Below are 72,089 nucleotides of genomic sequence, written 5' to 3'. Positions count from 1 at the left end.
ACGAGATATTCATCGTCAAACATTAACGAATATCAATATTTCCAGTTTTTGATCAATAATTCGATAAATTTTAATTTAAACTATGAGTTTCAGGAAAATTTACATAAATTTGTGTTTCGATCGATAAAGAAATGTTATAATAAGTTAGATAAAGAATTATTGGAATTATCATTGATTTTCCTTGGAGAAATGCCTCAAGAAAAGATTTCTTTCAAACGTCCTGGTGCTGTTCATCATGCTAGATGGATGGCTAAGGCCATTTATAGTTTGAAAATGTATCTATTCAGAGATGAATTCAAACTCTCTCAGAAAGAATTGCATGGTCTTCGTCATTTCTGTATTTTTACAGTCACATTGTATTTAAAAGCTTGGTTTTCATCAACTTCTGCAACAACTGCTGCTTATCATGACTTGCAGTTTATGAAAAATTTATTGGAGTACAAACATATCAATCCTTTGATTTCTTCAGCTACGTGTGAAAAAATGATTTCGCACTTATGGTATTTGAGCGATGAACTTGCCATTTTATCACTGTTTGACGATGGCGTTCCATTAGAAGTAAAAAAACGTATTGTTGAAGCTGTTAATACTCGTGAAGGTACAGATTCTAAAGCTAAAAGATTTGTAATTGCTAAAAAGATTTGAATTCATTGGCGCAGAGAACTCTGAGTGACTTTGTGTCTAAAAAGTCATTAAATCTTTTCAAAATCTTCGATCTACCGTATGACTTTCTTGATGTCGATGTTGAATTATGGCCTACTAATGAGAGTTATCTCGAAAATAAAGAATACTTTCAACAACTAAAAGTTGTCAATGATTCAGCAGAGCGAGCTATTGCATTAGTCAGTGAATATAATCAATGCTTGACAAAAATGAAGAACAATTCCAGTACTTATTGCAAGTTGTCAAAGAACATCAAAAACATTCCCAAATTGTAATAAAAGAAATTATTTATAGTAATAGCGTACTGTTATCTTAAAAATATAGACAATTATATTGCAATTGATAATTCAATAAAAAATTTATCTATAAAAACGTTAAATACTGGTTGTTTCTCACTTGATTCAATACTTTTCATATTAAATTTGACAAAGAAATATGTCATTCACTTCAAATTAAACTAATCATTGGTTATATGTCGAAAAAAATGCTCTAATTTCTTGTTTTAATGCAATCAAACAAGCTCAAGACTGAAAACAATATTAAAAAAATTGTTTATAACATTTCTTTATCGATCGAAACTCAAATTTATGTAAATTTTCCTGAAACTCATAGTTTAAATTAAAATTTATCGAATTATTGATCAAAAACTGGAAATATTGATATTCGTTAATGTTTGACGATGAATATCTCGTAACGGCTTCACTTAATCAAAAATCATAAGAGACCATTTTTGTAGAGCAGTAAATTTCCTACAAAATCATGAGTTCCGCAATCCGAAATAATTTTTTTCATCGACTTATAAAATTCATAATAAAAACGAATATTTTCCTTAAAATAGCCAAATTTCAACTATGAATATCTTTTAATCGGTTGAGTTTTTGAAAAAAAGTTATAAGAGACCTTTTTTGTAAAGCATTCAATTTCTCACAAAATCTATGCCACGGAATATTTTTCCAAGCAGTTGGAAGCGAGATATAAATTTTTTTATCTGATTATTCGAAAAAAATAGAAACCCGCAAAGCGGAGGACCTTCCCGTTATAATTAAGAGCTTATACTTGGAGAGAATTCTTTTTAGGTGTCTACGAACCTATTTTTCAGAGTATAAAGTCAAAAATAAATTATTCGATTTTTTTGACCCACCCTAATATGTATACCGTCCAATGAAAATTTTCTAGACCTTGAACAGCTACTAATCCGAAGAAAGTAGAACTCAAACAATGCTTAGATTGTTCTGTGTTTAGTTTAGGTAATAAATAAAATTCAATAAGAAAAAAATGTTTGAGAATATAGACATATAAGAATATTTAGTAGTTTATACGAAAAATTTTGTATTCATATAAAAATTTTAACATTATTAATTTAAGGTTTGTACTTTTCCCGCGCAAAATTAAAAAGTCACATATAAATGGATTATTGCAGGCAAAGATATTATTATATAAAAGGTCGTATGTTCGTTAATTAAAGAGCTCAATACCTGATCAAAAAATTAGTTTTTTTTTTTTTATAGTACTAGTAGCATTAAAAAACTTAATATGACTAAGAATCGTTTAATCTTCAGTTTTAATCAATAAACCAGATGATCAATGGGAATTTTAAATTTTTATATACATAAAGAAATTTTTAACGCTTTTTTTTTAATCAAAAAAATTGTTAATTTAGATTAAATACGTCAATGCACAATAATTAAATAATAACAATAATTATTATAGTAATATTTATTTATGAATATTACATGTTAAGTTAAATACTGCATACAAATACATCAAATTCAAAATTATACTTCTTATTAGGATAATAGCCATTAGGATATAATAATAATAATAATAGCCATTAGGATATAATAATAATAATAACATTTACTTCTGGTAAAAATATTCTATAGAGATGCATAAAGCACCTGTGCATAGACACCAGAAGGAATATAATACATTTATAAAAATTTATACAAAATATTAGAGTAACTTAGTCAGTAGTATACAAAGTAACTTAAGAATAATTTTACTAATTTTTCACAAAATATCGATTAGTATTAATTAAAGTTTAATTGAACTAATCCATCTCGCAATACGTTTTCTTAATCTTTTATTATAATTTAGTTCTTTCAAATTATTTGGAAGTCGATTGAAGTATTTTATTGCTATGTAATTTGCATTTTTGGTACTTATTGTTCTATTAACTTTTGGAAGAGTTATCTGTTTAGACCTGGTATTAGTTATTCTCTCAAAATATAATTTCTGACAATCATAAAAGTAATGATTTAAAGCTTGGATAATATAAGATTGTTTAATCTTCAGTGGTCTTAACAAATCATCCGTAATTTTCATTTTGTTTAACAATTTATTTTGCAGATTTACAATCGGTTTTAAAGCGTTCTCATAGGCACCACCCCATGCAATAATTCCATAGTTTATAACACTTTCAAAAAGACCATGATAAATAATTTTCAATATCGATGGGTTTAACCAATTACTTAATTTATAAAAGAGGAAGGTAAAGTACTTGACTTTTTCATTAGTTCGGAAATATGTATGTTCCATTTCATATGGCAATCAAAAACTATCCCCAAATATTTACAACTTTCAACTCTTTTCAACTCTCTATATTTAATGAACAAATGAAAATTACTAGGTACACTGTCCGTAGAACAACTAAAATTAATAAAAGTAGATTTATCAACATTCAGCGTTAGCTGATTGCCTTTAACCAATGGTCTAGCTTATTTAACCAGTCAGTTAAACGGTCAGCAACGACCAACCAATTACATCCACTACACAGAACTACTGTATCATCAGCATATGATACAAGCGCTTTAGGAGGTAGAATACTAAATATATCATTTATGTACATTATAAAGAGAAGAGGCCCTAAGATAGTCCCTTGAGGAACACCAATTTTTACTAATCTATAATCACTAGAACAATTATTTAATTTCACACATTGTTCTCTACCTGTTAGATAATCTACAATCAATTAATGAGGTAGACCTCTGATTCCTTTGCGCCACAATTTATTTAACAAAATTTTATGATTTACTGTATCAAAAGCTTTGGCTAGATCCAAGAAAACCAGTACTGATGCACGATTCTTATCTAAATTATCGTATATAAAACTAGAAGCAAAAGCTAGAGCATCATCAGTGCCTCTGTTCTTCATGAATCCAAACTGTTTATCTGAGATCAAGTTATTACTTATAGAAAATTCGTACAATCTTACATAAATTACTTTTTCAAATATTTTAGCTAAATTAGATATCAGTGATATTGGCCTGTAATTAGTTGCCAGGTGTTTATTGCCAGATTTGAAAATTGGTATTATATCAGCTTTTTTCAGCGCGTTAGGCCAGATTGCATTACTAATACATAAATTAAAAATATATTCTAAAGGTAAACTAATATCTTTGGCAATGCACTTTAATACTTTACTATGAATATTATCTACTCCACCTGATTTCTCTTTCATTTCATTAATAATTTTTTCAATTTCAGTCTGATTTGTTAGCGATAAGAAAATACTATTACAGTTGGGTTCTACAGTTCTTTCAATATTTACTTCTTCTAGATAACCAAGATTGTTCGCAAGTTTATTTCCAACATTACTAAAAAAATCTATATAATTATCTGCAATATCCTTCTTATCAGCAAAAATTTTTATCATTATTATTAATTAAGAAATCAATATCCTTATTTACAGAGTTTTTCCCTAGCTTACTGTTCACATAATTCCATAATTTTTACTATCATTATGATAGTTTTTACTTTTCTCGCTTCAAAATTACATTTAGCTAATTTAATTGCTTTATTGAGAATTTTCAATAGGATTTATACTGAATTTCACGTTCCACATTATTTTTATTTAATCTCCACATATAGTAAAGATTCTCCTTAGTCTTATATGAGATCATGAGACCATTAGTGATCCATTGATTTCGCGGTTTATTTTTATTGTGGACATTTCTAGGCTTGCTTTTGGCATTATTAACTAGTGATTTAATACTATCAGTAAGTGTAATGAAGAAATTATCAGGGTCCTGAATTTCCACTAGTTTTGACCAGTTATAAACACTACTCAAATTAATAAGCCGATTGTAATTAGTTGTGGTATTGCCATCATTGGTGTTGTTATTATTATTATTATTACTGTTATTAATTTTATGATGTTTAAAACTTAATAATAATAATAATAATAAATATTAATATTACTATTATTTGTAACATCAATTTATTATTACCGATATAATTACTTTTAATATATTGTAACTATTATTATTTTTAGCTTTGTCGATATTAGCATAATTATAAATATTACTATTATTATTTTTATTTGTTATTATGATATGATTACAATTGAGGAGCTGATTTTCAAAAGGGAATCTTTTCATATTTTAAAAAAGCAGTTTTTGAATTCTTAAATATTTATTACTTCAAGAATTATGAAGATTCCTAAATCAAAATCAAATTGTAGCTTCATAACCGATAGCACTTTATAGCAAAATTAAAAAAGTTCGATAAAAATATTTAGAATTGGAGATAATCAGTTCTGTGTCTCGATTACCCTTATTAAACAAAATGATTAAAAATGATTTCACAATGTTGAATGCCCCTTAAGAGATATGATTTGAAATGATTTACATGATTTGACAGGATTAAAAATAATTAGAAAAATAATCATTTTTAATCATATCAAATCATTTTGTTTAATCAGGGTAATCAAAAATGAAAAGATACCATTTTAAAAATCAGCTCCTAAATTATCATTTATTATTATTATGATATTGTTGCTAGTAAATAAGACAATGCATCAAACGCATAATTACAATACGAATTATCTAAAAATTATGATTATTTGAAACCCGCTGAATCGAATAACAATGCCACCTACAGGAAATGACCAAAAGATCATAGAATGTACACACTGCTTAATGAGAATTCTCGAGACCCTGAACAGCTGGTATATCTGAAGAAAGTAAAACTCAAACAATGTTTAGCGTATTATCTATTTGGTCTGGTTAATAAATTAAATTAAATTAGAACAATATGTTTAACAACATACGCATAGAAGGTTGTTGGATAGTTTAGTTAGTAGTTTACTCTGTAAATTTTTTTGTATTCATAAGAAATTTTTTTACATTCTTAATTTAAAGTTTGTACTTTTCCCACGGATATGAAATGTTCATAAAATTATTATAAAAATAAATTAAACTTTTCTTTTCCGTAAAGAAACTAGTAGCATCGATAAAATTTCATGAAAATTAGTCGCGTATATCTTTTGGATGAGATTGGTAGACTTGAATTATCAATCATAATATTTATATTTTATAAAATCGTAGGAAAAATTTTTTATATTTTTTGTAATTTAGGAAATTGTGAATTTGGATTTAATATCACAATCCTTAATAATTTAATAAAATAATCGTATTGTTCAATATTATGAATGCAATTATTTTTAACATCAATCTATTGTTATCATTATAATAACTATCAGTATTATCTTCATTTTTATTGTTATTATTAGCATGATTATTTTTATTACATATTATTATTATCATAATTATGTTGTTAGTAAATAATAAACGATTCATCAAACTCATAATGAATATAAGCATTATGTACAGAATATTGTCGTTTTGAATGTCCGCGCAGTTCGGTCGCAGTATAGCAGTGCCACCTATATCTGTAAAACACTCGACCAGAATTACTTAGGCAATAATCAGCTGACTATTACATAGAAACTAAACCCAAACAATGTGAGCTCTTGTAGATATTGACTCTAGTTAATAAATAATACTTAATTTAAAAAAATTCATATGTAAAGTTGATAGATAGTAAATTCTAGAGATTTTATTTTTAAAAAAAAATTCCAACATTTTATGTGATTGAAAAAATTTTCAATTCAAATTATGTACTTTTGCCGCGGAAAATTAGTGCTCATACCATTGTAACAATAAAATCACGTTAAACTTTTATTTCTCGTAGAGTAACTAATAATAAGCATTAATAAAATTCCATCAAGTATATCCTTTGGTTTAGATTGATAGACAAATCAATCATAATATTTATATTTTATAAAATCGTAAAATAAATTTCCATGGTTTTTGTAATATTGATGATTGTTACTATTTCTTTTATTTTCGATTTCGAACTTTCTAACTACAGTTTGTGTTAGAGTAACATTGACGAGCCCTAGTGAGCATCGACGCAAGCTCATAAATTTTTTTAACTGTAGTCTCCCATCTAGTGGAGAGTTACCATACATTCTCGAATTATTTAGTCTGTGGCATGTCACTTTCTCCATAAGAAAAAAGTTCAAAATCTAAAAATCTGGGTCGCTATAGTTTATGCTAGAGAATTTAATTAATTTTAAATAGAATTTATTATTTTCAATGACCATTATCAATTAATATTGATAATATAACATATAATGTATAATTATAGAGTAATATTGGAGAAAAAAAAGTTCTGTAGAATTAATAAAATTTTACAACCTAAAAATATCGTTCTGTTTACGGTAAATACATTCGGTAGTCTGGCGCTCCGTTTACAACGGAATGAACGGAACTTGGCACCAGATTCTACCGAATCTGTAGATGTGACTTTTTTTTTTTTACAATCTCTCTTAACTTCGTCTTGGTGTACTCGAAAAGTTCGTAAATAAATAATAGTTTTAAAAAACTAAAAAACACGCTTTTTATAGAAACCAAAACTAAAAAATAAATTTCAATTAAGAATAGTGTTAAAAATTTCAATAAATATTAATTAATAACAGTGTGAATAAAAAAAAAAATTATTTCATTTTAAAAAAAGCGTGGGGTGCATGGTGTCAATAGTTATAAATATTTTATTGACAGATATGAGTAGAATGATTATCATTTTGATAATATCTTAAAAAGCACCCCACGCTTTTTTTAGAATTAAATAATTTTTTTTTTATTCACACTATTATTAATTAATATTTATTGAAATTTTTAACACTATTCTTAATTGAAATTTATTTTCTATTTTTTAGTTTTGATTTCTATAAAAAGCGTGACTTTTTAGTTTTTTTAAACTATTATTTGTTTTGTTGAATTAAAAATTCTCTTTGGTGTTCGAAAATTTGTTAACATGAGATAAATCGACTAAAAATAATGGTTGGAAAATAAAATTCCTGCTTTATCGACTATATAGAAATTGATAAAAAAATTAAAATTAAAATTCTTACCTTATCGACGATAAATAAAAATTATATAAATTAAAAAATCTTATTTCGCAAATTGAAAAATGGAATAATTTTATCAAATTAGTGTATTGTTATCGGTCCTCGATAAATCTACGAAGTTTGAACGAAATCTGGCCGTTTAAAGTGCGTCAAAATCGCGCCCAAAGAAGTCGTTTACAAACATACAAACATACATACATACATACAAGTGAAGCTAATAAAAAGCGTGTAAAAAAAGGAAGGGGTAAAACTTCACGGCCTAGGCCGTAAAAAAAAGACGGTATGGTAGAGTCTCTAGAAAAGAGTCCCTTTACGGACGCTACCCAGCGCTCAAAAGTTGAACTTTTGGAGCGAGTATAACAAAAATAAAATTTAGATCATTGTTGAAATTTTGAAATTTTTCATAACTAATCTACTCTATTTTATGAATCAGTTTAATCCGCCGGAATTGGATTTCCCAAGTGTAAGTACAACAAATCCTTCGTATTCAACTATAATAAACTTTGACATCGAGAATATGGTCAGTATTGCTAAACTTTTCGGAGTGAATGAATCGCAGGCTAAAATAGAATTTAGAAAGTCTTTAGATTTCGAACGGAAACTCTACTATGCAAGCATTGAGAATCACTCACCTCCACTCAACAGCACAAATAATAATAATGCAATAACTATTAAAGCAGCAATCGAAAAGTGGCCAACTATAAAATGGAAGAAAATATTTCATGGCTACCATTTGACCAATGAATCAGTGGTGATAATAACTAACCCCGATTATGTTACCAAATTCGTAAAATTAGTCGATGAAACTCCGAAAAGAGTACAAGCTAATTATATCATATGGAAGTCAATCGAATATTTAATTGAAAAGTTAGATGAGAAAAATTGTTTCGATGAATTACATCTATATTTACCCGAACTGTTGGCTTCCTATTGGGCCCGGCATTCCCAAGTTGAAGAGCGCGTTAAAAACAGCGCTTACAAGATAGCTTTAAATGTCAAACAAGTTTTGATTGATACCGTAAACCATACAAGTTGGCTGGATATCGAAGCTAAAAATGATATAATTCAGCACTTGCAATTAGTTGATTTTATTTTTGGAGCGACTGACACAATGTTAGATGACAAAAAATTTGAAGAATTCTATCAAGGGATTAAAATCACCCCTGATAATTATCTTTTGAATTTTTTAAAAATTAGTACATTCTTTGAACAAAACTTCATTCGTGAAACACAGAAACCGGAAAACCAAAGGGACTCTACGTTCGTATTTAAATTATCTAAGTTCCTTTCCGCCGATGGTTACAATGAAGCATTTTCTGGTCGAATTGGTAAACAAAAAAACCTTTTTTTAATAATTTTGATTCTCTTTCGTTCGCAAAAATATATTAAAATTTTTTCTCAAATCAAGTTCTAGATATTGGAATCCTGAAATACTTTTATTTCAATATCAATCGTCCAAACTTCGTTAATTACGCTACGCTTGGAAGTCTTATTGCTCATGAACTAGGACACGTTGTTGACAATCGTTACAAATACGTTAACAAGTTCAATATGAGAGAGAACAATTGGAGTCAATTGACTAATCTAAAATACCAGGAAGTAGAAACGTGTCTCATTGAGCAGTTCAATAACTATACTTCTGGAACGACCAACAAAACAGTATGACTACATATTATTAAAAAAATAGCTGTTAATTACTTTGATTCTAATGTTGTATTTTATTTCTTTTCCCGCAGCTCGATGGTCAATTACTTTTAGATGAAAACATCGCCGACAATATTGGCATCAAAATAAGTTACGCCGCCTACCAAGATTGGGTCAAGAAACATGGAGAAGAACCAATTTATTCGAGCTCCCAATTCGATGCGAATCAACTATTTTGGTTATTCCACGCTAACTTTTACTGCGATTATCCATCTAAATATAGTAACTTAAAATCCGATAAAACTCATTCTCCGAAGGATAAGCGTATCATCGGGCCATTTTCGAACAGCTTAGATTTCGCAAACGACTTCAAATGTCCGCTGGGATCTAAAATGAACCCCGTAAAAAAGTGTAACTTCTTTTGAAAATGAAACTATTTCAATAAATTCAATTGTTCTTCACTATACAAGTATATATTTTTTTTTTGTAATTGAGGCTCTTTTGATTAGAGTTCAAGCCGTGTATCAGGATGTATCAAAAAATTGATAAATACTTATTTAGTAGATTTTATAGAAATCTAAAAATTGCATTTATCCTCAGACGGAACTTTAAAAAAATCTTGCTATTTCCTGGCTCAGTTCAACGAATTGATTGAGAAAATATATTTAATCAAAAAATTTATAAATGTATAATTTTATGTAATTCCTATTTAGCTTCTCAAAGACCTCAAAATTTCTCTCGGAACTGAGACTTTTCAGGTGCTATAGAGAAGCGCTAGATTCTCAATAGCGCCTCAAGTACACAAAACAGCAAAAACGCGTCAACTTGAGATGCTATTGAGGCTCTAAATTGCACATTACTTAACTATTCTGAATGTCCTCGGACGGCTACCAGTTGTCAGAAATTTGAGGTGCTGTTTAAGACGCTAAATTTCGACTCAGGATAAATGTTATTGAAGTATTTGTATAATCACTCTTGTGATTTTATGTAAGTAAGAAATCTACTTGTATTTCGGCCGCCGAATGTCGAGAAAAACCATTCTAAGAAAAAAAAAATTAGGAAAACGGTTGACCCTGAAGGCCATCCCTGCAACTTCCCGCTACTTTCGTAATTAAGCGCTCAAAATTACGCTTGTTACGTTTTTGAATTCGAAGAGCTCAAAAATGTAATTTTCATGTAGTTTTGAGCTCAGAGAGCTCAACAGTCTAATAGAAGTTTAATAAAACACTATTTTTTGAATTTTTAAACTGTTATAATTTTCGAATGGATCAACCGATTTTCTCGCGGATGGTGGCGATCAATGTAGTTTTTTGAGCTCTATAAAAAATTTTTAACAAAAAACTTGATCTGATGAAAAATTTTGAAGTTATTATAAAAAAACACTTTTTTCGATTTTTTTCGACAACGATATCTCACGAACGCATCAACCGATTCTGACGTTTTTGGTGGCGATCGATGGGAGTTTTCAAGGTTAAGAGCTGGCTAGTTTTTGAGATCGATGGGTTCAGCAAATTCGGAGATATTTAAAAAAAATGAAAAAAAAAAAAAAAACAAGTTTTTTGTCACTTTATTTTGTATTTTCTCGAAATCTACCGGTCCGAATGGGTTCCAACTTACAGGAAAACTAAGTTTGGCGAAGCCCTTTCGAATGTCACCAACCGTGATGAAATAGGTCAAGTCGTTCAAAAGTTACGAGAGGTTAACACACACACACACACACACACACACACACACACACACACACACACACACACACACACACACACACACACACACACACACACACACACACACACACACGCGCAAATATATATGTATTTACACATACATATTTACACATACAAGTATATACACATACATACACATACATACACATACATGCATGCAAATGAATATATATGTATATACACATACATACACACATACATACATACAGACATACAGGCGCCGTCGCAGGAAGGGTCAGGGAAGATTTCTAAGGCCTCAAAACGTCGAGATCTGTTGAAAACTCGATTTTTGCAAAATGGGGTAAAAACAGTAACTTCCCGATTTTTCGAAAATCTTCGATTTTCTTAGCGGGAAGTTGAAAAATTATTTTATTACCTAGAAATCAAAAAAATTTTCATTTGTTAACTTAAAAGTTGATTAACAATAGAATAATAATCTAATAATTTCAAACTATTAATATTCTTATAAGATATAGATATTTTACGATAAATTCTGAAAATTTCATTAATTTATCTTTAACCGTTGATTTGTGATCTATTTTTTAATTAAAAGTACTCAAAATTTTCACTGTCAAAGAAATCGTTGTTGAAATAAAAATTTTAAAAAATCGTTTAAGGGATTAATTAATTTTATAATCGTGACTACTCGAGAAAAAATTACATAGACTGAATTTTCAGGATTAAGTGGAGAATGAGGGGTCCACTTGACGTGACGTGATCTTGCTCAAATACTTATTGTTTAACAAATTATTGTTGTAAATTTGCTTCGTTTTCATAAAGTTTATGTATCATTTATGACTAAAAAATGTATTATTTAAAATTATTTATATGATCATTACTTGCAATTCTAAAACTATAATCTGAATATTTTAATGATGTTAATTTGTCATTCGGGAAATTTCTTGTTTGACTTAGAACCTTAGAATTATTGTACTCATTCATATCCTTAGTATAATTTATTGAAGTAATCTTAAGCTTTTTTGCTCACATACAATACAAATCTTATTTACCTTTTTATTTGCGTCGAATCTCCAAAGTAGCCTACTCTAGGAGATATAGAAAATGATCCTAAATTTTAGAAATAAAAAATATATTCCTATGTTTAAATAAATAAATTGAAACACGGTGTGCTTATGTGAAAGAGTATGAAGGTTAAATAATCGAACAATTTTTTAACTACAGTCATTAAATGAATATTTTGTAATTTCGAGTAAAAAGAAATTCATGTAATAATTAATTAATAAAAATTTTTATATTATTTATAAGTAATTTCAGATGTTGATTAACTGTTAGATATAATTTTGAACACGATATTATTAACCTAAATTGATTTTGAGTTTGACAATATATTTCATCAAATTAATTATTATTAGTGCAATTTTTTTGAAAACTACCATTAAGTCTATATATTTTTTTCTCGAGTAGTCATAATGATAATATTAATCCCTTAAACGATTTTTCAGAATTTTTAGTATAACAATAATCTTTTTTATAATAAAAATTTTTATATTATTTATAAGTAATTTCAGATGTTTATTAACTGTTAGATATAATTTTGAACACGATATTATTAACCTAAATTGTTTTTGAGTTTGACAATATATTTCATCAAATTAATCATTATCAGTGTAATATTTTTTAAAATTGCCATTCGGCGGCTAAAATAAAAATTAAGACAAAATATGAATAAACTTGTATAATAAAATGTAAAAACGAATGCAAAAGTATATTTCTTGTACATTTTACTTTCATTAGAAATGAATTTTTAATATTTAAAAAACGGCCAAAAGCTCTAAAATTCAAATACATATTTCATGAATATGTTTTGTAAATTTAAAATGTCGACAAACATATTTTAAATATAAGATAGATGTATTTTTAATATTTACCGCACATTTGGTCAAATATATTTTTGTACAATTTTAAATTATATTTTATATATTTTTTTTTATATTTTCATTTTTGTATGTGCATTTTTGAAACATTCTTAAGATAAATTTTTTCATATTTAATATATACTTATAAAATACATTTAGAATATAAACGAAAAATAGCTATAAGTTAGCGGTTGAAAACAATTTTTTTTTATACACGTTCATATATTTTTTTATATTCTAACATATCCTTTTTTTTTCTTTATTTTCTTTAAGAGGGGATGATTTAGCTACAGAGTACCCACTCTTATTTCCCTAAGCAATACAACAGTAGCAAAACCATTGGCTAGTCCTGATTATGAAAGAAATGGGTAAGCAGGCCCTAACAAATATTTTGAGGAGGGGGCCGAGAGAGTTTACCTGGTAAATTCCTTCCAGAACTTAAATCATATTCTCGACAAAGTTCGAAGCGTAAGCATCTCTAGTTGCAAAACCTGAAATTTTAAACTTTACATATATACTTGTGACCCGTATAATCGCTATATTCAATAAAAATGGCATTTAACAATTTCGATTTGAACAAAATCCAAGAGTTAGTGAAATCCGGCAAAATGAGTGTTAACTCAATACTTGCTTGTGAACAATACGGTGAATTGAGTGTTTTACAACTTGCAATAATGAACCATGATGAAAAATTTATTGATTTGTTATTGCAAAATAATGTCAACGTAAATGATTCCACTAAATCATTGGGAACGGCGCTCCAGCTAGCCGTAAAACAACAAAACCTGGACGTAGTAAAGAAGTTAGTTGCATCAGGAGCTGAAATTAACTTGAATCAACGTGATGATCCAAAAACAATGCTTCCACTTCACCTGGCTGTTGATTGTGGGACTTACGACATCGCCGAATTCCTGGTGATGTCAGGTGCTCATGTAAATGCAGAAGTTCACGCAGTTACGTTCAACAATGTGAGTTATAACTTGTCTACTTTGAATCTGGCAATTTCAAAAAAGGACATCCGATTAGTCAAGTTATTATTAGACAACAAGGCTATCATTGATGGAGGATCTAGAGAAGTATACTCTTCTCTACACCTGGCAGCAAGAACCAACAGAGTTGACATTCTTCAGATCCTGGAGCAATATGGAGCTAAATTCGAGGTGATCAAGGACCAGGAGTATACGTTGGAGTTCATCGCAGCTTTGCGAAAAGATAATGTCGACATTCTTCACGTGTTTTCAAGAAACTGTGACAATATATTGGACATTTACGATTATCATGGAGATACAGTGGCCCATTTGGCAGTTCAGTTGTGCTGTATTAACATTTTGACTTATTTACTTAACTGTGGAACAAATATTAATGTAATTAATGATAAAAATTTAAGCTTGCTCGATATGGCCATGAAAGTAAATATTGACCTGACCCTTAATAATATTATCGTGGATGAAACTTTAGATATGATAAAATTAGTCGAGGACCATATAATTAAATTATCCGTAGCCGGTATATTTTTACATAAAAAAAATGTAAGAGCTGTGGATAGCGATTTTTTCAAATCATTTCGAGAAGATTGTAAAAAAGAAGTAAGTGAATTAAAATATAAGAGAATTAACAACACAAATTTAAATTATTATAATGTAGTAGAAAAAAACTTACATAAATTAGCTGTAGGATTAAAATATGTAGATTATTGTTTTGATAAAGAAAAAATATTAAAAGAATTTCCAATATATGGTAAAATAATAGCTGAAAAATTAAGACAAGCACTTGAAAGGAAGGATCTATTAAAAAAGTCTGAAATATTATATGACATTTTGTGTATGGACTTACCTGATTTAGTTATAAGAAATATTTTTAATTATTTAAGTATCCTAGATTTAAGGTTTTTGAGTAAATGATTGTTTAAATGTATAAAGAAGATGTTATATGTTATTGAATATTTTTTAGATTTAAATACTTTTAGTGTAAATAATAAAATTTAACCATTTAAACGAAACTATTTTAATTTTTTATTCTGAAATTCTTTCCCATAACTCAATAAGTTTTTATCTACCATAACTGTTGAAAAATTATTCTTAATGTATTATTTTTTATTTTTTTATAATCAATTTATTATGTTATAATTAATTTTTCTTTTCTGATGGTAAATGTAGTAAATTAATACTTACTAAGAAAAATAATTCAAGTTGAAGCTTAATATTATTTAAACTCAAAACCTATGTTGATTAGTTTCTTTAAAAAACAATTATTCTGGAGGATTTTCTTGGAGCAGCAATAGGACTGATCCTACGGGAAGTGATGAATCTCTATTGCTACAACATAATTCTCTTGGGGCAGCAAGAGAATTTTTTCTGTGGGACCTCCAGGATAAAATTAAAAATTTTAAATAACGTTTATTTTAGCAAATTTTCGAAAAGTTATCATTTTGAGAAATTTTTCATAACAATTTGATTAGAAGTTACAAGAATTTTTTTAACTATCTATGTAAGTATATTAAAAAAGTATGAAATTAGATGAAACATATTTTTTTCAGGATTTTCAAGATATAATATTTCTTCGAAATTAAAAATTTTTGTTTTTTAAACTGAAAGAAATTTCAGTTTGAACTTATTCTTTTATTTGAATTTTACATTTTAAATTTCGAATTTTTCTTAAAAAACATAATCCCGCTATTATACTACCTCAGACGACCAATCAAGAACCAAATAAAATAGTCATAGAAGTGACGTAAAACGATACGACATCCGGCCATCAGTTTTTTAGAGAAGTATTTGATTTGATTATTTTTTTGAATTTGAATATCTCGTCAATTCCGATGAATTAAAAATGTATGGATAAGACTTATTTTAATTTAAATTACTACATTATTTTCCTTATTATAAAATTAAAGTGTCAACTTTCATCAAACAAGAAATTTCCTGAATGACTAATTAACATGATTAGAATCTTTATTATAGTTGTAGAATTGCAAGTGATGATCAGATAAATAATTTTAAATAATATAGTTTTAAGTCATAAATGATACATAAACTTTATGAAAACGAAGCGAATTTACAATAATACGTTACAATAAGTATTCATAATAAAACAACCCTGTTTAAGGAATATAATTTATTATTTAATTCATTATTATTATAACTCATTTATAAGATAATTAGAAATTAGTAACTCCATGTTAATCGTATATCTATATTAGAGTGTCTAAAAAAAATCGAATGCTTTTTTCTTCCAATGAACGTTGAAAAATCGTCCAAGTATTTCTAGACGAAGATCCTCTGGAAATGTAATCTCTTTTTATATTCTAAAGAAAAACCTGAAATTACCCTGAATTATCTCGTAGATCATTTTCAGGTTTTCAAGGCATTTTCGGATACCCGACTAGAAATTACTTTGGGATTACCCAGGGTATACATCTGGATCTGATTGGGTCCCGAAGAGGCACGTCCAATGGGGAAATCCCTATAAGGGTCTAATTAGTCCCCAATTGGACAATCCCATTATAATTATAGACGAAGAATTATAATTATAGACAAAGAATTATAATTATGATTCTTTGTCTCAAAAAAATTAATTTTTTTTTACGAGATTAATTTTTCAGTGAATAATTTCATTTTCGAAATTTTTTTATTCTTCACGTCTTCAAAATACTTTATTATTATAAAAAGAAATTAAAAAGTCTCTAACTATGACTGACTGAAGCTGCAATATTGCCTAAGACGCTGGGCCACACGTTGAGTTGAGAGAGCCTGAAGCCTGGCGCGCGTTAATAAATTCGTATTATTTAAACTAATCGCGACCAGTGAAATTTTCTTTCAGGATCTTAAACTCTAATGAATAACGCGCACAACTATTACGAAAAACCTTAATTTTTTTATCGAGAAATCAATGAAATTTTTATTCGTTAACTCAAAAAGATAATAGGATAATAGGATTGATTTACAGTAGGATAATAAACTATTGATATTTTTATAAGATATAGGTATTTGACGATAAATCCTGCAAATTTTATTAATATATTTTTAACTGTTGACTGTTCATCTATTTTTTTAATAAAAGTACGTAAAATTTTTATTATAAAAAAGATTATTGTTATACTAAAAATTCTGAAAAATCGTTTGAGGGATTAATATTATCATTATGACTACTCGAGAAAAAAATATATAGACTTAATGGTAGTTTTCAAAAAAATTGCACTAATAATAATTAATTTGATGAAATATATTGTCAAACTCAAAATCAATTTAGGTTAATAATATCGTGTTCAAAATTATATCTAACAGTTAATCAACATCTGAAATTACTTATAAATAATATAAAAATTTTAATTAATTAATTATTACATGAATTTCTTTTTACTCGAAATTACAAAATATTCATTTAATGACTGTAGTTAAAAAATTGTTCGATTATTTAACCTTCATACTCTTTCACATAAGCACACCGTGTTTCAATTTATTTATTTAAACATAGGAATATATTTTTTATTTTTAAAATTTATGATCATTTTCTATATCTCCTAGAGTAATTATTTATTTATTATCATTATTAAATTTTGTACTAATATTCCGCATTTGTTTTATTATCAATACTTACTCAAAGTACTCGAAGAGCTCAAAAACATTGTAAGTGCAATTTCGAATGCTTAATTACGAAAGTAGCGGGTAGTTGCAGGGATGGCCTTCAGGGTCAACCGTTTTCCTAATTTTTTTTTCAATGGTTGTGTGCGTTTTTTATTAGTGTTTGTTCTCAAATTAATTAATTAAATTTTTGTTCTTTAAACATTTCCTTATATATATATTTAATATTAAACATAGTTCATTATTAACGCACTGGGTTTTTTCCTATTTATTGTAATCTTTATCTAAAGGACCCGGACTATTATAAATTTAGTTATTTTTTAAATACTTAAAAATAATTTCTAATTTTAAAGAATATCTGTATCCTAAATTATTATTTACTATTCATGCTGGGTTTTTTCCATCTATTGTATTTTGTATACTTTAACCAAGGGATTGTATCTTTGGAAAATTTAAGTATTTAAAAAATAATCCTTATTTTTCAGCATACAGACTAACGTGTTTTACATTATGTACGCTTAAGCTTAGAATTTATATTTTAGCTAGTTTTTATTTTTATGATACCCACATTTCTGTAATTACATATTTTCCCAATTTTTTTGCTTAAACGCTTGCAAGTCTGAACCCTATCATAAATCATCAGTCCCTTCGAGTCCTTACCTGATGCCAATACCTCACACCCTCTCCTTGCACTAAGGTTGACAACATGCACCCGCCTCTTATTCCTTTAATTAGCCAATAATTCTTTAAAATATCCTTTCTTAGAATTTTCCAAACTTTTCCACCAATAACTACGCTTATTTTCCCTTTCCTTATTTTTGCTAGTTAAATTTACGCCCAAATCTAAGTTGTAATGTTTTACTAAGATATTTGTTTAAGTTAGCTCGCTTTAAGATCTCTTACTTAACACACACTAATTTTGTAACTGTCTACGCAGAATAAAAAAACAGCATAACTAAATACAGTTCGTTTTTATTCGAGCATGCTAACAGTCTTCTTCAATTTAATAGTTTTTATTTTAAAAAACTAAGCTATAATAAAATAATTGTAGCTCAAAACAATTAGAGTTCCTTTTTTTTTTTTTACCAGAGAATCGATTGATTTTTTATTGGAAAAAAAAATTGTTAGATTATAAATTTTGAAAAATCCTTTGGTGGATTAATTTTTCATATGAGAAAAATATTTATTCTAACAACAATTTTTTCTAAAATTAAAATTTCTTCGGTTTGTCAGTAAAGAAATGAAGTTTTTTTTAATCCATCTCAAAAATTAAGGGATATAAAAAAAATTTGAATTTTTCTCTTATTTTTAACTTGTAACTCCGAGAAAAATAATCGTACGACAAAAAAAAAAAACAAAAGCAAATTGTAGCTCCAAGTGTCTAGTTATCAGATACCTCCATGAAAATTTTTTCCATCATGTTTGGGTCTGGAGAAATCTTATGGAAATTAAAAAGACAAAAATTTAGGCAAACGGTTGACCCTGAAGGCCATCCCAGCAAATTTCCTCTACTTTCGTAATAAAGAGCTCGAAATTGCATTTATTATGTTTTTGAGCTCTTCGAACTCGAAAATCTAATTTTCGTGTAGTTTTGAGCTCTCCGAGCTCAAAAGTTTGATAGGAGTTTAATAAATCACTATTTTTTTAATTTTCAAACCGCAACAATTTTTGAATGAATGAACCGATTTTCAAGATTCCGATAAGGAATCTTTAAGTTCATATTTATCGAACACGGAATTTCGATGTTATTCCGAAAAAACAGTTTTCTCGGTTTTCTTTCGACAACGATAACTCACGAACGAATTAACCGATTTTAGTCGGGCTGGTGGCGATCGACGTGGTTTTTTGATGTCAAGAGCTGATTAGTTTTTGGAATCGATCGGTACATCCGTTTGAAAGTAATTCCAAAAAAAACTACATTTGAAAGAAATTTTTTTTGCAGTTTTTTTGAGATTTCTCAAAATTTACCGGTCCGAATCGGTTCAAAGTGTATTCAAAATCTAAGTTTGGTCAAGCCCTTTCGAATGGCACCAACCGCGAGGAAATCGGTTAAACCGTTCAAAAGTTATAAAAGGGTTACACACACACACACACACACACACACACACACACACACACACACACACACACACACACACACACACACACACACACACACACACACACACACACACACATGGGCATCATCGCGAAAACATTCAGGGAAGCTTCTTATGACCTTAAAACTTTAAAATCTGATGAGAACTCGATTTTCGAAAAACGGGGTGAAACCAATAACTTCCCGATTTTTTAAAATTTTCAATTATCTTAGCGGGAAGTTTAAAACGTAATATTTAGTTTTAATTTAACGAATAAGAAATAGCTAAACGTGTTTTGATTCAATTGATCCCCTTCTCTCTTACTGTGAATATTTTTGGAACATAAGTATTCATCAATGATTATTTTATATTTGACATGACGGTTAATAAAACGATTTTATATTTTTTATAAGCTAAAAATGAACATTGACAGTGATTATAAATATTTAATATAAGCGCATCAAAGAATGAGGATTATTCCACTATCTATTGGAAACCGTAAAAAAATTTTTTTCTTAATGAATAAAAGCTTTTTAATTTTTTTTGCTAACTTTTGATTATAACTCATTTATTTTAGCTCCCAATTTAATATGGATCATCTATTTTTGTTATATTACGCAAACAGATATTGCAATTATCAATCTGATTACGGTAAGTCAAGATCTGATAAAGCTCATTCTCGAAAAGATAAGCGGATCATTCGGCGATTTTCAAATAGCCTAGATTTTGTAAAGATTTCAAATGTTAATTTGAATCTAGAATAAATCCCGTAAAAAAATACAACTATTTTTGAAAATCGAACTTTTTTGATAAATTCTAAATAACATTTTGCGTTACATACAAAGTACATTAGGAGTATTGGGAAAATAAAATAATAGCTTGGCATAAATGTAACATTTATTTCGCATAAATTATGACAATAAATACAATATGTACTGATTAAGGATAAATACAAAATGAATTTACTTTAAACAGGACTGTAGTGAAAATACATTGAAGCTTCGTTTCTATATTATACAAAGAGACACCTTATATCTCAGCATAAATACTTATATTTTATTATTATTAGTATAAGTATTATTATTATTTTCATTTTTCGCTTTGTGAACATTTTAGACGTGATGAACGCGAACCTCTTGCTTCTTACAATAAAGGTCATTTATTTATTTGTAAAATATACTACGTTCACAATTATTATATTTTACATTTTTAATATATTATTAGTATTATTTTTCGTTACATGTAGTGACGACATTGACTTGATTTATTACGATTTATATTTTACAATTAAATAAGATTCAGTTTAACGTACGTACATATAGATAAAATACGTTTATACAAATATATTTTAAAGATTACGTTGTCACTGTAATACGCATTTATTTTTAAAACGTTCCATTGTGAGGATCAATTCGCTGTCTATGAAGAAAAAAAAATGCAATTATACTTCAGATATATGAAAATTGAATGAAATCGAATAGAATGAAATTGGATTCGAAGTACCCGCACGAAGATTGCTGGTTACAATCTGAAAGTCTTCTGAGTTTTAAAATACCTTTAGCTATACACACCTACAAACCACTATGGAACGTTCCATTCACTAACAGCAAATTCCAATCCCATAGGTAATGGACAAAAAATAGTTATATATTTATTTTTATAAAAAATATACCATAGGTGATACTGCAGTATTACACTAATAATAATAATAATAATAATAATAATAATAAAAAAAAAACTTGATTAAGAAAAAATAATCTTAAACCAAGAAAATCATTTTGAAGAAAACCGATAATTCTTTGGTTCTTGATTTTTACACTCTTTGATTCAAATATTTGTACCTTCTGTCAATAACTGTTAGTGCTTGATTCAAAATTATCTCATCTTCAATCGATAAAATCAAATTCTTCCAACAAAAACAATTTTCAACTAAAAAAAAAATAATTTCCTTTCAAGAACTCTTCATTTTTGTTCGTGGTAGTAGTTTTTGTGTTATAAATTTTATCAGTTAAAACCAAATAAATGGAACGGTTCGTAAGAAAGTAAAGTTTTTTGATAAATTACTTTTTTTTTGTTTTCATCAAAAAATTTTGATTTATTGATCTAACATAAATGATTTTTTAAATTAAGAAAATTCAATTTTCAAAATAAACGAAATTTTGAGAAAATTATTTTTCTTCAATTAAACAATTGTCTTTTTTTTTTTTTTAAGTATGTAATCAGTTTTTTGATATAGTTTCTTTGTAAATAAACATCATAAAACTTCATAGCCTATAAAAAAAAGATAGTGACATACACAGTATTGCAGTATCGCCGGAGATATAAAACCAACTAATCAATAATCGCTTCTTACTTGAATTTGTTTTTTTTTTTTTTTTACTATTCTCTTAATAGCAAAAGCAAACTTCCATGGCAATATTATCAACTATTTACTGTTTGATTTATTATTTTTTGTTATCTTTATTCTTTGATTTATAAATTTATTTAATTTTACTCATATCAGCTTCTGTTAACTTTATTGATTATTATTAATATGATTTCGTATTTACAGTGCGACCATCATCAAAATTTTAATGGAATATAGTTTTGACAAATATTTAACAGTAAAGACTTATATTTTATAGAGAAATATAAATTAAAATGTTTACGCGAAAATATTTATTATTTGTTCACAATTATACATTGATAATCTACACGGAGAAAAAAAACAGCACTGATTACTATTTGTACAGTACTTAGGAGTGTTTTGAAAAAAACGAGGTTGAAATACTTGGGAAAGTACAGAGTACTATGTAAAAACTACTGGCTGCTGTCTACACATTACTGAGTCAAGCGCTAGCGTTGACCAGACGTGTATCACACAGCACTCTCTACTGTCTATAAAGATTTATCTAAAAAACTATAAAGACTGAATAAAATAGGAATCAATGCTTTTTTTTTTTTTTTTTTTTTTTTTTGTAAACGTATATATCTTCGAATACGTAATGATGAATTTAAACATTAATGTTATTATTTTTTTTATTTTTTAAAAGTTTTAATTCATTTTTTCATCTATTAGTTAAGATCACAGCCATAGCTTTGGATACGAATTTTAATCATTCGTATTGTGAAGACCATTATAATTAATAATTATAATGATGTCAATAATCATAAGTTCAGTACATACTACTCATTATCGTAATTAAAAATCTATCGAATTCATGGATACAATAGTTTTTATTTTCATTTTAATTATCTTTCATATCTTGATTTGTAATTTTTAATTTTTATCACTTGATGATTTTATCTTGTCATAAATTTCTATTCAACAAGTATTGAATTTTCATACACAGTAACAAGTTTTTCGTCAATGTGTCAAAAAATTTTGTGTTAAATACTAAACACTTTTTTGTGTTAATTTAACCTAATAAATGTTAAATAAATGTAAAAAATTTTTTGACGGAGTAACGGAAAATTTTTTACTGTGTATGATCACGTGTGACCATCAGTGATCAATAATCGCACTTGGCAATACATCATCAATGATCACATCAGCATGGTAAATGATTGATGACTACACTGAAAAATAAAATTCTTAACGGGAGTTTGAATTTTCTTGGCTCAAGAAAACATAAAGGAAGATTGAAAATTTTTTTAATCAAGTCAAAGTTTCTTGAGCCAAGATAATTTTCTTGAGCCAAGATAATTTTCTTGAGCCAAGAAAATTTGTTCTTACTTTAAAATAACTTTTGTTTTCCTTGAAATTTTCTTGGTGAAAGAAATTTGTTTTTTTAATGTATGCGAGATTATACGCAATCAAAATTACATGTGACCATTGGTGATCAATGATCACACATGATCATAGATAATCAATGATAACATGTGATCATTTTTAGACACGTATGATTATAGATGGTCCCGAACGATTATACATATTTATGGGTATCATACATATTGAGGATTATCATTTATGGTTATTTTTTTTTTTTTTTGTGATTACCAATTAATAATTTAGACTATCGTATCCAAAATTTATTTTGACTCATCTATTCAAAATCATTACATAAATCTCTGGTTGAGTGTGATTACTTGACTCTAAAAATAAAATTCACAAATTTACACAGATCAATTTCACAGGCAGCCACAGATTATATATGATTTTAATTGAACTATTAAATTGATATCATTATCATATCGTGTAATATCAATTAGTAATTAAACTCTTAGAGCCAAAATAAATAATCGATTTACTAAAAATATTCATTCTAAAATCTATTCTAAATTCACTGAGGATTAAAACGACAATAAGTCAACTTTCCTGAAGATCTTTACCTAAAAAACAAATAAAACTTACAACTATTATAAGTGTAACAAAAAAACTAAAACATTTTTAAAAAATAGCCATTTCCCTAAAAATATCCGAATCAACAATAACGTTTTTTGATATATACAATTTGTTAACTAGTAATAACAATCGATAAAACAATCAAATAATTTTGACAAATTTTTAATAATATTTCTACGTCATAAATAATCAATCAAATAACTATTAATGAAATCAAAATAAATTAGATTAACAGGGAAGTTGTTACAATAATTTTTAATTTAATTATTAAAAAATACTAAAAGACCCGAGTGCAGCTTACAAAATAAGTGACCATGTTTCAAGTCTCAAATAAAGCGTGCATCGTTTGGGTCTGAACTACTGCTAAGTAGTAGGAGGGACCGTGATATCGGACGTACTTATTTCGAAAAACGTTTTTTTTTTTTTTTATTTTCTCTAGGTGCCTAATTAAACAACTACAATCTGCTCTGGACGAAAAAGCTAATACTCTTTGTTATTTTTTTTTTTATTCATTAAATTCAACTCGCAATTAATTGTATGTATTATCTTTAAAAACTTTTCCTTTTTAATTATACCTCATAATCATAATGTTTGTGACGTGAACTCACGTGAGCAAAGAGACTGAAAACTTAACCTTAACGTGATTTGATTATCAAGGAAAACTATATAATATATACACATTTGCACTATTTGTGGGAGCGAGCGAACAGTTAATATTTCATAAATAAAATCATTAAAAATCTAATTCAAATCGTTTTGTAGATGAATATTGATTAATTAATTCGCAATTCGCAATTAGGCCCCATTTAATCGGTATCATCCCACGGCTAGATACATTTTACAGACGAACAATGGCAAATTGTAAAAGTGAATTATAGTAACTATTTCTCTTCTGTAGTACAAATTATAATGTAACATGATCGTAATATTGCCCGGGGATTGCAAACTCATTCAATCGTACTTTTCATGCAAAAATATTCTGTTACAATTCAATGTTATGTATTTATATATACGTAGTTATTTATATATATGTAGTTATATATACGCATCTACATGTATGTGTGTATATTGTTTGTGTGTATTTTATATGAATCAATGTACGTTCGTTTATATGTCAGCTATTTCCCTAGCGTCCGGTAGTATAACCAGAGCCGGAAATAAAATTTCATGGACGTTTAATTCTGGGCACGATTCGTAACATGATCGGATTGACATTTTGCGAATAAATAAATTTAAATAAACAAGCATACATATCTTTTACTATTTATTATTCTTATTTTATTATAAAACGCTCTTTTTCTTATAATTAGTTACTTTTTTCCGGGTTTAAAAATTTGATTTATTATTAAGCCAATTTTTTTTTTCATAAAAATTTTACGTCTACTACAATATTTATTTCAAATATTTCGCGGCATTTTAAACACTCATTACACAGCTTAAGGCTATCTCATACTGGAGACTGTTAAAATTTAGCTGATGAAGACGCACAGGCGTCCTAAATCAGAGTATATCATACACGCATACGCAAAGATTGAACAAATTTCCGTAACAAGAAAACGAATAAAAAAGTAAAATGACGCAAAAAAAATCTAAAATATTTATTTGAAAAAAATTCAATTCTTAGATACCGACATCTTGATTTAATAGTCAAATAATAATAAAGAGATTTATTCAAGTTTGATTTTATAGAGGTTAACCAGAGTTAATTTTATTCGATTATAATTATAACTCATTGAAATTGCTTCTTTGTTATTAGAATTGATGACATGATGCATTGAGACACTTAATACGGTATCATAAAAATGGCTTCTTTCCATCGCAGTCTTGAAGCTAAAAAGGTGTAATACAGATGGAATATAAGGCAAAGTGCCAAAGAGGCATAAAAGTTTCAACTCAGAATTGATAAAAATGGAATATTAAGATATATTTATGAAGAAAAATTGGATTTTTTAAAACAAAATGATATTCTTTATTTGGCCTCGGTGAAATAAGCTTGAATTCAAAATAAAATAAAATATATTTCATGACACATTGAATAATGAGTTTGCAGAAGGAACTGGGTCAAATCGACCATCCAGGGTGAAACAATCACTTTTAAATTTATGATCAACTAAAAAAAGTTATTTTCACATTTTAATAACAATAAATTTTTTTATGATTTTCAAAAGAACGAAAAGTTTTCCAATAATTTTTTTATGTCTAAGACATAAAATGAGTCGATCGACTAATAAGCAATAAATTTATGTGCTTTTTAACTTGAGCTGGATGATGTCAGTTGTAATTTCTGTGATACTCGTAGTTTTGTTTCCAAGCGTATGGATAATAATTCTACAGTTATAAGGACAATTATTATTAAGAAAAAAAAAAAAAAAAACCTTTTCCGCACATGTAAAAGATTAATTTCACAATTATTATTTCTTGAAGTTGTTAACAACTTCGGTTGATTTCAATTAAAAAATTGAAAAATTTTTTAATACACCGCGAAAGATTTACTGCAATTAAGTAGAAATTTTCGTTCAAATATTTTGCAAAAAATACGTTTTACCGCTGAAGTAATGTATAAAAATATTAAAATCAGGATCTTACACATGCATCTAATAATATGTGAATGTATAAAAAAAATTTACTGATAAATTAACTATAAAAATAATATTCGGTTAGAAAAAAAAAAATAAACTTTTTGTTCATGTCGCTAAAACATAGATTTTTTATTGTAATATTTAATCTCGAGAATTTAATCTTGAATTTTTAACGAATTCGAAAAATGTTTTTAATTAATAAAAGTACTTTAATCCTTAAATGTATGAATTATGAGAATATAAATATTCTAGTTGGTTAATAAAATTTCCAGAGCTTTCTGATCAACTTAACTTTCGAACCCGACTTGGATTATTTCTGAAGCTCCAGCTCCCACATTGCATTATAGATAAAGCTAAATCGACTAGATTAAATAAAAAAAAGTATAATAATAATGCATTATAGTGACGAAAAATTCACTCCATAATCTACGTTCTACACATCGAGGTATTTTCATTTTACGTATTCTTAATCTTTCCGTTCAATTTAATATTTAATTACACAATTAATTGTAATCTTTAATCAGCAATCCATGATTTATAATTTTATATTGATTGTTTATTAATGTTAACTATTATATCATTATTTATTCATCAAATGATGCTTTTATAGTATACTTTCAACGTCACCAGACCAATAAAAATATTTTTTATCCAATGCATATTTTACTACTTTGGTTGCATCGAAAATTTCAGGGTGACATTGTGCTAGTTTATTATTGATATCGTATGTATATTTCATGTTTTATTTTTTTACAATACATTCTTTTCTATTTTGTATATTAATTTAATTTTTTTTTTTTTTTTTTTCATTTATACTAACGAGTAAGACATTGGATAAATTCCAAGTAAACCCTGTAATACACTAAAATAATTGCGTTTTAATCTTATCGTTAGCATTATTATTATCACCAAACTTTTTAAATTGATTCAGCCGCAGAAAAAATTCTGATATGGTCTGATCTGATCGTCTACGATAGTATTGGGATATATAAGAATACAATAATAATTGGTTATAATTTTTCAATTGTGTATTTTTTTTTATAAACTGAGCTTACTTTATCTCATAAAATATGTACATTTGCCATTCGGCGTTTGCCTTGGCATTAAAATCAAATGAATATATAAAGTAAATAAATATCCCGTGCAAAAAAAATTCTGATTCAAAATGAATTTAAGATTGAAATTGATTTTTGATACAAATATGAATTAGTTTTGAAATCAATCCAAATTTGAAATTAATTTGTAAATAGAAATTAGCACGCCTGTAGAAATTTTGATCCTGCTTTAAAATATTAATAGACTTCAAAATATTTAGAATAAATTTTATCTATAAAATATTCTCAAGTCTTTATTGAAATTCTAAAGTAGAATCGAAATTTCTACAGGCGTGCTAATTTCTATTTACAAATTTGGATTGATCTCAAAACTAACTCATATGTGTGTTAAAATATGAATTTCAATTTTAAATTCATTTTGAATCAGAATTTTTTTTGCACGGGATAAATGTGAGCACCAATTAATATGCCGTAATTAAAAAAAAAAAAAAAAAAAAATTGTCTTAAACTTCAGACTTAATTTTTTTTTCGAAGGCGACGATTGAGCTATCATTCACCTTTTATCAGAAATTTTCAAAATCAACTTTAATCGAAAAATTCTATGTACGCATATAAAGTCATATCAGAATATATCAAGCCAAGTAAATCTTAATATGGCCAATTTTAATATAAGAATTTTATACAAAAATATCAAAATGTACATACAGACATATCAGACCAAATCAAGTTATATCAGAAAATTTTTTCATGGGCAAAATTAATTTAACTTGCGGCAAATCACCGCATTCTGATTAATCTGAATAAATATATATTTCATTTAAATATTTACAGCAATTTATTGTTTTATTTCCATGTTATTGTAAGTGATATTACAATAAAAAGAAAAAATGAAAACAAATGTTTTTCTAAAATAACATCTAAACATTACTCATGTCATCAGTCATCGGGGTATTTGTAGTAATATTTATGAATTGAGCAATAAAAATGACACATGGTTATATTATTCAATTACATAAAAAGATTTAAAGAAAAAAATGAGAAAAAATATTTGTAAATGCTTATGCATACAATATAATATCGGAAGCGGATGACAGAGAATTATATTCTTGCAGGCTCATGCTTATTCAATTTTTTTTTTCTCTGTTTCATCTATCTCTTTATATCTTTTTGGTCTTAACTTTATTTCTTCGGTAATACACTCGTTGCGGGATTAGCTAACGCATCTTCAGTAGAGCTGGAATATCAGGATATCTGGTAAAGACTGGGAGATACGTTATTCTGATATTAGTCGGGAGTGGAGGATTTCAGATTTTGGAGAAGAACTGTGGTAAGCTTATCGTAATACGAATTGGATCTTTTACTTTACAGACTCCTAAATTTTTTTACCTTTTAATATCTATTTTATTCAACTTTTTTAAATGACGAAGTTTATGCTGCAATAATTTATTTATTATTTTTATTAGCAGCTAACCACACAGTAAAAAATTTTGCGTCAATGCGTCAAAAAATTTTGTGTTAAATATTTAACACTTTTTTGTATTAATGTGACACAATAAATATTAAATTTACATATAAAAGTGTTAAATATTTAACACAAAATTTTTTGACGCATTGACGCAAAATTTTTTACTGTGCATAATATCCTCAGTTCAATAAATAACGACTGATGTTGAATCAAAGAGCTTGAAATTCTTTTTTAATTCTTCGTGAAAAAAATCGCGTATTAAATTTTTTCGCAGCAAACAAAAAAAAATTTTTTTTCAAGTATCGTATTATAAATTTCTACTAATTGTTTAGAAAATTCTTTTGAATTTGAAAACAATTAGTTAAAATCATGCTTAATATAACTATAAATAACCCCGATGACGAGACTTTTTAGCAAATTAATCTAGATATATTTACACACACTTATAAATAAATTTAATAAAAGTTTTGGTTTGACGAGCTAGCTTCACACGCAATATTTTATCAGTCCAGACTATTCGTGTCTGAAATAATAAAACAGCAGTCACGGCATGAAAACAGCAAACTAAAATATAAAAATTAATAAATAGTAATAACCGTGGTCGTAATAATAATGGAAAAAAATGTTTTTCGGCCTTACATGCTAATACTTTGGTAATTAGTTTTGCATTCATAGCATTAAAAATAACAAATAATTACAATTATAATCATACATATACTACAATTGGACGTTTTGCTTACGGAATATTTTGCTTTTATGCATCTTTATTTTTATTATTATTTTTTAGCTCTAGTTTCATTATAAAGAACTAAAGTAAAAAAAGTTCACAGTAAATTTTTCACAGCAGAAACGAATGAGCCCACACGTTTCTAAATAATCGATTGTAAGTTAGCCTCCTTAGTCAACCAGACTCTTCTTTTATCGGCACTATCAATTTTCATCTGTTGACGGATCGACTCACCACCATCAGGGTCAGACTTTCTTTGACTTGGACCATAAAAAAAAAAAAAAAAAAGAGAAAGAGAGAAAGCCTGACCCGGAGCTATTTAGATTCAGAATAAAACTTTATAGAAAGGGACAGAGGATTTTTTTCTGTTATTCCACTGTCATCCTTCCCCTTCATTTCTTCCTTTCTCTGTTCTCTGTTCTCCCTTGCTCCTGCGCTGCTGGGATTAACGATCATGAGCATGGCAGTCCCCTGGCCCAGATAAAGAGACAAGGGTGAGTTGAATCGTCGATCGAGGGCTATTCTTCTAAAGACGAAAGTGTCACGACGGACGTGACGAGTTTGAGAGATTTTGTCTGGCATACCGATCGCGTGACTAGAATTCTTCGAATTTTACCTTGAACATCCGCAAAATGCCAAAAGAAATAACGAAAACCATACGCTCCGAAATACAAAACAACTAAAAGGAATCTTACATTCATTTTGTTCTTTGTTTTTTGGTTTTTTTTTTTTTTTTTTTTTTTTTGGATAATAGGTTAAAGACACTTGATGCAAATTATTTGCGATTTTCCTTTGGTTCTACTTTCGATGCTTTTGTCACTCGTTTTTTTTTTTTTTTTTTTTTTTTTTGGCGTGGCTTAAATAATCTTATGGCTTATGACACTTGATAATTTATGTGTAATGTTCGTAATCCCCACACTCCGAGTGTGTGGGTGGTGACGAACACTAGGTAGGATTTGGGTCTTCATATGCTTTCTCATAGTCTCGTCGACGTATCACCGCAAAATGTGTCATCTGGAATGTGTTTGTTTTTTTACAACCACGCTCTAAGGTACCGGTCATGCTGTAGCCCATGTTGAAGTCACTCGATGTTACATTTGATGTCAGGTACAACTGAAAAAAAAAAAAAAAATTTCATTTACAGTTTATTACTAGTTTATGAAATTTGCTACGAATGTAAGTTTATTAGTTAGACAAAATATTTTTTTTATAGAAGAAAAACAATAATTCGATATTTCATAGGAATTTTTATATTTTATTAATTGAAGAAAAATTTTTCAAAGAGATTTATTATCTATAGTATCTTTCAGATATTTCGATGTATGTTCTGTCAAATAAATTCATTGTTGGCAATATTTTAGGTTGATTTATTTCCTGGATTTATCTCAAAGTTTATTAATTTAGATTTTTTCTAATGATTTTTATTTTGTTTTTAACGAATATATTTTTTCAATAAATTGTTTTTTTTTCTTGTTTTTATTGATTAATATCTCGGCGGGTAATAAAAGCTAGAAATATTTTTGATAAAATAAAGAATAATTTATTTAATCAGTAAGTTTTCATGTTAATAATTCATGGATATTTTGCATAAAATACAAACAAAAAAATTATACACTGAGAAAACAGTTTTTATCCTCTCAGAATGCTTCTTTTTTTAATGATTGTCGCAAAATTTAAATTTACTATAGATGAAATGCTAAACTCCAATGGGCTAAACTCCAACTACAATGGGCATATCCTTACTTTACAAAAATGATTTATATTTCTGATGATTGTTGTAATTAATAAAAAATAAGTTAATTAATGCAATTATGAATTTTGATTGTCAATATTTTTAATTTACCAACTAAGAAAATTAAGTGTAATTTAATTATTAAATGAAGTATGTTAATCAACATGTAAACTTAAAATGTTTAATTTTATTTTTGTACAAAGTAATAATTAAGAGATTTTCTTAATATTTTATCGAAAATGTATTTAAATTATAATTAAAATCTAAATTAATGGAAAGTTTTCTTTTCATTACTAATTCTTTTTAACTAGGTCTTAATATATGCGGGTACCTTACCTTATTTAAAAAGTCGATTTTGTAAAAGAAAATTTATATTCGTATGTCCCGTGTAAAAAAAAATTATCGTTTGTTTAAGATCTTTAACGTAACACAAACCAAGACTATTTTAAGACTTTTTTAAGACGCCAAAAAAAAAAATTCTAAGAGCAGATTTTTGAAATTTGATTCTCGAATTTGTTATGAAAATAAGACGATATTACCGCGACAGCTCCGTAAAATTATTATAGATAGACTTAAAATAATCTAAAAATCGTCTTGAAAACATCTTAAAATAGTCTTAAAAAATCTTAAAATAGTCTCGAAAAAATTTTTTAAAACTTTTTAAAATTGTCCAAATTTGTCAAATATTTGTAGTTTGTGATAAAATAAAAAAAAAATAATTAACGATCAGATTATGATAAAAATAGACAAAAATCAATAGTACATTAACTAAGCAAGTAATTTCCACTTAATAACAAGGATTGAAAGGATTTCCTGTATGTGCAAGCATTTAGTTACATCTAACCACCGATAAGACGAGTTGACAATACATAATAACTATGATTATCTTTGAATTGATTAAATTTACTGCTGGTATGGTGAGAAGATCCAAATAGTAATTACTGTAAACATACATTTTTACAAGTATTAATTAAAATAATTGCTACCATTAGATAATAATGGTGTCGGTTCATATATCACAGGCAGTTGTTTGATGTTGTAAGTAGTTTTGTTATTGAAAACTTGAAAAAAAAATGTACGTGACTTAATTATTGAGTGTTTTTGGTTTAAAATGATTTACATTTATTATCAAATTTTCAATTATTTGAAGTTATAAACCAAGTTAAAAAAATGAAATTACGTGAGTTGATATCGATTATTTCATGTCGTGGGTGAGGCTATGTAAGTTCGTTTTTTTGGCTCGGGTGAATCACCCTGTAGAAAAAAATCTATATAATGTTAAGTGACTGTCTACTCTTCATAAAATTGAAAAATCTCTGTAATTAAATTATCTGAAAAGTGCCACAAGCGAATTAATTAGCATCATCTTAATTGGATCGTAAGTATTTGAGGAGGCTTACAAAATTTTTTCAAAATGTTTATATCTCAATTAGCATGCAATTAGAAACGTAAGGTAATTAAGGTAGAACAGAAAACTGCTCAGAATAGGTTACTGTTTTTTGAATACTAGTTTTCTAGTTCTAAAATATTTATTCATAATTTTTATTGAATTGTGCGACAAATCTAGTTTTTCTTTAAATATTGATTGTTGAGTAAATTACACTTATTAGGATAAATAATTTTCTTTATCTCTAAATGCAGAAACAATATATTTTTACCTGAAAAAATTTTCTGATATCACTATATACGGCCTGATCTCGTCGTTCATGGCTATATAAAGTCATACATGAGAATTAAATTACAATTCATAATAATTTTTTAATCTTTCATTTATTTTTCGAGTTATGTGTACGTCAATTGAAATATCGTATTGAAAAAAATTGGTTTAGTAGTTAATTAAACTAAAAATCAATTTTAAATAATAAATTTAAAAAAGTAAAAAAAAAATTAATTTTATGTTCCAACTTAACTCTCTTATATTTACTTATAGAAGAATATGTTACTGATTCAAAAACTTTAAACAGATTTTTAAAAACTGTTAACAGATGATTTTTAACACTAGATGATTTGATAAATATTTATTAAAAGTCGATAAATAATTTATTAAATGCGATTTATAAATTGCTGATAAATCAACAAACTCGGTCGAGTCTGGCGCCAAGTTCGGTTCTCAACGAGACTACCGAGTGTGTACATACCATAAGCAGGACGGTTTTTTGAAGTGGCAAATTTTTCATCAAATTTATTTTGATTTTTTTTTATATGATACTAGTAGCGACCCGGCCACGCGTTGCTGTGGCTGAGTGATTCAGAAAACGTGCACAACACTGAAAAAATTTGAATTCAAACGTAGCGCTATCTATGATGTATTTATGTCAGGCAGTACTACAGTTAACTGTAAGGCGCCATCTGTTTTAGACTTATGAAACTTACAATTAATAACAATAATCAACATAAGTGATTATTTTATTGTTAATTCATAAATATTGCGACCATTAATTGAAATAAAAACTATCTTATCTGTCAAGTTAGAACAAAACACACATTTAAAAAAAAAATAATTAAAATCGGTTAAGTAGTTTAGGAGTCCATCGCGGACAAATAACGTGACATGTGATTTATATATATCAAGATTTTATAATAGTATTTTATACTCTTTATTACACGTTTGAATCGATTATTATTAATTATCTTGATAATTTCTATTTAAAAATATTTAAAATAACCAGCACAAGCTATAGTGATCCAGATTTTTAGATTTCAACCTTTTTCGGTGTAAAAAATGGATGGCCAGAGACTAAATAATACAAGGATGTATACTAATCCTGTGACAAGAAAAAGACACCAATAGGTTATGGGTATTGGTTTCTTTCTCACGCACTAGTGCTGCTTCTCTTTACAGATTATCGCTCACTTACTTCCACTCACGTAAAGTATGGAAACTCATTAACTTGAAACATTTTTTATAAAAAATTAAATACCACTCGTTTATATTATTATTCAGCATAGGGACTGCCGGTCAGCATAGGGATTGTATGTAAAACATGCTGATGGACTACAATGCTTTGCCTTCAATTATTCTCTTTTTTATTTACGTTTGATTTTTGGCGGAAATGTATTAAATTAAAATTGTCCATTTTTATTACAATTACAAAAAATATTGAAATCCGAACAAAAACAGTTTCACTTTCTTTTTTTTTACAAAAAGATATAAAATAATAAATTAAAAAATCAAAAAAAACGGATATGACTGTATATGAATTTCGGAAATTAAAAAAAAATTTTGTTGTAAATTTTAACATTAAAAGAAACAATTCTGGAACGTACTTGGTGTGCTTCATTGTGTACTACATAGTTTTTTAAGTCGTAATAAATAGATTTTACGAAATTTATAAAAAGTAAAATATTTTGTAACCACGCACACTAAATACGTTAATACATTGAATAAATGAAGAGTTGAGTTTCAAAAGGATATATTTTCATTTTTGATTAATCGAGACAAAAAATCAGTTATCTTCAATTATAAATATTTTTATTGAACTTTTTTAATTTAGCTATAAAGTGCTATCCGTTATAAAGCTACAATTTGATTTTTATTCCGAAATCTTTATAATTCTCGTAGTACTTAATATTTAAAAGATCAAAAAACTGTTTTTTTTAAATATAAAAATGTACTTTTTTGCAAGTCAGCTTCTCAAATGAACAAATTGTTTTCAAATATATGATAAAATATAAAATATAAATAATTACTGAACCTTAATAAACAGTTAAAATTTTCCTATCATTGTGGAGATAATTTAGTGATCAAGCATTTCGCGTAAGAGAATTTCAACACTATCTTTAATCTGAAAATTATTTATGGTCATATATACATGATATGGACATATATCGATGTCACTATAAAATTTTATCAGTGCAGCACATACATATTGTAGATCCAAAAGATAGTTTGAAAACTTTATAATTGAATTGTTTCTATGGCTTTGTTTCACTACTCTAGAATTATAATTGTAGAGAAGTTATTGTACAATTTAACACATAAATTAAAAATCCAAATTCAGTCATGTCGCTTAAATGCAACATTATTATTATTAAAAAAAAATAAAATTCAGATGATGTATATAATGTCATAAACAACCCAGATTTGTTGAGAACGAACGTGTATACTTGTAAATGTCAAAAGAGTTATGATTTTGTCAACAAGAAATTGTATAAGCCATTGTTGAAATTTTACGACAATACTAAAATGTATAAAGCGTATCACATAAGCAATATATACACCCAGGTGCTTAGAGCATTCTCTCCTATCCGTGATATTTCTCTTCGTCATATCATACGTCGGGAAGGACTATACTACTACCACTATTATCCTTTCTTGCAGCGCAGTCGAAACATGTGCTAAAAGGGATATCTTTCGTGTTAAGGATTTTCGTGTGGAATATCTCTCCGATGTATGCATGTACGAACAACCGTGAACAATTTAACATTATATACACAATACATCTCTGTTGCAAAATAAACATATTCTAATGATAACATTGTTTATACAACAAGACAAAGAAATAAAACATGATGTACGATAGTACAAATGTAAATATTCGGTCTGAATACTTTGAGCTAAAAATGTATGCAACGAATTAAAAGCTGATGTATTTCTGTTACCAATTAATTAAGAATATTTAAAAATGAATAGATCCTTAGAAATGAAACCAGTGAAGCACAAAGGATTTATCTGCTAGTAAAATAAATTAAATTAATCGATCATTAAAAATAACTAGAAACGTATCGCACATCGAGCTACGGATGATTCAAATGATTAATTAATGGTTAATCTGGAGTTACTGGTGGCACAGTGGGTTTACTATTAGTATTGGAGATCCTAATTTGGTTAGAGTAACTGTGGTCACCTTTGACTGGATTTCGGTGTATGAGGTTACATTGTGATTGAGCGTTATTGGACTTCCAAAGTCGTCATCCAGAATTACAAAATATCCAATTCCAATTGGAATTGCACATCTGATATTGTTTGATTTAAAGTTCAGAGTAAAGTTATTTTTACTTAAGAAATTGCACAAAAATGCCGCAAGCATTCATGTGATTATTACCATTTTTATTCTATGCACTGAAAAAGTAAAAGAAATTGATTTATTAATTTTTTGTCTTAAAACCAGTTTTCTCAACTTGAAAAATTTTACATCTGCGATGAAGAGTATATTACTATCGTAAAATATAATCAAACTTGACATTGGAATACACAATTCTTGAAGACTAAGAGTTAAAAACAAGTTTCTTCTTTCAAAATAGCAGAATAAGAAATTTTTATAACCTAAATTCATTTTTAAACGTATTAGTCACTTATTTTTGATGATGTCGAAAATGACCGTACAAAGATTGTTGCTTCTGTGAGAATAACAATCAAAGTTTGAATTTTAAAAATGTTATTTCGAACTGAAATTTTTCTAATTTTAAATATGAAGCGACTCTGATTACTATTGATAATGTAATTTTTCCCTTTTTTTTCCCGGGTAGAATTCGTGAATTTTCAGAATTAATAGAACTGAACATTTTAAAATTATAAAGTCAAATTTTGGAGATAATGTTTTTGTTCCATTAAATAGTGTTTTTATTTCTTTTTTGGTGGGATAAACCACATTAAAAATTTTGAAAAGATGGTTTAAATCAGGTAAATTAGTCAAAATCATTTATTAATTTTTTACAGGAGCTTTGTTTGGATATTTCCGGCCAAATTTTGAAATTTCAGCGGAAATGCCCAAACAAAGCTCTTGTTAAAAAATTCTCTGAAAATCAAATAAATCCCTTACGCTCAAAATATGTCAGGAAATGCCCAAACACAGTTCCTATTAAAAGCGGAACTCAAAATTACAATTTTAAAAGGTCCATCACAAAAGTTACATTTTGACACACCCTACTATAAGTCTTAAATTTAATTGTATTATAAATTATTTCGTGAAATAAAATGCTAAGAATACCCAATATCGAATTATGCGGCTAAGCAATGTAACTATTGACAAAGTTGATATCGTATAGTATAATATGTATGATAAATTAGCTTTGAGATCAGTGGCTGAACATAGTCTGATAATTTGTGTTATTTATAGACCGTCTGATGAAGCTATGAAATATTGCGAAACATTGCGTTAAATAACAAAGATAGAGGATATTCACTGATTCATTAGGTTCTAAGCATACTATACAATAAATTTCAAAATAATTGTTATCAATTGATTATCTAAATGTAATAAAACACGAAAACTATCCAAAAACATTATCGATTAGTCCAACACTGATAAAAAAAGTGTTGTTTCTGTAGAAACAATTTTGATACATCACAGTACAAAATTCTATCCAGCGAGTTTAGTTGTATTAAAATACGTATTATGTTATTTAGGACACCAGTATTTTGCTCATGATACTACCAAATTTAGTTTTGAGGATAATACGCTGTGTGGCGATACTATAATACATGTCTCGTTAGCGCAACCGCTAACTCTCTGATACTATAGTCAACTTAAAATTTTTCTTCACGTTGTGTGGCGTAGTTTATGTTTCGGAGCGTATTCATACAATAAAGTATAGAAATTAATTAACTCTTTGTTTTCAACATTTAGTAAATGTAATAAAAATATTAACAATCAACGTTCATTATTGCACTAATTAATTTATTTTTTAATTACTTTAACAGCCATCAAAAATATGAATAATCTCAATAAAGTAAGGTTATGTCTGTTTTAGTTTAATGTCGGTACCACGGAGGCTAGATATAAGGAGGACGATCGACATAGGTAAATGTACAGTTAGTGCGTCCGGAAAACTGAGGATAGATCATTTTCAAAAAGAAGCCGCTAGGGCGTCACTACGTTCGCTAATGTCCGGATCATGGCGTCCGTTTGTTATTGTTTATTAATAACACCAAATTGACATTCAGTTAGTTAATTAGTTTTTTAATTAATAATCAAAGTGATAATAGTTTAAAATGGTAAATAAATGTATAGTTGATGGGTGTTTGAGTGGCCGGATAAAAGATCGTAATAAAAAATTAAAATTAAATAGTCGAAACACGTCTTTATTTATTGTGCCACAGGTAATATAACCTAACTTAGTATTTTTGTAAGAAATAATTTTTATACTAATTAAATTTATATTAATTAAATGATTATAAAAAAAATTTTACCTATAGAAATTAAAGGAAATTATAAGTGCTCTTTTTTCAAAATATTTTTTTTAAATAATTTATGTTACAAGAGTCCCAAAAATTTTTATATCAGTAGATTTTAGTATCATTTTTGATCAAATTAAAAAAGAAATTGTAAAAAGGTATAACGTAATTTTTTCTTCTTAGAATTAGTTTTAAAAAAATTGCATCGTTACCATTTTTTTGGAGCTAACGTTTTACTCAAAGTAACTTATCAAAATTATTTCCAAATATAACTTCATGTCAATTTTTTGTTTGTTTATTCAAGTGTCCAGACTTGTTAAAATTGTGGTACTGTGGATTAAAGCAAGATCTCACCCCAAAAAAAGATTATGTCTGTGAATTACATTTTAATGATCAAGATATTATTAAAACTGATAAAATATTATTGACTACTGGAATTTATGAAGAATTACCTCGAAAAAGATACTCGCTAAAGCCTGATGCTATTCCGACGTTGAATCCGAACCGTGTAAACAAAGCTTGCAACAATGAAAATAACGAAGCTCAGTATATGCAATGCCATTTATTAATTACAAATGACCATAAAACTAACTCACCACAAAACCAAGAACCAATAATTAGTAATGATCTCATAAACATAATTAATTGTGAGTCACCAAAACGCATTGACGTATTTGAAAATTTTGAAGAAAATGATAATTGTGAGAACGAAATGCAGGTAAGAAAAATTAAAATTTCGAATTATTACTCTGCAACTTAAGATAAAAGCACAAACAATTAGGAGGCCTAATTACTCTTGTTTGTTAGAATATTTATTTAAGTACTTGAGATATTGAGAAAGTGAAGCTCCCTGCCTTCGTGGAGCAAAAAAATAGTATACACTCTACGGGAAGTAAATAAAAAAGCCTCAGATCACATATTTGTCAACCTCGGCTTCGCCTCGGCCGACAATTACATGTGATCTGAGACATTCTTACTTTTCTTCCGTAGGTGTGTAATATACTATTATAAATAATAAGAAACATTCACTATAAAAATTATCAAGTTTACTCGAATTTATTATAGCAGTGTATGAGAGTTAAATTTGAAAAATATTGTTATAAAACAAATAGTCTTTCGAAAAGAAATTATTAATTATTTTTTTTTCATATTCACGTTCTTTTCTCTATTCAATTCTTTAAAACAAAAGTAAATGAAATAATTAAAGAATCATGTTATAAGATATTTCAATAAATCAAACAATCTGAATTATGAATATGTTAAAAAAAGTTAAGTCTTTAGACATGTCTCTTATATCGTCTCCTATAAATTTAGAACTATTATTACAAAAAAATAATCATTAATTTTTGTTTATTTAATCATTTCAAGCCACGTGAGTTATCTACTCCTGAATTACGTCTTGAGAAATGTTCTTTATTAACAATTATCAACGTGTTGAAATTCAATGCTTTGCCACAAAATTGGAGTTGGACAATAGATTTAGTTAATCCAAAAATATAGTTTTATGTCATTTAGATAAAGTATCCATGAATTTAAAATTTCGTATAAAAATAAGTGAAGACTTCAATATATCAGTAAGAATTTTTAGATCTTGTAATTTATTTTTTCACAGTATAAACATAAAGTTCCGAACGTTGGTTGCTAACGAATGTTCAAATTTCTTCGAAGCGAACATTACACAGAAATATATCAGTTCTCAAAGTTATTTTCTCGATTTTTTCGCGTATTTTTGAAGATTTTGATAGAATAGCTTTCAAGAATTTTGAAAATTCATAAGAATCTAATGTTCGAACGTCAGTTTTTTTGTGGTAATGTTAACATTATACTTTTGATTAGTTACTTAACTTGAAAACGCAAGAGTCGGTAGAATTCAATACCAATTTTTCCCAAATATCTGATTTTTGGGAGTTTTTGAAGGAATTGGAAAACTGTGAGTTATGTGAAGGGACTGGATTACTTTTCCATTTTTGGCTACGGACATTAATTTTTTGTTATTAATAAATTTAAAAAATTTGCTATCGATTTTCCATGTTTAAAAAATCGATTACCAAACTTAATAATTATTGTGTATCTTAAGTACGGAGCACATTAGTATACTCTACAATTGCCTAAAAATGATAATTCTAAGGTTTTTTATTACTTGTTAAATGAACTTTACTAGTATCATTTCTCATTAATAATAGATGTTCATCGGCGTGTTCTGGTGTGTCATTGCCTGACGAACAATATAAGAAACAAATGAATCTTTTTCGATGCTTTGCTTGTCGGCAATTGAGACGGAAATTGCAAAATCGATCGTACAAAGTCAAACCCGACATTAAAAGTTCGTACACTGACTTGAAGTACCAGGAGAGCCTGAAAACTAAACAAATTCAGCGCCTCAAACGTAAAGTAGGTATTTACTTATTTATCGTTTCTTCATGTATACTTGATTATTTACAGGTTGTGAGTGTTTAAGATCAATATTCTTTTATTTTTTTCAATAAACTTAAAAGTTTGATACAATGCTCGTTACATTACATTATCATTTCGTCAATACGGTTTAGTTTGTGAATACAAATTTAATCAACTACAATCTGAGAACTTAAATTAAATCACCTGTAAATGCCTATTTAACTATTTAACCCTTTACAGAATGAATCACTCATCAAAATTATAGAAACGCAACGACTTAATTGTATGGCAATTAAAGATGAAGCTCTAAGAGCGGAAATTTCTATTTTGCCTCCCGTGCAACAACTAGCAATTCGTGCTTGTTTTAATGCAGTAAAAGCTAAAAATGCCAAACAACGAAGATATACGGTTGAGTGGGTTTATGAATGTTTGCTACTTGGTATAAAAATGCTGCGGTATATGAACGACTCAGAGAACGTCAAATCCTCCCTCTTCCCTGCAAAGACACCCTTAACAAATATATCCAGAAGTTGGATAGCGCTTTTGGTTTCCCTAAAGCCATATTCGACACTCTTCGTATTAAAAGTTCACGTATGGAACCACATGAAAAACGGGGTATCCATGCACCATTCCTGTCACACTTTACTACTAACTGCAAATCTTAAAAATGCAAATCTTAAAAACGCAACCATTTTAACTATATCTAACAACTCTACTTAGCTATCGAGTATGATTATATTAACAAATCCGAGCGCATAAGTTTTTAGCTGAAAAAGTAATTCGTATTTGATATTTTTAAATAACTCTTTAAAAGCTTCATTAACTTTTAACAGTAGCTGGCTATTATTGTTAGACTACATCTGATTCACATTTATTTCATTCTAACAATTTTTTATTTTTTCTCCTAGGTACCTTTTTAATAGATGAAGTAGCTTTAAGTGAAGCCGTGAAGCTAAATCGGAGAACTATGCAGCTTGATGGTTTTGTAGACTTGGGGGCACATACTCCGGAAAATTTAATCAACAGTCGGGCTGATCATGCCTTAGTCTTCATGTACCAACCTTTTCAGGGTAACTGGGTGCAAGTAGTTGGTAGCTTCCTGAGCAGAAATTCTGTCACGAGTGCCATTCTTCACAAATTACTCATTGAATGCATCGTATTACTGGAGAATGCTGGGTTTTATGTTGATGTCGTTACTTCTGATGCAGCTCAATGGAACAGAGGAGCATGGACACTTTTCGGTGTCAAAGATGGACAATGTAGCTGTGATCATCCATGCAATTTTGACCGCAGACTTTGGTTTATTTCGGATTTTCCACACTTAATAAAATGTTTCAGGAACAAAATTATGAAACGATTGTTTTTTTGGGTAAGCTTCTCTTATAATATGATTTTTAACACCAGTGTACTGTTATTCACGATTGAATTTTCAATTTAGTTAGCATTGGAATGAATATATTCATAGGTGACCTATTTAATTTTACAACTATCAAATTTTTCAATGATTGTATTTAATTATTTATGAAAATGTTATTTATTTTTAGACTCCAGATGGTTTTGTAAGAAAAAGTCATTAGGAAGCTTTATTATTGCATGAAATTTATCTGAAAGCCAATCTAAAAATAGCTTATCAACTAACTCCCCAGCATTTAAATCCAGAAGGATATCAAAAGATGAATGTCCCGTTGGCTTATCAGGTAATTATAATTATAAAGCTGCGAGAGTAAGTTAAAATGAATTTAAGATTATCATTAACATCGAGGTAACTGGCCTAATATTTATCTTTAATTTCTAACAATTCATATTATAAATAGCTGATTCAGTTAAAATAAATAATAAGATGTATTTATTCTTATTTTGATAAAAAATTAATTTTTATAAATTTTCAATCATAACAACTGCTTATCTAATTTTAATGAGAAAAATTAAAACTTTTTGTTTTTAGCTTTTTTCGAAAAATATACAAGTTGCAATGGCGACTTATAAGAACGCTACTCCTGAGCTCAGTGATTGCGATCCAACAGTGGTTTTTATTAAAAGAGTAAATGATTTAATTGAAGCCATGAGTTCACGTACTCCTTTGAATGCTTTACGTTTAAATGATAATTGTCCCCGAAAAAAGGTAATTTTTAATATATACATTAGGTCTTTTGATAGCTTCATACAATTTTTTCGCAATAATAAAGCGAAAATTATAGTTCTAAACGGAGAACCATTGTCAACATAAAACCATCATTATACCATGTGTACATGATCACATATTATAACCAATATTGGAAAATATTTATAAAGTATATATATGTAAGTATATAACTATAAAAATAATTTAAGACACTCCAATCTTATCATGACATTATTCCTACTAATGTTTGCACATAATCCAGTCTCGCAAGTTTACTTACATTTTCAATATGAAACTTATTAAACGAAACTTCAAATGATAGTCAAATTCAATGAATTTGAGTTTATTAGTTGCGGAAGTTCCTAATCTTTATCATAGCTGATATTCTCTTGGACTATGTATCCTATTTTCTGAAACATGCATTTTTCTAGAGTAATTTCTACTACCATAAGATAGAGGATAAATAAGTAATGCTATTTATTTTTGCTAGGTAATAAGTGATTTTATTGATTATCTGAAGATTTGGGAAGCCAAAGCTAATGAAGAAAGAGAACTTTATAAAAAGAAGAAGAAAGGCAAAAAACAAAAATCAAAAAATGAAAATGAAGTTGATGATAAATTTTTTTCGCAATTACTCCTAGTACTCTTACTGGATTAAAAATTACGTTACAGGCTACTTTAGAGCTAAGTGAATTTTTGCAAAAAGAATGTAATTTTGAGTACTTGATGACATCGCGGCTTAATCAAGATCAATTAGAAGTATGTATTAATCGTTGGATTTTTATCAAATGAATAATTAAAAATTGTTATAGTAAATATTCTTTTTTTTTTTTAATATTTGAATCTTATTTAATTTATAGAAGTTCTTCGGTATAATGCGGAGTGTTTGTCGTTGCAACGATCATCCGGATACAATCCTTTTCGGGCAAGTTTTTCGATTATTGTGTTCATATTCATTAGTCACGCCGCCGAAAGGGTCCAATGTCACAGCTGGTGAATTACTACAATCTTTAATGCAGTCCAAAGATTCTCTGGCTACAGCTAATGCATTAAAAAAATTGGCTGAATGAAATTGACGCTATTGTTGAAAATGGTATTTCTAGTAATAATTATTCGTCTAGTGATGATAATAATAATACATTTTCTCATCCAAATACCTCTGTGGCTAAAAAACCCTTTGAAAGCTTGTTAGACGAAGATAGTGATGACGATAATGATGATACTATACCGTCATTTATTAGAAAACCATTCGAAAGTTTATTAGACGAAGATAGTGAGGATGATATAGAGGACGATGATGATTTGTATCACGATAATCATTATCCGTTCGAAAATTTAACTGAGGTTGACGATTCTTCTACTGAAAACAACATTAATCATCATAATCAAAATAAAATTAATATTGATTCAAATGAAAACTTTTTACAAAGTGAAAATGATTGGGAAGGAAGTAATAGTTTTCGTGATGACCAGCATTACCATCATGATTATGATGTTGTTTCCACCAGTGATGGTATAGTTGCTTATATTGCTGGATATGTTGCGAGAAAATTTCAGCGAATGACTTCTTGCTGTGAATGTATTGAAACATTACGCTCTGCGAATTCCTCTGAACGTGATCGGGTCATATAATTAATGAGCAATGGTGGATTAATTTTTCCCAGTGAAAATTTATTCAGACTAATTAAAAAATTGGAACAAATAGTTTTAACCGTAGTTGGTACTAAAACTGTTAAAATAAATACTATGCACCAAGTGCTAGAGAAAATAGCAAAAGCTAAATGCCTCCCCATCCTAGGATGTGATGAACACAAAAAGGAGCTTACGGCTAAAATATTGAATAATTTTGTAATTATGAGAGGTAATTTTTAGCTAATCTTATCAACCGAACTCTTAACGAACGAAAGATGATGGCCAAGAAACATCGTAAAATTTCTAAACTAGCTTAACTTATTAAACTCTTCAGTAATATTCTACTTTCAACATATATACGCTTATTAATTAAGAATAAAATTACCTAAACTATTTGAATACTTTATTATTATTATTATTATTATTATTATTATTATTATTATTATTACTATTACTATTATTATTATCCCAATTCGCAACTAAAAATGAAATTTTAATGTTTTCTTTTGATAAATGTGATTGTACATTGCATTCCGCGTCATTTATTTAAAAACCTGACATTAGAGACACTTGCGCACTCTAGTGGTGAAAGATCTGTCCTCCAATTTTCGGACGCTTGTAATACATTACGATCGTCCTCCTTATATCTAGCCTCCGTGGTCGGTACTCCGGCTATAGTAATTCCCAATTTCGTAATAATCAGTTTACGTGTTCTTCGGAACAAAACAATGTGTATTGTTAGTAGAGCGATACAAGTTTTGTTGTCTGAACAAGAAGTATTATCAGCCGAAAAATCGTGCTGTTTTGTTCGATAAAACCATAATTTTCTGAAAAAAAACCTTGTCAACAATAACTATCTTAATGAGTCACGTTCTATTTTAATCTAACTAATTGAAATTACAGTCGTACATTTGACACCAAGTCACACAAATCTACGAAATTGGTATTTTTTAAATGGTGAAACATTTTTTAAAACCCGCTCTGGTATTTCCTTGATTAAAAGTACTGATCGACAAGAATTGAGAAGCGGTCACTCAATGCAAACTGTATATCTATATTCCTGAAAATCTTGAAGATTATAGCGAAGAACAAGGACTAAGGAGAACGATTTCATCAAGATATAAGTGAAATAAAGGGTAGGTATCGAGGAAATTAGAATGTCAACATGATGGCAAATTTTTGCTGGATGATAAAAAGTGAAATACCAAAAGAAAACAGGAAACGTAAGAAGAACCTAATGCGTAGGTCATTTGAAGATAAAAGAGTTCGATACAAACGAAGGACAGTCTGTAATTCGAAAATATAGTTTTGTACCTCCTCCTTATATGTTATTTTTTACAGATTTTAAAATTTTGTCAATTTTTCAATTCTAAGATTATATTCCATCCATGAAAATACACCCAAGTAATTAACAATCGTGCTTTATAGATTTTTTTTTCTCATATTTATAACTGCAATTTTTTCGATATTTTTCGATTTTTCAAAATTTCAAAACGTTAATGGGACAAGATTTTAGATTCAAATTCAATGGAACAAAATACATTAATATTGTACTCAATCTAAATCCAAAAATTTTTTTTCATTTCGATAATTTCGACTTTTCATGATGCATTGCAATTTTTGGGAGTTTTTGGCAATTTCATCGAATTTTAACGGCTCAACGGGCTAATAAACGTTCAGATTCAGATTCAGTGAATTGAAATACATAAAAATCATACTTGGTCCGAGTCCAAAAAAATTTTTTCATCACTGTGACTGCAGTTTTTGCCTTTTTTTTTTTTTTTTTTTGGTTTTGTGCATTTTACTCAAATCTGGAGGGTGACCGGACCAAACGAACTTTCAATTCGGATTCAGTGGGTCGATATCAATGTCCGTAGGTAGGTCTGGATTAATGCACAAACAATTTTGTTCTTGTTTTTGCCGGTGCTATTATCATTATAAAATGTAGTTACTTACATGAAATAATTATCATAGCTTATTAAGTAGCGACTTCATAAGAACAAATTTTGTACTTTAATAATTAATTCATTAGTTAATGATCTTACACCACGCGAATTTTTTAGCACTGACATTTTTCAAATAATGTATTTACAGAAATTCAATAGTTTTATTAATAAAAAATTAAAATATTTATAAAAAATGTGTTATGAACTTTTTTTCAGAAATTTTTGTCCTTGTTATTGTTAGCTGTTGTTGTTATTACTAATAAATTAATTTTGATCTCAAAAACAAAGATTGTTTCAAATTTTTCTTGAATAAAAATCATTTTTCGATTATAGTCCTCTACGATATTTTCCATTTCTATAAAAAATTATCCTTCACGATTCAAGATTAAAGAAATGAAATATGATTGATCGACAACCAATTTACTCCCCAACAAATTTTTGAATAGGATCTTCCAGGCCAATAAAAAACACCGTCATATTAAAAACCATATTGGCACTTAGATTCTATAAGCTTAAAACCGGCTTAGTGCTTAAAAAAAAATATCTATCAAGGTGTCTGGGTTTATGAAAATCCCAAGAGGTGTCAAACGTAATGAAGGACTTTATCTTTACGACAACGACACTATTGACAAAGTCGTTGTGTCGGTGGCAAATACAAAGATAATCCCATGCGACTGTAGCAGTATGATAAGAGTACCAAGAGTAACAAGAGTAGCAAGGAGTAAGAACATAGCTTCACTGGTTGGACGATTCCCAGGGTGTACCCGCATGAATACGCCAAACTATAACTAAGTCATACAGTTATATCTTATAATATCATTTTTCTTATAATTAAACACGGTAGATTAGGCGATGTCTACACTCAGTAGCAAAGTTATAATTGAAACAAATATCGTGAAAAATTTTATGACATGGCCATATATAGTCTGATCTGGTTGTATATAGTCATGTCAGGCTATATATGAGAATAAAAAAGATAATTTGTTATAATTTGTCAATTTTTTCTATCAATGTGTAGGTCAATTAACGTGTCACTTGAAACAAAAATTAATTTAGTCGTTAACTAAACTAAAAATCAATCACAGGTCAAGTCTGTAGGAGATTAACAAAAATGACTTTATTTTAGAACTTAACAATTCAAACTTGACTCTCTGGTATATAGAGATAATTGAGCGATCATGCGAAGAATTTCAATTCAGCATTGAATGAAAAAATTATAAATGGGCATAAATGACATCAGGTTTACTCGGAAAAACATCACGTGTGAAAATTACAGAAATAGTTACAATAAATCCGTGTAAAAAAAATCGTCATAAAATTGTTGTTTGTTTAAGATCTTAAACAAACCAAGACTATTTTAAGACTTTTTTAAGACGCCAAAAAAAAAAAATTCCGAGAGCAGATTTTTAAAATTTGGTTCTCGAATTTGTTATGAAAATAAGATGATATCACAGCGACAACTTCGGAAAATTATTAAAGAGAGTCTTAAAATAGTCTTACAATAATTTAAAAGTTGTTTTAAAAAAATCTTAAAATAGTCTTTAAAAATTTTTTCGAGGCTATTTTAAAATCAGCTAACAGCGACAGAGCCCGGGAACATTAGAACGGAGCGTTTTAAAAAAGTCTTAAAATTGTCCAATAATCAGTTTTCAACAATTTCAAATTCAATTAAAAAAAAGCGTATTCAAAAATGTAGTGGTTAGAAAGTCGTAAAATCGTCTAAAAATCAATTTTTATAACAAAGTCGAAAACCAAATTTCAAAAATTTGCTTTTAGAATTTTTCTTTAGCGTCTTAAAAAAGTCTTAAAATAGTCCTGGCTTGTGTCACGTTTAAAATCTTAAACAAACGACAATTTTAAGACGATTTTTTTACACGGGAAATTATACAGCTATTTTATGTCATATTTATAAAGAAAAACCGTGAAGCTTACAGGTATAAATATGTCAAACTAACAACCCGGGAAAAAATTTTTAAACGTATTTTTTGCAAAGTAAATCTTACATTTTTTCACATTTAAAATTGACATTTTCAAGTTGAAAGTTTTTCTCATACAAAAATTACATTTTTAAAAGTGTAAACGTAACAATTATATCTTTACAGGAGTAAAACTATAAATTAAATCGATTTTTCTGTAATCTTGACAAACTTTCTTTTTTTTCTGTGTAATCAGAGCATATCAAGTCACATCAGGAAATACAAAACCATCGGCTAAATATGTCCCGATATGCCTCCACATTCTCATATATAACCTGATATGACCAATTTCAATGTCAATGAATATAATAACATTAGATTTTTTGATCCGGCCATAAATATGAGCATATCACAAAAGTATTTCATGGGTAGCTCCTACAGAGACTAAACTTAATGAGCAATGAGCATGCATCACCTTGAAATCAGGATCAACAGTCTGTCGCTTGAATGACCCAATGATGTAGAGGGTTCCTGTTCCTGTGTCAACCATCTTCGCCTGAGTTGTGTATCTGAAATCATTCAATGTCTTATACAATAACTGTATGCACTGCAACACAATAGTAATTGGCCGATGTCGAACAACAACGGCATTGATGTTGGTGTAAATTACAATCATTGATTATGATTATGACACTAATGATAACCGTGATTGATGACTAATGAATTCGTCACACACCAACGAATCTTCGATGATCTTAATCTTGCGTAAAGCGTTTATGTTCCATACCTATACCTATACATCTCTCTTGATCATGATATCATATGTAACGTCTTAGTAAATACGGCATTTATATATATAGTACTTGGATAATCACATAAACGCACGATTAGATCAGTATACTCAGCTGCGGTTGCCAGTGCTTCTGGTTCTAATGCTTACACTCCTACTTCTCTACTGGCTATGGCGGCTGTTGATGCTGTTACATGCCAAAACTGTTAACTAAACATCCGAGCATTTGGTGAAGTAGACGAGTGTATGTGAGAGGCAATGAGCTTGCACAGATTTAACACATGTATCAAACTTTAATGTTGGGAGGTTCTTAGCTTATAAACCTGTCAAGTCTAGAGCGAGGCTTGAGCTTTGCTATAATTTCAAATCTATCTCATTATAGATACTCATTTTCGTGGATTATTGTCGATTAATCGTACCTTAAGTATTATGCTTTATTAGGAACGTAAAGCTTGTGCTGAGGGCCGAAATATATTAAGGATAATGAAATATTGACAAAAAAAAATAAGTTAAAAACAGTGCTATAAGTGCATATATATTGAATTTGGCCTAGGACGTCATTAAACATAAATTTGCCACCACACAGAAAGAAAAATTTCTCTTGAAATTATATTCTCGGTGGAAGTAATTTTTTCTTAATTCAAATTACCATAAATACTTTATACAATAATCTTTTATATTTGATCAAGATTTTTAGATACTTTAGGAAAGCAGCGTTACCTACTTCAGCCAAGAAATAATTTTCTCACCTTGAGAAAATTTTTCTCTTGAATATTTGATACCCATTTTATATTATTTTAGCGTGCAATTATACATGTTGAATGAAAAAAATGATTCCACATTATTTGATTTTTCCATTTGACATGTTAATCAATAAAAATATTAATAGAAATTTACTTCTATCGGGATATTTAATTTTTTGGAGCAAGAGAAAATTTTTCTCAAGAAAATTTACTTCTATCAAAAACTAAATTTTTTGGAGCAAGAGGCTGAATTTTCTCAAAACAAGAAGGTTTTCTTGACTTAAATAAATTTTCTTGGGTCAAGATACATATTTCTTAAAGCAAGAGAATTAATTTTGTTGGAATAAGTGAAATTTCTTGTGTCAAAAAAATTTTTTTTCTTCGCTCAAGAAAACAATTAGGAAGAAAAATATTTTTCTTACTACCTCGGTCGAAAGTACGTAGCTTCTGCTGTGATATCGCGGCAGAAATATTCATTTTCATTCCTCGGTCAAGCAGTACGCGCGCCATCTAGTTGAGCGGGAGTAAAAACTTAGTCGCGTGCACTGCCACTCAATACATGAGAAATTCCCTCTACAATACTACCACAAAGACCCGATTCACGTATCCACAACCTCTACTTTTACTCGCACTCGTATAACCTCAAAGTTTGTTTACAATAAGTTGATGCTAATGTTTATTGGTAAATTCTATTCAGAAAATTATTGTGATTAAAATTTTATAATAAAAATAAAAAAATGCATCACCAATTATCTGACGAATCAACCGATGAAGAAGAAGTCACCAGAGGCTTTGATGCGGAAGCACAATTGATTGTGCAAATTGACACTTTACCCAAGAAATCTGCTGATAAATATACGCTAGTCTATAATACTTACAAAAAATGGAAACAAAAAAATAAAAGTGCTTTATCTGATTCTGAGGAAAATAATTTAATTGTTTATTTCAAAAGTCTATCCACAAAATTGTGTCCATCTACTTTGTGGAGTATTCATTCTATGTTAAAATCGACGCTGAATGCCAGAGATAATATTGATATCAGTAAGTTTTATAAATTAAAAGGTCTAGTTAAAAATAACGCCAAAGGCGATAAGCCTAAGAAATCTGCTGTCTTGACGTGGGACGAGGTTATGGCATTCATAAATAATGCACCGGACTACACTCATTTAGCCAATAAAGTATGTATTTATGAAAATTTGTATAAATTGTATTGATTTATAATTTATAAATCTATACCTTTATTTATAGATGTATTTGATGCCTGCCCCCGACCAGCAGCACTCGCTTCGCTCGTGCCGCAAATGTCGGGGCAGGCATCAATATCTTTAGTACACACTTGTCATTTTTTTGTACTTTCGACCAGGTAGCAAGAAAAATAGTATACACTACACGCGCAGTGTAGGAATCTCAAACTTTCTGCCCTTGTAGTGTAATATACTATTCTTGGCTCAAATCAACCTTTTTTTCTCCGCAGGATTTTGTAACTTTGATTGGAAGTAGAAAGCATTAATTCGTTTAATATGATTTTCTAATTTCCTAAAAAATGAAATTTAATTATTCAATGTATCAGCTTTGCTTTGAAAAATTGAATTTAATAGTTCATTTAATATTTTTCATATATAAAAAAGCTGGATTTAATGATCATTGCAAATATTTTCTATTGAAAAATTAAATTAATAAGTAATAAAAATTCAATGCATTATTCACAACACTGTTCATCATACTGTTGAGAGTTAATAAAATTATTACGCCGAAAAAAAAAATGATTCCGGAATAAAAGTCTTCAACATGAAGACAGTTGAAGACGGTTTCGACTTTAGAATATCAGCTTGGTTTTTATTATATCATAAGTAGAACATAAAAATTTCAAGAATTTTTATCTAAAATTTTCAAACTTTTTTAAATTGAGCAAAAAGCTCTAGAAATATTTTACTAACATGAAACATAAAAGTAAATTTTATTTATTATTTTTTGAGCTATCGTTTTTCAGCTTTTTTAGAGGTGTTGGTCAAAAAGCTCTTTGAATTCATTGAAATTACCACGATATAAATGAGTAATTACTTAATATGAATGAATGAGCGTAAATCTTTGAAAAGGGGGAATAGGTTCAGTAAATTTATACTGGAATATCCCTGTCGTGATCCTTTGTGGTCTTTGAGCATACCCGAGCCTCAAACACCACCCATCGCTTTCTATCATAGTCAAAACCACCAAACCCACTTTGTTGCTATCAGAGTAGCTTGTTAAACTTCCTAGCTTCTCTTGTTTCTTATTTTAATCGTGTCAAAGACTAATTATTATGCAAAATATATCTACATAGACTTTTAAACGATAACATTTTTTTTTGTTGAAAAATAATCTGCTTTTGAGTAGAAATATCCGAGAAAATGTTGACGATAAATTAAAAAAGTTAAAAATATTTTTCTATTTAGTTTGAAAATAATTTTTATACGAGTCGTTGAAATTTTTAATTAATTTTCTAATTTCTAAAAAAATGATAAATAGCATTTACTGCTATTTCCAATAAAAAAAAAAAAAAGTTTCTATGTGTAGAATTTTAGCGGTGTAATTTACAGACGTTTAGTATGGCGGATAATTAAAAAAAAAAGAATGTCATGTTTTTCTGGTCCGAGGCACATGCGTGTAATTTACGAGCCATTATTTTTAGTTCTCTTACGTTTTAACTGTAATAACGTAAATTTCCTTTACCTTTCTGCACGCTAATTTTTTTTATGTTCTTTTTGCCGTCATTAATTATTGTACGGTTATGTTCGTATTATTTTTACAGTGAACTCCTTGTTTATTTATCGTAGATTAATGTCATTAATTTTTGTTCTTTATTTGGTTTAATCCAATTTTAAAATAATCATTAATACGATAATTTTTTTATGAGTGTATCAGATAATACATATGCGCTAATTGTGTGATGATTGAGTACGTTATAATCTAATAGTATGTTCGATATTAACCTCGATTTTAATTTCACCAGTCTCATTATCAATTATGTAACTTTAATTGACGTATGATGGATTGCAAGTTTTATTGCTGTGAATTATTACAGGAAAATTCAATATTTTTTTTTGTCAATTTCATTCAAAATAGATTATTATATAGTTATGATTCTAAATTTATGTAATTAAGAGAACAAGAAAAATTCATTCCGACCTAATTATATGATGAAAAAAATTTTTTTAGTTAAATTTATAATCATTAGAAAAGTCTTGACCTCTTTTTGTGGCATTTTAAGATTTTAAGTAGTTTTCGGCAGTAGTTTGTTTATTATGATATATTTTTGGAGTAGTTGTAAATATATATTAATTTATAAATACGAATTTCGTGTCGAATAAAATTTTTTATTTATTAATTTATTTTGTTTTGTAAATATCAATGTTTTTATAGAATAAGTATTGATTTACATGATTAAAAAAATTTTAAACATTTATGAATATATTTATAATAGAATAAATTTGGACGTAACTTTAATTTATGTTTTTATACGTTTTGGTATTTTTTCAGCGATAGTCATATAATCTAATTAATCTAAAAAATAAAAAAAATTTTGCGATCGACATATTTTTATATTTGAAGAAAATTTTTCACACTTAAAATTGTTATCATAAAAAAGAATTAAATCTGATTTTGTGTCTTTTTACGATTGTATATATTTTTTGGTGATAGTCATTATCCTATTCGAAAAAGTTGATTGTGGTCGTTTTACGTAATTTTTACAACTTTTTTTATTTGGTTGTTAATTGGTCCACCGAATAATGGCGGAATTTTTTGAATGAACAAGGCCGAGTGAAGCGAGCGTGACATGTCTACTTTATTTTAAGTTTTTGGAGTGGTTTGGAATAGTTTGTAGATTTTACAAAATTTTTCAGTCACATTTGTCCATTAAATTATCTTTAATTCATTCCATGAAAGTAATATTATTTTTATACTTTACTTTACGTCGTGATTTTTTTTTTTTTTTTAATTGTTTTAAGTCGCATAAACTACTAAGGTCATGAGCGACTACGGTAAGGGGTAAACTGTTGAGGTCGGAACTCGTTTTATTTTTTGAGCTGAGCAGAATAATACACAAATATTGAAAATATTCATTGGTGTACGCCAGGCGCGAACCCGGTCCAATGCTATGGTAAGCAAGGGCCGGATCCGATAGGCTACTGCGCGCCCTACGTCGTGATCAAAAATATCGAACAATCAATAAACTAAAGTTTTTATGTTCATAATTCGAAATCATGGACAATCACATAGTGATTGAAATTTGTTATTTATTACAATCGCTTAAAATTTTAAATGTTTATAAATTTTCATGCATTGTTGAACTTAAAATATGATGATCGGTTAGAATTCAGATAGATTCTGGAAGGGTTGACTGTAAAGAGTAGACTGTAAAGTGTTTGAGTAACTTTTTTTGAAAGAGATACTCAGCGAAACGTATCTTTGTGACTGAATTGGTAAGGATTTAACCCTACGACAAATGCTTCATGATACTCTTAAAATTTTGAAGGGAAGCAGAAGGCGCATCCCGACAGAACTTAACCCGACGGCGATCATTAAAAGTTTAATCGTCTTCTATTCAAGTGCAGGGAGTGTCTCAGCTCTTGTTTGAAATTCCGCTGCGGTACGTTAGTGAAGAAGAAAAAATGGGGATCTGGATGAACAAAAAAGTGTAGTCATGCTTTTTTTGTGTTCGAGACTTGAAGAAAAAAAATTAATTATTCACGAAAAGTTGTTAGGGATTCTTAGGGAGACTCAAATTATTAAACCAATAATTATAGAATAAAAAACTTGGCATGATTTATACAATAATTAGATATTTTATTCTATTGTCGATTGCCGCTAATGGCGTAAAAATCGGTTGATTCAGTCCAAAGTTATGACAGTTTAAAAGTTCAAAAAATAGTATTTTATTAAACTTTCATCAGACTTTTGATCTCGAAGAGCTCAAAATCCCATATGAATTATATTTTTGAGCTCGGAGAGCTCAAAAACGTTATAAGTGCAGTTTTAAGTGTTTAGATATGGAATTAGCGGGAAGTTGCAGGGATGGTCTTTATGGTCGACCGTTTTCCAGATTTTTTATTTGTTATATCGTATCTCCTTGGACCAATCGAAAATAGAAATTAATTGAATTACCAAGATACACGTAACAGAATTTTATATGATCATAAGTTATTGTTAAGATAATAGTATCATCCATAATTTTGTTCCTGTCAAAAAGTTGTGAATCTTCCTTAATTTATCCAATGTACATAAAAGACACATTCATACATGTATGGGTACTGTTCCTCTAATTTTTCCTCATTGTAGAACTCACCCAAATCACAAGCGATTACGCTTTGTGCATCGACATTAACATGCAAGAAAACAAACCCATTGAAATTTGAATAATAAAATAGTTAGCATAATAATTCTAACTATTCCAAATGAATAAGTTTACTCTCATTCATTCAAGCTTTTTCATACATTATATATACATTTACTTAAAAAAAGTTATTTGAAATCAAAAGATTTAAATACTATGAACTGATGTTGAGTCTGTAGTAAAATAATGAGTGAAAAAAACAACTTGAATTTTTTTCGCGAGTATTTAATCTGAAGTAGAAACGAAAGTGGTGCCCAGTGGTACAGCATGGTTCGCCGTAATGGGCTTAGTCCCTTCATACGCTTTTACGAGTCTTCCTTTCATTAAAATTTAAAATGAAAATGTAAATTTCCATCCTTTTATGGCGTTATGCCTAGTAAAATTAATTTTCTTCCAGTATTAGGCATGTCATGTAAGTGTATTTCTTTTTAGTTTCTTAAGATGTCGAAGAAAAAATAAAATGAAAAAAAAAAAAATAGATTACCTTATATTCCGTTAACCGTACACCGGAGTTCTATTATGACTACCTACGTAAGCCACTATTAGTTTACCCACATATACACGAGTTTCACTAAATCCAAATAAGACTTGACATGTGGAATAACGCTTCCTACTTAAACTAGATTACGGATAAACTCGTTGAGAAATCTCGTTAAAATGTTTATGCTTAACTAAATCTAAGATATTTAACGAGATTTGATTGCAAAAACTCGACTTTATACTCACTACTTTAATTACGATACGGTTATTTTATATCTCAGGCTAAAGATGGTCGTTAAAGAAAGTATTTTAGCTGAACTCAAGATGCGTAAATAAATAGACCATTGAAAATAAATATAAATCCTCAATAAAATTATATTTCATTCGCTTACACTTAATCGCCACTAAAAGCACTTTTTGCTTAATGACGAAACGAAATTTAAGTTTTTTTATTTTATAGCCCAACAAAAGGTTAATAAATGTAAGCTATGATTACTTTGAAACTAAGAAATAAAATTTATTCGTCGTAAAATTTCCAATTATAGTAATTTTTGTTATACTCGCTCCAAAAGTTCAACTTTTGAGCGCTGGGTGGCGTCCGTAAAGGGACTCTTTTCTAGAGACTCTACCAACCGTCTTTTTTTCACGGCCGAGGCCGTAAAGTTTTACCCCTTCCTTTTTTTTACGAACTTTTCGAGTACACCTAGACGAAGTTAAGAGAGATTGTAAAAAAAGTCACATTCTAGTGTACCGACCAATGATTTTGAGTAAATTTTAAACAGTTACTACTGAGTGGCGCTAAGTATTTCTCTGCTGGCAGTTTATTATGAAGCGAACCTAATGTTAATAAAATAACAACTACGCCATAAATAAATATTAATAAAAAGATAATTAATATAAAATTAAGTTTTGTTGCCCTTGTGAAACTTCATAAAATTTAAATATGTCATTATTTGCTTTCTATCCATCAATAGTTAAACTTATGGAGCGATAATAACAAAAAATATTGTATGTCATTCGGCCGTTAAGTGGCGATTTTGACAACGACTTTTTTCCGATATTCGCTTTAACGATTGTGACGCGAATGTTCGAAAACGAGCGTAAATTTCCGTCCTCGGCTACGCCTCGGACGTTGAAATTACGCCCGTTTAGAACCTTCTCACCGCAAACCTTAAACTCATATCGAAATATTGTCGCTGTTAGAAAACCGCCACTTCACGGCCTTATGACATAAATATCTATTACGACATAAGGCTGCAAAGCAACGATTTTTCCGACGATGTCAAAATGTTGCAATATGAGCCTATAGTTTGTGGCGCAAATTTATGAAAGTGGATGTAACTTTGACGTCCGAGGCAAAGCTATTCAGTGATCTCGAATTTTTACTTTCATTCATAAATGAAACACATAAAAATAATTATAATTCTTAGTTTATAACTGAAAAAATAGAAAATTTCCAAATAATGCAATAATGTTAATATAAATAATCATTATTTTTAGTTGTCTATAAAAAAGGATGAAAAACAAAATCTTATTTCAATTTTTTCTTTGATAAATATAAATATCACCAAAGTCAGACTCAACCTCATAAAACTTTTCTTAATAACATTAACAAAACTTCCTCTAAAAGAAATGAATGAAAAAAATTATCCGCTTCCCATTTATTTCTTATTTACTCCACAAGTTATTCACAGTATATAAAACTTCCTGTTTGTACTTATCATCATAAATGTCTTACATTTAAAGATGTTTCTTTTTTAGTTAAAGTCCACTGTGCCATTCTTTCGATAATGATAAGAAGTTTAGTAAGTACTTGATACTTGAATAGTTGGAAGAAATTTTAAATTGGTAATTTTTTAATGCGCTTTTGAAAGTGCTACAAAACTTTAACTCAATAGGCTGAATAAACAAATCTTTTTAACTCTTTTCTGAACAAATAATCGATAAGTAAATAAACAATTAAATATTTTAAATATATTAGTATAGAAAATGTTATCGCTTAAAACTTCAAATTATTTTCTGCACGTACACTGATAGAAGGATTTGTTAGTATTTAATAAATCAATTTATTAAAATCTTTTTCAGATATTTTTTTGGGTGGAAAAAATATTTTTTTACTATTAACAATATTCGTTAGTATTAACTAAATTTATTTTTTATGAGAACAAAATTTTTGTAACTATTAAGGAGCTTTAATATATTGAAAAAAATATTTATTTCCACCAAATAAGATTTGTTAATAGTTAAAAAATATTTTGTTGGTGGTCGGTATTGGTAGATGGCTATACTTAACACGTAGTTGTAAATAAATATGTATATATATACATAACAGAATACTCGTGTGTGCGTGCGCGTCATGGTAATATACGACATACGACTCCGCGCCTTTTTTTTATTGCGCGTTATAACCCGCTGAATGACCAGCTCTATTTGCGATTTTCATATAATAAGTTGCTTATTATTTTGATACTTTGTGAAAAAACAATTAATGAAATGGAAGCTTTGCTACAATCGTGGGATTTGAGTGAGTTATACTCGACTTTTTGTGGTAAGTTGATAGTTATATATAAGGTATATTCAGTAGTATCAGTACTTAACCTATTCATTGTCTTGTCATGCTATTTTATTTTTTATATTCCGTTTCTAAAATTTACCCTAAATTTATGAATTTACTTTTGTATTCCCACTCTAGTAAACCATATAACTGACTTTGTGAATCCTTGGTGAATTCCTTACTAAAGGAATCATTGTATATGATTGTTTAAAAAAAAATATAACTTTAGTGAACGAAGACCATGAAGAGTTAGCTTCAAAAATTGTTGAGTTATTTCCAGCTGAATGTACACAAACTTTTTACGTTCCTGCAGTAAAGAAAAAAGATTCTCTAAGTAGTATGAGTCAGATTTCAAAGGGAAAATTAGTTGACAAATACCGTAATACATTAGTAATTATAAGAAATATAAAAAAATTTTCGGAGTGTTCTAATAATACTGGTGAGAGTGAAAGCATCTCTTTGAATACTGGTGACAATTCAGCACTGGAAAGCAAGCAATGATTGATGCATCATAGAGAAGAATTAGATGTTTTGCTGCATTAGAAATCATCCTTCGAACTACGGAGATCTGAAGTGGACTCTAATAAATATTCAAGTGTAACTGACATATTTAATAGCTGGCCTATTCTAAAAGAATCAATATGCTCTGTATTGGTAAATTTATAACAAAATTTTTTCTCTTTTTATGCTTAAAAAAAATTAATTTCTTAAATTCTATATTTACAGATTAATACGGATTATGAAAATGTTTACAAAAATAAAGTCATTAACGTAAACGAGAGTTGGGGAAATATTTTTCATCTTCTTAAAAATATTTCAGTGGACAAAATTGCTAAAGATTATCTTCCAAAGCTCAGGTTGCTTGATATGAGTGAAAAAAATGTTTCTCCGTTAAGCAAGTACATTATACAACTCGAAATATTTATTCATTTACTTTCTGCTGTGAAATCGCGTAGAAAAGGTAAAAACTCAAAAAAGGAGACGCACACTCGAAACAACAACCAAGAAGATGCTCTCAGTGCTGCTATAGAAAGCGTTTACATGCACGTTAAAGTTCCTGGGGATGTTGACGCTGCTTGTGAAAAAAAGATTTGTCAAAAGGCAAAAACCAAGTCTACAATCCAACCATTTTTAATCGTAGTTGGACCAAATGAATTGGATTTGCAAAAAGTATACGTTCAAGTCGATAATTTTAGATTTGAAACTTCAACGTTTATTGAAGGATTTGACTTGTTGTTTAAATTTTATTTAATGTTCAAAATTGCGTACCCAGTCGAAAGCCAAAATTTTTGGTATTTTATTCAATGGGGGCTCTATAAAATTAAAATAGAGTCAGATGTCCAAATACCGTTTGTGTACAATGTTTTAAATAAGTTGTCAGTTAACTTAAAATAATTTGTGACATTCATCGAAAATCATTCACTTAAGTTTTGATTGTTACAAGATTTTAAAACTACGTGATTCAAAATATTTATTTAATATTATTATTATTATTTTTAATTATCTGAACTTAAATAATGTTATTTTAATAATTTAATATGGAGCTTACTGAAATTGATATTGAAAACGAAGTTTTCAAATTTATTAGTAAATTTTATAGTAATACAACCGTTACGGAAAAACTGGCTTAAGAGACTATTCAAGAATTTTAAAAATTGATGTCAGGAATTTCGGTTACAACATTAAAAAAATTAAAAGAGCGTATACCTATTGAATATCACGATTTCATGGAAAACTGTTTTAAATTAGATGTTTTTGAAAACTTTGACTCAAAATGGAGATGCATACAGCAGTTCAAAAACTCCGAGTTTTATTTTGCTCCACGTCAATTTAAAATAGGTGAAATTGGTGATGATAAAAATATAAATAATAGTATTAAGTGGACAAAAAAAGAGTGCTATGGTCAAATAATTTCATTACGTGCAGTGTTAAAAAAATTTTTAGAACTACCGAATGTTTTTAAAACTATTATGAATTTTATGCAAACTGAATCTGCAAGGATTGAAAGTCAAGGTGATATTTATTCTAGTTTATTTCAAGGAACACTGTGGAAAAATATTTCTGGAGCATTTCAAGAAAAAATTGTTATACCTCTATATCTTTATTACGATGATTTCGAAATTAACAACCCTCTCTCAACATCAGCAGGAATTTATAAGGTTGGAGGATTATACTGCTCTATCGCTGCGTTACCACCTCAATTTGCGTCAACTATAGCTAATGTTTTTTTAGCCCAATTAATACATAATTCCGATTATAAAGAATTCGGTGCTGAGAGATGCTTTGCTGAGATAAAAGATGAATTAAATTATTTAACACATTGTGGCATAACAATTAGTATTAACGGAGAAAGTCATCACATTTATTTTGTATTGATTGGAGTTTTGGGTGACAATTTAGCTGTGAATAGTCTATTTGGTTTTAATGAGAGTTTCATCAGTGAATACTATTGTCGGTTCTGTAAAATGCCTAAAGTTGAAGCGCAGAAAGTGGTTCAAGAAAATGAAACACTGCTCCGTAATAAAACTAATTATGAATCAGACTTATCAAATCGTAGCCACGGTGTTAAGAATAAATGTGTTTTTAATTAAATAAATTTTTTTCATAACACTTGTAACTGGACGATTGACTTAATGCATGATTTTTATTTAGGTATATGCAGGTATGACATGGGCAAAATAATAAAACATTGTATTCTAAATAAATATTTTACTCTAAATCAACTTAACAATCGACTGAAATTTTTTTACCATTGCGACGCAGATAGTGATAATAAAATTTTTACAATTAGTGATACTCATATTCAAAATGAGCATTTGATACTTACCGCGGCTGAAATGTCATGTCTCATAGCCTATTTTGGAATAATAGTCGAGGATCTGGTACCACCTGATGATCCAGCGTGATTGCTATACACTTATTTATTTGAAATAATAAGCATAGTAACAAGTACAATTATTTCAGATAATGAAATTATTTATCTAAGAGAATTAATCAGACTGCATCATCAATTATATTTACAAACGTTTCAGGGGCATTTGACTGCCAAATTCCACTTATTAGTACATTATCCAACGATTATAAAAATTTTTGGCCCACCGAAATTTTACTCGTGTTCAAGGTTTGAGGCTTTTCATAAAATGTCGAAGCGATACGCTCACGTTGTAAACTGCCGTATTAATATATTATTTACTTTGGCAAAAAAATTGCAACTTGATTTATGCGAAAAATTTATCAAAGCAGAAGGATTTAAACATGTTGTAAAGTTTGGTCAAGTTGTAAAATATACTAATCTTGAGAAGTTATCAATTAATTTAAAAAGTTTTTTAGCGTTTGAATCTATAAAAATTAATAACAAAATATATAAACCATCGTACGCTTTCCACGTTTGTAATGATTCTGAGAATAATCCTGTATTCGGTTTTATTACTGCAATTATATCTGATGGAAAAATGATTTATTTTTTTTTCAAAGAGTGTGTAACTGTTGGACTTAATTCACATATAAAAAGTTATCAAATAATATTACCAAAAATAAACGATCCAGAAAATTTGGTACCTATAACTTTCGATAAATATTTTAAACCATTAAAAATTCATGTAACATCAGATGGTTATCATGTAATATCTCAAAGGAGTTTGATTTGACTCGTATATAAGTACCAATTTATCGATTATTATACAGTAGTTACTTTGATTTTAAATGTATGGTTGCAATAAAACAATAAATTCTAAACTTTTCTAATACTTCGCTTGTAAACTTCTTATTGTAATTTCTCTTTTTATTAGTTGTATCCTTTAATTTCATTTTTCATTTATTTCATTAAATATCTAATTTTCTGTAATTTTTACAATTAAAATAAAACATTGAAACACATTTGTGAGGAATTTTTTAAATATTAATAATCCAGTGTGTAAATACCAATAAATGATTTATTAAATAGTAATAAATCATTTTTTAAATGTTAATAAATCATTTTTTATATATATTAATAAATCGTTTGTTAAATAGTAATAAATATTTGGTTAGGACAAAAAAATAGCTGCTAATAAATGATTTATTAACTGTTAATAAATATTTGTTAAAGACCTATCCTCTAATAAATTATTTATTAAATATTAACAAATCTTGTTAAATACAAAAAAATCCTTCTATCAGTGTACCCATGCTATATAAACCTAAGACTGACATTCCAAGCATTGAACCTAAATATTCTTTGCTTCTTGGGGCAAGCTCAACATTATCCAAACAAAAACAGTTTTACTGTAAAAAATCGCACCAACCCGAGTCGAAATCTCCAACGTTTCCAACGTCTCAAACGTTGGAATCGCGTTTGAGACGTTGGAAACGTTGGAAAAACGTTGGAGATTTCGACTCGGGAAGTCCACGTTCAAAAGACTATTAAAAAAATTTGTTTTTTCCTTTACAAAAAGATATCGCGTTACTAAAAAAATAAGGACGTATCTCAAAATATATGCCCTTATGGTTTTAGTAACGCGATATAAAAAATCTCAGTATATAACCGATATAATTGTACAGTAGAACCTTTATAACTCGCATTTCAAGGGAGAGGCAAGAAAATTCAAGTTATAGAGTTTTCGAGTTAGGCAATAACTGGTTTCGAGTTAGGGAGGGGGCAAACAGAAAGGAAAAAGTCATATACATACACATATAAATTCAAGTTGCACAGATAACACATTTGTTCAAAAAACTTATTTGAAAAAATCAGCAATATTATTTTGCTTTAAATGAGGCTATTTTTTATCTGTAGCATTGTCTAGAATACAAAAAGTAAAAAAAATTTTTTTTTTTATTGATCTCCACTGCTTTGAGCACTCGTAGTTTTTCAGCAAGACTAAGAGTTTTGAGTTTACGTTCTACACTCAGTGCTTATTGATTTTTTTCACGTGGAGCTGTCAAAAGTGATGTGTATTGCAGAGAATCCGAACTAAGTCTAAAGGTATGATAATTTTACAATCGTCAACAGCGAACCTGACGTCAGCTATAAATTCCATTTCCATTTCGTAGAACTGGTAATCCTAATAAGATAAATAAGATACTTACATACGGTAATAATTTTAAATTCGAGATAAAGAGGTCCAAGTGTATGTATTCGAGTCATGAAGAGTAAAAATGTGCAGTAATAGCTTATGGGGTCTCACCAATTACTTCGACTTATAAAGGATAAATATAAAAGGTACCGATATGATTATTTGTATATGATTTTTAGAAATTAAAAAAAATTTCGGTGTAAATTTAAAAAATAAAAGAAATAATTTTGGAACGTACTTGGTGTGTATCATTGTGTACTTCAAATTTTTTCAAGTCCTAGTAGATTTCACGACTTTTATAAAAAGTAAAATATTCTGCAACCATGCACACAAAGTAATTACTTTAATATCTACGTAATTGTGATTTTTTTTCTGCTATTATATTGATGTACCGATTTTATATACTTAATAGGGTGGGTCAAAAAAATCGAATAATTTATTTTTGATTTTATACTCTGAAAAATAGGTTCGTAGACACCTAAAAAGAATTCTCTCCAAGTATAAGCTCTTAATTATAACGGGAAGGTCCTCCGCTTTGCGGGTTTCTATTTTTTTCGAATAATCAGATAAAAAAATTTATATCTCGCTTCCAACTGCTTGGAAAAATATTCCGTGGCATAGATTTTGTGAGAAATTGAATGCTTTACAAAAAAGGTCTCTTATGACTTTTTCAAAAACTCAACCGATTAAAAGATATTCATAGTTGAAGTTTGGCTATTTTAAGGAAAATATTCGTTTTTATTATGAATTTTATAAGTCGATGAAAAAAATTATTTCGGATTGCGGAACTCATGATTTTGTAGGAAATTTACTGCTCTACAAAAATGGTCTCTTATGATTTTTTGATTAAGTGAAGCCGTTACGAGATATTCATCGTCAAACATTAACGAATATCAATATTTCCAGTTTTTGATCAATAATTCGATAAATTTTAATTTAAACTATGAGTTTCAGGAAAATTTACATAAATTTGAGTTTCGATCGATAAAGAAATGTTATAATAAGTTAGATAAAGAATTATTGGAATTATCATTGATTTTCCTTGGAGAAATGCCTCAAGAAAAGATTTCTTTCAAACGTCCTGGTGCTGTTCATCATGCTAGATGGATGGCTAAGGCCATTTATAGTTTGAAAATGTATCTATTCAGAGATGAATTCAAACTCTCTCAGAAAGAATTGCATGGTCTTCGTCATTTCTGTATTTTTACAGTCACATTGTATTTAAAAGCTTGGTTTTCATCAACTTCTGCAACAACTGCTGCTTATCATGACTTGCAGTTTATGAAAAATTTATTGGAGTACAAACATATCAATCCTTTGATTTCTTCAGCTACGTGTGAAAAAATGATTTCGCACTTATGGTATTTGAGCGATGAACTTGCCATTTTATCACTGTTTGACGATGGCGTTCCATTAGAAGTAAAAAAACGTATTGTTGAAGCTGTTAATACTCGTGAAGGTACAGATTCTAAAGCTAAAAGATTTGTAATTGCTAAAAAGATTTGAATTCATTGGCGCAGAGAACTCTGAGTGACTTTGTGTCTAAAAAGTCATTAAATCTTTTCAAAATCTTCGATCTACCGTATGACTTTCTTGATGTCGATGTTGAATTATGGCCTACTAATGAGAGTTATCTCGAAAATAAAGAATACTTTCAACAACTAAAAGTTGTCAATGATTCAGCAGAGCGAGCTGTTGCATTAGTCAGTGAATATAATCAATGCTTGACAAAAATGAAGAACAATTCCAGTACTTATTGCAAGTTGTCAAAGAACATCAAAAACATTCCCAAATTGTAATAAAAGAAATTATTTATAGTAATAGCGTACTGTTATGTTAAAAATATAGACAATTATATTGCAATTGATAATTCAATAAAAAATTTATCTATAAAAAAGTTAAATACTGGTTGTTTCTCACTTGATTCAATACTTTTCATATTAAATTTGACAAAGAAATATGTCATTCACTTCAAATTAAACTAATCATTGGCTATATGTCGAAAAAAAATGCTCTAATTTCTTGTTTTAATGCAATCAAACAAGCTCAAGACTGAAAACAATATTAAAAAAATTGTTTATAACATTTCTTTATCGATCGAAACTCAAATTTATGTAAATTTTCCTGAAACTCATAGTTTAAATTAAAATTTATCGAATTATTGATCAAAAACTGGAAATATTGATATTCGTTAATGTTTGACGATGAATATCTCGTAACGGCTTCACTTAATCAAAAATCATAAGAGACCATTTTTGTAGAGCAGTAAATTTCCTACAAAATCATGAGTTCCGCAATCCGAAATAATTTTTTTTCATCGACTTATAAAATTCATAATAAAAACGAATATTTTCCTTAAAATAGCCAAACTTCAACTATGAATATCTTTTAATCGGTTGAGTTTTTGAAAAAGTCATAAGAGACCTTTTTTGTAAAGCATTCAATTTCTCACAAAATCTATGCCACGGAATATTTTTCCAAGCAGTTGGAAGCGAGATATAAATTTTTTTATCTGATTATTCGAAAAAAATAGAAACCCGCAAAGCGGAGGACCTTCCCGTTATAATTAAGAGCTTATACTTGAAGAGAATTCTTTTTAGGTGTCTACGAACCTATTTTTCAGAGTATAAAGTCAAAAATAAATTATTCGATTTTTTTGACCCACCCTAATATATATATATATTAGGGTGATTCAAAAAAAAAGAATATTTTTTTTTTCGTTTGGTACTCTGAAAAATAGGTTCCTAGACACCTCTAAGAAAGCCTCTCCAAGCATGAGTTCTTAATTGTAACGGGAAGGTCCTCCTTCTTACAGTTTTCTATTTTTTCTTATTATCAGATAGAAAAATTTATATCTCGCTTCCAACTACTTGAAAAAATATCTTGTTCCTTAGATTTTGTAGGAAATTCAATGCTCTACAAAAAGGTCTCTTACGATTTTTTCGTAAACCCAACCGTTTAAAAGACATTAACGGTTAAAGTTTGATTATTTTTGGGAAAATTTTTTTATTTCTTATGAATTTTATAACTCAATGAAAAAAATCATTATGAATGATGAAACTCATAGTTTTGTAGGAAATTTACTGCTCTATAAAAATGGTCTCTTATGATTTTTCGATCAAGTTGAGCGTTTACGAGATATTCATCGTCAAACATCAATGCATATCAATTTTTCTAGTTTTTGATCAATAATTCGAAAAATTTCAATTTATTCTGTGAGTTTCAAGGAAATTTAGACAAATTTGAGTTTCTATGAATAGAAATATGTTATGAACTATTTTTTTAATTAGTTTTTTTAGTCTTGGACATGTTTGATTACATTAAAACAAAAAATTAGTGCATTTTTTTAAATATATAATTCAATTTAGTGTGTTTCACATGTGTTTCACTTTTTTATCGAAGAATTTATTTATTTAATTATCAACTGCCATATAATTTTCAATATTTTCAACATAACGGTACACTTTTACTGTAAATAATTTCCTCTATTGCAGTTTGGGTAGTTTTTTCGATGTTCTTTGATAATTTGCAATAAGTATTGGAATTGCTCTTCATTTTTGTCAAGCATTGATTATACTCACTAACTAATGCAACAGCTCGTTCTGCTGAATCATTAACAACTTTCAATTGGTTAGAGTATTCTTTATTTTCAATGTAACTGTCATTAGTAGGCCACGATTCAATATCTTTATCAAGGAAGTCATATGGTAAATCAAAGATTTTAAAGAGATTTAAAGACTTTTTAGAAACAAAGTCACTCAGACTTTTTGCGTTAATGAATTCAAATCGTTTTTATCAATTATAAATTTTTAGCTTTAGAATCTGTACCGTTATGAGTATTAACAGCTCCAACAATATTTTTTTACTTCCAATGAAACGGTATCGTCAAATAATGATAAAATGGCAAGTTCATCACTTAAATACCATAAATGCAAAATCATTTTTTCACAAGTTGCTGAAGAAATCAATGAATTGATATTTTTGTACTCGAATAAATTTTTCAAAAACTGCAAGTCATGATTAGCAGCAGTTGTTGCAGAAGTTGATGAAAACCAAGCTTTTAAATACAGTGTAACTATAAATATACAAATTTGCCGAAGACCGTCCAATTCTTTATTAGAAACTTTAAATTCATTTCTGAATAGAAACATTTTTAAACTGTAAATTGCCTTCGCCATCCACCTAGCATGATGAATTGCACCAGGACGTTTGAAAAAATTTCTTCTTGAGGCATTTCTCCAAGGAAAATCAACGACAATTCCAACAATTCTTTATAGTCATCTCGGGGTTGTAGTAACTATCAAAAACAATTAAAAATTTGTCAGAAACAAGAAAATTTTTTTCTTAAAATCGCAGTTAAATCATACCTGTAAGGATTGTGCAATTAAACTAGATATTTCATTTTTTTATCCAAAATGATATCAGCAACAACAGTATCTTCAATTCCCGATTTATAATTAGTTTTATTTATTTCATCCCATGATTTTTTAAATCTTCCGAACATTGGTACGTTTGGCCCAGATGACACAGGCCAATATACTTCAAATGCACTTCTCAATATGATCTCAAAATGTGGTGACGACATGGTAACTAGATTAACTCTCTTCCCAAAGTCTTTTCAATTGCCTTACATGTACCGTTATGAATTCCTGTATAAAGAAAATAGATAACTATCGTTAAATTTAATATTTTCAACAAATTGTAGATTATATTTAAAATCCAAATGAGTAAATAATTCTCAATAATTTCAAAAGTGAAATTCAGTAAGCAATAAAAATTAAACTAGAACGTTAATAATTAAATATTTTTTAGATTAAATTATCATTGATAAGTTACCAGTTATTTTAACTGCATTTGGTACCGAACAATTACTTGGGGTTCCAAAAATGAATTCTGGGACGGCAGACAATCAAACATCAGCCATTTTATCGACATTGAGTGAATGGGGTATTACTAATTATGTTAAGGCGATGTGTTTTGACACGACGGCAGTTAATACAGGTAACTTATCAATGATAATTTAATCTAAAAAATATTTAATTATTAACGTTCTAGTTTAATTTTTATTGCTTACTGAATTTCACTTTTGAAATTATTGAGAATTATTTACTCATTTGGATTTTAAATATAATCTACAATTTGTTGAAAATATTAAATTTAACGATAGTTATCTATTTTCTTTATACAGGAATTCATAACGGTACATGTAAGGCAATTGAAAAGACTTTGGGAAGAGAGTTAATCTAGTTACCATGTCGTCACCACATTTTTGAGATCATATTGAGAAGTGCATTTGAAGTATATTGGCCTGTGTCATCTGGGCCAAACGTACCAATGTTCGGAAGATTTAAAAAATCATGGGATGAAATAAATAAAACTAATTATAAATCGGGAATTGAAGATACTGTTGTTGCTGATATCATTTTGGATAAAAAAATGAAATATCTAGTTTAATTGCACAATCCTTACAGGTATGATTTAACTGCGATTTTAAGAAAAAAATTTTCTTGTTTCTGACAAATTTTTAATTGTTTTTGATAGTTACTACAACCCCGAGATGACTATAAAGAATTGTTGGAATTGTCGTTGATTTTCCTTGGAGAAATGCCTCAAGAAGAAATTTTTTCAAACGTCCTGGTGCAATTCATCATGCTAGGTGGATGGCGAAGGCAATTTACAGTTTAAAAATGTTTCTATTCAGAAATGAATTTAAAGTTTCTAATAAAGAATTGGACGGTCTTCGGCAAATTTGTATATTTATAGTTACACTGTATTTAAAAGCTTGGTTTTCATCAACTTCTGCAACAACTGCTGCTAATCATGACTTGCAGTTTTTGAAAAATTTATTCGAGTACAAAAATATCAATTCATTGATTTCTTCAGCAACTTGTGAAAAAATGATTTTGCATTTATGGTATTTAAGTGATGAACTTGCCATTTTATCATTATTTGACGATACCGTTTCATTGGAAGTAAAAAAATATTGTTGGAGCTGTTAATACTCATAACGGTACAGATTCTAAAGCTAAAAAATTTATAATTGATAAAAACGATTTGAATTCATTAACGCAAAAAGTCTGAGTGACTTTGTTTCTAAAAAGTCTTTAAATCTCTTTAAAATCTTTGATTTACCATATGACTTCCTTGATAAAGATATTGAATCGTGGCCTACTAATGACAGTTACATTGAAAATAAAGAATACTCTAACCAATTGAAAGTTGTTAATGATTCAGCAGAACGAGCTGTTGCATTAGTTAGTGAGTATAATCAATGCTTGACAAAAATGAAGAGCAATTCCAATACTTATTGCAAATTATCAAAGAACATCGAAAAAACTACCCAAACTGCAATAGAGGAAATTATTTACAGTAAAAGTGTACCGTTATGTTGAAAATATTGAAAATTATATGGCAGTTGATAATTAAATAAATAAATTCTTCGATAAAAAAGTGAAACACATGTGAAACACACTAAATTGAATTATATATTTAAAAAAATGCACTAATTTTTTGTTTTAATGTAATCAAACATGTCCAAGACTAAAAAAACTAATTAAAAAAATAGTTCATAACATATTTCTATTCATAGAAACTCAAATTTGTCTAAATTTCCTTGAAACTCACAGAATAAATTGAAATTTTTCGAATTATTGATCAAAAACTAGAAAAATTGATATGCATTGATGTTTGACGATGAATATCTCGTAAACGCTCAACTTGATCGAAAAATCATAAGAGACCATTTTTATAGAGCAGTAAATTTCCTACAAAACTATGAGTTTCATCATTCATAATGATTTTTTTCATTGAGTTATAAAATTCATAAGAAATAAAAAATTTTCCCAAAAATAATCAAACTTTAACCGTTAATGTCTTTTAAACGGTTGGGTTTACGAAAAAAATCGTAAGAGACCTTTTTGTAGAGCATTGAATTTCCTACAAAATCTAAGGAACAAGATATTTTTTCAAGTAGTTGGAAGCGAGATATAAATTTTTCTATCTGATAATAAGAAAAAATAGAAAACTGTAAGAAGGAGGACCTTCCCGTTACAATTAAGAACTCATGCTTGGAGAGGCTTTCTTAGAGGTGTCTAGGAACCTATTTTTCAGAGTACCAAACGAAAAAAAAAATATTCTTTTTTTTTGAATCACCCTAGTGTATAATATAGCACAATTTAGTTTACCTCGTAACACATAATGATGATACCACCGAGAGAGTATCAAAGAAAGAATGAAATACAATAATCGCCAACTGAAATCTATGCAATTTGCATTCAACGCCGGATTTCCCTGATTGAATACGTGAATACAACGAATTTTACAACTCGCACTATCTGATAACTGTCACGTAAATAATTACGTTCTTTGGAGCTTTTCTGTCTGGAGGTCGAACGTTTCACAAACCATAAAATTTATCATTAGCCATTATTGAGATCAATAACAATTCAGAAATCAGTGGAGAATTTTTCTTTTCTTCTTTTTGTCCCTAGAATATTTATAACTTTTTAGAAAAATAATTAATTTGATTAATTACCTAAGCTAGGGGCTATCAAGCTGTACCTTCGACATAGACAATGTTACCCTTAATCATAAAGAAAAATCATAGGGATGATGCTCTTAAGTGGCCATTGAAAGACTATTTTTTGAGGGTAAAAGATTGATGATTTAGAATTACATGATTTATTTTCTCAAAGTCTAGTAGAATTTTCCAATTATTACTTAAAAAATAATCGTTCTAATAAGGTGATATCATTAATTTTCATCAAATTATCAATACAATAATTTAATCAATTATCGATACAAATATCCGCAAAATTGAACATAGTATACTGAAAAAAAAAATTAACTTGAATCAAGAAAAAAATTCTTAAACAAGAAAATAACTCTGAAGAATTCGATTATTTTCAATCAAAACTAAAAATTCTTGAATCAAGTAAAATTAACTTAAACCAAGAAAAATTTCTTAGTTTAAGAATTTTATTACTCAAATCAAGAAGATAAAATTCTTCAAAATTATTTACTTGATTCAAGTTGATTTTTTTTTTCTGTGTAGGTATTATAATGTTGAATCTATTGATGTTCGCAGATTTCTTATCAAAGACTAAATGAGGAGCTGATTTTCAAAAGGGTATCTTTTCATTTTTAATTAATCGAAACAAAAAACTGGTTATCTTCAATTCTAAATATTTTTATCGATTTTTTTCAATATTGCTATAAAGTGCTATCGGTTATAAAGCTACAATTCGATTTTCATTTAGGAATCTTTATAATTCTTGAAGTCATTAATATTTAAAAATTCAAAAAACTGCTTTTTTAAAATATGAAAA

At 28.2% G+C, this 72,089-nt stretch overlaps 4 protein-coding genes and 1 pseudogene across 13 annotated transcripts in view; 4 read left to right on the top strand and 1 right to left on the bottom strand.

The window, feature by feature from the left end:
* LOC141535996 (neprilysin-2-like) overlaps positions 1-9,927 on the top strand; it is a 20,981-nt gene extending 11,054 nt beyond the window's left edge. The window contains exons 4-6 of the mRNA XM_074256189.1: positions 8,292-9,186; positions 9,267-9,517; positions 9,595-9,927. Coding sequence (XP_074112290.1) covers positions 8,292-9,186; positions 9,267-9,517; positions 9,595-9,927 — 1,479 coding nt within the window. The remainder of the gene's footprint in view (positions 1-8,291; positions 9,187-9,266; positions 9,518-9,594) is intronic.
* Positions 9,928-13,657: 3,730 nt separating this feature from the next.
* Positions 13,658-14,513, top strand: LOC141535995 (ankyrin repeat domain-containing protein 61-like). Its single transcript, XM_074256188.1, has 2 exons — positions 13,658-14,423; positions 14,494-14,513. Exons 1-2 carry the CDS (start codon positions 13,658-13,660, stop codon positions 14,511-14,513), a joined length of 786 nt encoding a protein of 261 aa, XP_074112289.1.
* Positions 14,514-29,396: 14,883 nt separating this feature from the next.
* LOC141536151 (uncharacterized) lies at positions 29,397-58,057 on the bottom strand. The gene is made up of 3 exons (XM_074256465.1): positions 56,162-58,057; positions 49,249-49,342; positions 29,397-31,027 (listed from the first exon to the last, which is right to left on the bottom strand). Exons 2-3 carry the CDS (start codon positions 49,321-49,323, stop codon positions 30,860-30,862), a joined length of 243 nt encoding a protein of 80 aa, XP_074112566.1. The 5' UTR covers positions 49,324-49,342; positions 56,162-58,057; the 3' UTR covers positions 29,397-30,859.
* LOC141536054 (uncharacterized) lies at positions 38,342-45,304 on the top strand. Of its 10 annotated transcripts, XM_074256287.1 has the most exons (11): positions 38,344-38,688; positions 39,068-39,481; positions 40,132-40,337; positions 40,600-40,693; positions 40,947-41,154; positions 42,066-42,526; positions 42,702-42,854; positions 43,103-43,279; positions 43,356-43,458; positions 43,770-44,038; positions 44,140-45,304. In XM_074256287.1, exons 1-3 carry the CDS (start codon positions 38,581-38,583, stop codon positions 40,261-40,263), a joined length of 654 nt encoding a protein of 217 aa, XP_074112388.1. In that variant the 5' UTR covers positions 38,344-38,580; the 3' UTR covers positions 40,264-40,337; positions 40,600-40,693; positions 40,947-41,154; positions 42,066-42,526; positions 42,702-42,854; positions 43,103-43,279; positions 43,356-43,458; positions 43,770-44,038; positions 44,140-45,304. The 10 variants fall into 10 exon arrangements, 9 of the variants coding, with proteins under 9 accessions (XP_074112384.1, XP_074112383.1, XP_074112388.1 ...); XM_074256288.1 differs by lacking the exon at positions 43,356-43,458; XM_074256284.1 differs by having other exon boundaries at positions 43,103-43,458.
* Positions 58,058-59,222: 1,165 nt separating the features above from the next.
* On the top strand, positions 59,223-62,407 carry LOC141535994 (uncharacterized; annotated as a pseudogene).
* Positions 62,408-72,089: the final 9,682 nt, after the last annotated feature.

The sequence above is a fragment of the Cotesia typhae genome, unplaced genomic scaffold (assembly GCF_013202065.1).
Source record: "Cotesia typhae breed Kobodo isofemale line unplaced genomic scaffold, CoteBio_Ctyphae scaffold_152, whole genome shotgun sequence".
Lineage (NCBI taxonomy): Eukaryota > Metazoa > Arthropoda > Insecta > Hymenoptera > Braconidae > Cotesia > Cotesia typhae.
The sequence above is the reverse complement of the archived record's forward strand: the minus strand, read 5'-3'. Positions and strand labels throughout refer to the sequence as shown.

What these genes read in the sequence shown, in the direction of transcription:
- LOC141536054 (XM_074256283.1), top strand. Translation starts at nt 39,456, where the DNA reads ATGATAATTGTGAGAACGAAATGCAG. An exon ending in ATTGTGAGAACGAAATGCAG is followed by an intron (nt 39,482 to 40,946) that starts GTAAGAAAAATT and finishes CATTAATAATAG; the next exon opens with ATGTTCATCGGCGTGTTCTG. An exon ending in TTCAGCGCCTCAAACGTAAA is followed by an intron (nt 41,155 to 41,397) that starts GTAGGTATTTAC and finishes AACCCTTTACAG; the next exon opens with AATGAATCACTCATCAAAAT.
- LOC141536151 (XM_074256465.1), bottom strand. Translation starts at nt 49,323, where the DNA reads ATGGTTGACACAGGAACAGGAACCCTCTACATCATTGGGTCATTCAAG. An exon ending in CTGTTGATCCTGATTTCAAG is followed by an intron (nt 31,028 to 49,248) that starts GTGATGCATGCT and finishes TTTTTTTTTCAG; the next exon opens with TTGTACCTGACATCAAATGT.
- LOC141535995 (XM_074256188.1), top strand. Translation starts at nt 13,658, where the DNA reads ATGGCATTTAACAATTTCGATTTGAACAAAATCCAAGAGTTAGTGAAA. An exon ending in TTTGGCAGTTCAGTTGTGCT is followed by an intron (nt 14,424 to 14,493) that starts GTATTAACATTT and finishes TAAAAATTTAAG; the next exon opens with CTTGCTCGATATGGCCATGA.